Source organism: Saimiri boliviensis, chromosome 10, assembly GCF_048565385.1.
Source record: "Saimiri boliviensis isolate mSaiBol1 chromosome 10, mSaiBol1.pri, whole genome shotgun sequence".
Lineage (NCBI taxonomy): Eukaryota > Metazoa > Chordata > Mammalia > Primates > Cebidae > Saimiri > Saimiri boliviensis.
In genome coordinates this window covers 85,893,854-85,965,942 of record NC_133458.1, presented here as the reverse complement: position 1 = coordinate 85,965,942, position 72,089 = coordinate 85,893,854, and the positions used below count along the sequence as shown (strand labels likewise).

At 42.4% G+C, this 72,089-nt stretch overlaps 1 protein-coding gene and 1 pseudogene across 1 annotated transcript; both read left to right on the top strand.

Annotated features, from left to right (window-relative positions):
• The first annotated feature begins 17,113 nt into the window (after positions 1 to 17,113).
• LOC101032307 (gamma-tubulin complex component 5-like) lies at positions 17,114 to 53,088 on the top strand (annotated as a pseudogene).
• Positions 53,089 to 54,854: 1,766 nt separating this feature from the next.
• On the top strand, positions 54,855 to 58,662 carry LOC120365327 (peptidyl-prolyl cis-trans isomerase A-like). The gene has a single exon (XM_074379594.1). The coding sequence runs from the start codon at positions 57,801 to 57,803 to the stop codon at positions 58,293 to 58,295; it is 495 nt and encodes a 164-aa protein (XP_074235695.1). The 5' UTR covers positions 54,855 to 57,800; the 3' UTR covers positions 58,296 to 58,662.
• The last annotated feature ends 13,427 nt before the right edge of the window (positions 58,663 to 72,089 follow it).

The following is a 72,089-nucleotide window of genomic DNA, read 5'->3' as shown; positions in this document are numbered from 1 at the left end:
GTTCAAGTGATTCTCCTGCCTCAGCCTCCTGAGTAGCTGGGACTATAGGCATGTGTCACTGTGCCCAGCTAATTTTTGTATTTTTAGTAGACAGTTTCACCATCTTGCCCAGGATGGTCTTGATCTCTTGAACTCGTGATCCACCCACCTCAGGCTCCCAGAGAGCTGGGATTACAGGCATAAATCACTGCATACAGCCGTCTCAGCGTTATTTTAATTTTCGGTCTCCTAATGTGACATGATGTTGAGCATCCTTTTGTGCGATTATTTGCTATCTGTATTTTTTGTTTTTGTTTTTGTTTTTGTTTGTTTGTTTGTTTGTTTGTTTTTTGAGACAACGTCTCGCTCTGTCATTCAGGCTGGAGTGCAATGGCTTGATCTTGGCTCACTGCAACCTCGGCCTTCTGTGTTGAAGCGATTCTTTTGCCTCAGACTCCTAAGTAGCCGGGATTACAGGTGCCTCCCATCATGCCCGGCTAACATTTTGTATTTTTAGTAGAGAGGGGGTTTCACCATGTTGGCCAGGCTGATCTCGAACTCTTGACCTTAGGTGATCCACCTGCCTCAGCCTCCCAAAGTGCTGGGATTACCGGGATGCACTACCATGACTGGCATGCTATCTTTCTGTATGTTTTCTTTGGCTGGGTATCTGTTCAGATATTTACCCAGTTTTAATTGGGTTTTTCATTTTAGTTGTTTTTTTTTTTTTTTTGAGATGGAGTTTTACTCTCTCATGCAAACTGGAGTGCAGTGGCAGAATTTTGGCTCACTACAATCTCTGCTCCCTTGGTTCAAGCAATTCTCCCACCTCAGCCTCCCAAGTAGCTGGGATTACAGTTGCGTGCCACCTCGCCTGGCTAATTTTTTGTATCTTAGTAGAGATGAGGTGGTTCACCATGCTACCCAGTCTGTTTTTGAACTCCTAACCTCATGATCTGCCTGCCTCAGCTTCCTAAAGTGCTGGAACTACAGGTGTGAGCCACTGTGTCCAGCTAGTTAAAAATTTTTAGTGTTCCTTTGAAGAGTTACTTGTGTATTTTCAATACAGTTTTTCAAATCACATATATATATTTTAAATATCTTCTCACAGTCTGTCTTGTCTTTTTGTTCTCTGAATAGGATTTTTCACAGTAAAAAATTGAGTGTTATAAAGTCTGTGTTATGAATATTTTCATGGATTGGTGTTTGATGTTGTGTGTTAAAACTCAACACCAAACCCAAAGTTACATAGATTTTCTTTTTGATTTTTTATAGTTTTGCATTTTCAGTTACAGTCTCTGGACTGTTTTGAGTAGGTTTTTGTGTTTTAATTGGTGTGTACATTCATTTCATTCTATATGGCTTCCAAATAATTCTTCCATCACCATTTTTTGGAAGGATATGGTTATAGTGGGCTTCATTTTAGTTTGAATTTCCAAAATTATGACATTGAATAAACTGAATATTGAATTTTATAGGTATTTCAGGACATCTGGTGGGGGTACATATCCACTGTGAAACTGTGAGCAACAGTGTCTGTGCTGAGCCCTGGTGCCACGAGAGGGCGCATGTACCCACTCCTGACCAACTTCCCTCTGAGGTGCCAGAAGCAGCAAGAAGCTTTATCTTCCTCAGGGCAGCATGAGGGTCGTGTCAACTTGGTGTCGTTTATTGGTGGGTAAAAAGCTTCCTGTCTGCCGCCCTGACTGCAGAGGAAAGTCTAGAGAGTACTCAGCAGAGGAAGAAATCCATCTAGAGAAATGAAACCCTTAAATCCCACTGTTTTGACTAAACCCTGATATTGTCAGTGTCCAAGACATAGTGGCTGCTAATATATATTCTCACAGTGGCCTCTAATATGGTAATCACACTGTGCCCTAATGCCAGTATAATATCCACACCATGCCCTAACACTAATCTAATATCCACACCATGCCACAACACTAATAAATCCTCACAGTAGCCTCTAATACTAATAATATAACAATATCTACAAAGTGGAGTCTGTTGACATTGAGACTTTTATAAGGGTTTCACAGCTTTGGCTGAACTATAGCCTCTATAATGGATTTTGGTGAGGTCTCTGTTTTCCTGATATGGTACTGATACGGTTGTTTTAAAAAGTAATTTACTTTCTAATAATGTCATACTTCTAGGAAACTTCCAGTAGCAGTACAAAGTATAACTTGTTTCTTCTCTTAGCTTCCGCAGCAATTATTGCTGTACCAGATTTACAGTGTCCCACAAAATACTTCAGTATATTTTACCCAAAGTATAGACACTCTCCCAGGTAACCACCACATAACTCCTAGATCAGGAAATCAGCATGGTTCCTATATGATAATTCAGTCTACAAACTCATTTCACTTTTACCTCCCGCCCCACCTAGGAGTATAATGTGTTCTTTTTTTTTTTTTTTTTTTCATTCTGATCCAGTTTTCTTTTCCTGGAACTGTTCCCCAGACTTTCCTGCATATTTGTCACCTTGACACATTTAAAGAGCATACAAGTTTTTGTTTGAACACCTGTCTTCAGGTCTTTGGGGTATATGCCTAGGAATGGAATCATTGAGTCATACTGTAAATCTATTGGTAACTGAAGAAACACCAAATTATTTTACACATAGACTGCACCGTTTCATATTGTCACAAGCAGTGTTTAAGGGTTCAAGTTTCTGCACATCTTTGTTAACACATTTTTTTTTTTTAGTATAACTACTCTTGTGTGATTTAAGGTTTTTTTTTTATGGTTTTAATTATGACTAACGATGTTAAGCATCTTTTCAGGTGCTTGTTGGTGCAGAGTGTATGAAAGTCCTTTGTCATTTTTTAGATTGGGTTGTCTTTGTTGTTAAGTTGTAAAAGCTATTTATACATTCTGGATAACAGACACTTTTAAAGTATCTAATGTGCAGATTTTTTCTTCCATTTTGTGGGTTATTGGAACATCATAAGAGTTAATGTGTGGTCTCTGCTGCAGTATCCTGAGACAGAGCAATAAACCTTTGGAACATATGATGTGTCTTTCGTATGCTAATGAGATAACTGATGGCTGGGGGCACCTGGACACCCTCAGTGGGGCTGGCTTCCAAAGAACCAACCTTGTCATTAAAGGATTTGAAATTTCATCTCCCCTCCCATCTCTGTGAAGGAGAGAGGTGCTGGTGGTTGAGTTGATCACCTATGGCCACCGATGCAACCAATCTGCCTGTGTAATAAAGGACAGGGTTAGGAGAGTGTCTGTGTTGCTGAATATAGGGAGTTGCTGGGAGAATCATTATCTGGAGAGGGCATGGGAGGCTTGCACCTCTTCCACCTCACCTTGTGCATCTCTTCATCTGGTTGTTCACTTGTAGCCTTTAAAATATCCTTGTTAGGCCGGGCGCGGTGGCTCAAGCTTGTAATCCCAGCACTTTGGGAGGCCGAGGCGGGTGGATCACGAGGTCAAGAGATCGAGACCATCCTGGTCAACATGGTGAAACCCCATCTCTACTAAAAATACAAAAAATTAGCTGGGCATGGCGGCACGTGCCTGTAATCCCAGCTACTCAGGAGGCTGAGGTAGGAGAATTGCCTGAACCTAGGAGGCGGAGGTTGCGGTGAGCCGAGATCACGCCATTGCACTCCAGCCTGGGTAACAAGAGCGAAACTCCGTCTCAAAAAAAAAAAATATATATATATATCGTTGTTAATAAGTCAGCAATGGTAAGTATACTGTTTTTGTGGGTTCTGTAATGTGCTGTAGTAAATCGCTGAACCCAATAAGGGTGTTGTGGGAGCCTCCAATCTGTAGCCAAATCAGGCAGAAGGTAACCTGGGAACCTATTATTTGTGATTGGCATCTTAAGTAGTTACAGTCTTCTAACTGAGTACCCGTATTTTCTTAAAGAAAAAATGAATTATGTTTACTGTTTTCCTTTTTCTGCACTTCCTACTTAGCTCTTTAGGAATGCAATTATAAGCTTTACTGCCTCTCCACCAGACACTTCCTACACGGGAAACTTTTCTTACTGTGTGTTTACTTAGAAGTTCCAGGGACCAAACCTTGAAATAAACTAGGCATCTCCAAACTCTCCCCCACCAGGAGATTGCTAAGAGACAACAGTCAGTTACAACCCAGCTCTGCCCATGGTGGTGTTAGCAAGACCACTTAATGGATAAATCATCAGGGTCCCATAGACCCTGCACCTCCTCACCCCATCCCCTGCATACCATTCTGCGAAGTACCCTTTTTAAATCTCCCACTTTATGCCCCAAAAGTGGAAGTGGTTTCCTTAAGGCAAGAGCCTGTATATTCCCTTCTGCTAAGTTCTGGCATAAAGTCACTTTCTTTTTACATAAAGTCAGTTGACAAATACAAGCAACAAGAGTCATGACCTGCATTACTAGGACTGAGCTCTTAGCCTGTGGGGTCTGATGCTTTCTCTAGTTAGTGTCAGAATTGGATTGACACCCAGTTGGTACCCAAGATTTGGTCTGTGTGGGGAAAAAAACCATGCATCTGTTAACAGAAGTGTTTGGTGTTGAGTGTTAAGAGCATAATAGAAGACAGTTGTTTTTCCTATTATAACAATTTTGTCTTTCAAGTTTTTTTTTTTTTCATTTCTTCTGAGGAGTAAAAGTTTTGAATTTTGAGGAAATCAATTGATTTATTTTTCCTTTTGTGGTTTGTGGTTTCGGTGTCAGATCTAAGAAACTATTGCTACATCCAAGGTCGTGAAGGTTTAACTGTTTGTTTTCTTATAGAGTTTTTAGTTTAGTCATATTTAGGTCTTTGATCCATTTTAAGGTAATTTTTTTATGTGATAATAGGTAAGGATACAATTTCATTTCCCTCTATGTGGACAGCAAGTTGCCTTACATCACTTCTTGTTGAGGACAGCATTTTTTCCCCAATTTAATGGATATGGATCTTGTCTGAAATCAGTTGAGCATGGAGGTATTGTTTTATATCTGGACTCCCAATTCAATTCAATTGATCTTTCTGTTTATTCTTGTGCCAGTATCATGCTGTTTTGATTGCTATTGCTTTGTAGTAAGATTTGAAATTGGGATGTGCAAACCTCCAGATTTGGAGTTACTTTTCAGGATTGGTTTGGCTTTTCAGGGTTCCTTGAAATTCCATATAAACATTAGGATCAGCTTTCTCATTTCTGTCCCAGTGCCTTTGGGATTCTCATAGGAATAACACTGAACCTGTAGATTGTTTTGTGTAGTTTGGCGAACTTAACATATACAGTTTCAAATCCATGAACATGACATGTTTTTACATTTATTTGGTCTTTAATTTCCTTAAGCAATGCCGTATAATTTTCCCCTTCTAAGTCTTATCCTTTGATTACTTTTATTTCTAAGCATATTATTGCTATTGATATTATTTGCAGTGGAATTTTTATAATTTTTGTTTTCAGATTATTCATTGCTAGTGTATACATATAAAATGGATTTTTTCGGCCAAGCATGGTGGCTCATGCTGGTAATCCCAGCACTTTGGGAGGCTGAGGCAGGCAGATCACCTGAGGTCAGGACCCCTAGACTAGCCAGGTCAACATAGTGAAAACCTGTCTCTACTAAAAAGACAAAATTAGCTAGGTATGGTAGCATATGCTTGTAATCCCGGCTTTGTTGAAAGCTCTTTCTGCAACAGCTGAGAAAATTATGGGGTGTTTTCCATTCATTCTAACAATACTGTGTGTTTGGCATTAGTGTGTGGAACCACCGTTGTTTTATTGGGATAAAAACTCATGTTCATGGTGTTTGATCCTCTCACAATGCTGTTGGTTTAAATTTGCTATTATTTTGTTGATGATTATTAAGTCTACATTTCTGAGGTTATAGATCAGCCCTTAAAGTAGCATCACACTGAGTAGGATAGATCAGGATGAGATTGTGTATAGACTGTGGTTAGTATTTAGAGTTAGTGTGTCAGGGTACTATAAAATCAGGAGATAAGGGTTGAAGGGTTCAGAGTTTACCAATTAAAGCTTATGGTATCAGGGCTTCAAGATAGGAGGTTCAGGTTGATGGTTGGGAGCTGCATAGTAGAGATTACAGGGAGAGATCAGGTGAGTAACAGGGTTACATTGAGAGGTCAGGATTATAGTGAAGGGTTAGGGTGAAAGGATTATTACGGTTACAGTAAAGGTTAGAGTAGGTTTAGATTAAGGGAGTCACAAATTTGTGTGGTTACAAATTCTTTTCACACTCTTTCTTTCTTTGAAGAAAGAAAGTTTTTGAATACTTTCATTCTTATTTTAATAGCTCATTTGTTTGAAACAGATAGGAAATATTTAAGAGTAGGCATATGATAACTAGAAACATTGTTTTTTTTTTTTTTTTTTGAGACGGAGTTTCGCGCTTGTTACCCAGGCTGGAGTGCAATGGCGCGATCTCGGCTCACCGCAACCTCCGCCTCCTGGGTTCAGGCAATTCTCCTGCCTCAGCCTCCTGAGTAGCTGGAATTACAGGCACGTGCCACCATGCCCAGCTAATTTTTTGTATTTTTAGTAGAGATGGGGTTTCACCATGTTGACCAGGATGGTCTCGATCTCTCAACCTCGTGATCCACCCGCCTCGGCCTCCCAAAGTGCTGGGATTACAGGCTTGAGCCACCGCGCCCGGCCCAAAACATTGTTTAAATATATTGCTTATACTTCCCCAAACAAAATAACATGTGCCAAGTACTAATATATAGATATATAAAGATTGTGAGCTGAACAAAGTGCAGATTTAGCTTGAGCATCTGGGGAGGGGATATGATGGCTTTGACCCTTTCCTACCCTGCCAGAGTTGTTCACTGTTACGTCCCTGTCCAGGACATTCTTATGTTGGCATTACATGTTTCCAACTTAATAATTCCCCAAGCTAGACTGTCTGCATTATTCTTTCCTTTCAACAAAGGCAATACAGATTTCTCCCATTGGTTTGACAGTTTATTTAACATGAACATACTTATGATATGATACCTTTGTTCATGATGGGCTACTTCTGTTATACAATCAAATATTTTTTGATTCTGACACTGTCAATTAAATTTTAGTCAAATGTATTTTCCTAGGAGCATTAATCATTCATTGCATATTTTATTACATAAATAAGGCACAGATCCTTTTTTATGATTTCATGACTAGCTATATTGACATTATAAATACTTACAAGTTCAACTAAATTTGGAAACATTTCAGAGTTTGGGCTTCTAATAATTATCTGTGATCCTCTAAAGGGTAAATTATTTTTTCCCGTACAACATAGCAACATCTAAAATGACTCAGAATATTCCGCCATTTTTGTTTCTCTAGTTTCATCACTTTCTGCAAAGTATCATTGAGGAAATCGACTTTGAATGTTCTATTTTAGAAAGCATCACAATGAAACATTAAATTACTGTGGTTACAAATTCTTTTCACATTCTTTCTTTCTTTGAATATTTTTTCCCAGTGGCCAATATTACATTCTGTTGTTATTGCTAAAAAGCATGCGTGGAAAACAAAGACAGGGATATTTTGGAGTAAGTGATCCAGTCACTGGGAATCCATTTGCCATTGAAACATTTTCTTTTCTAAGTCTTGGATAGTAAAACAAGAAGAAGAACAACAGAAAATCCTGGATATTAGGGAACTTTTTTAAAGATTGTGTTTCACTTTTGCTGGCCAGGCTGGAGTATAATGGCGTGATGTTGGCTCACTACAATCTCCATTTCCTGGGTTCAAGCAATTCTCCTGCCTCAGCCTCCCAAGTAGCTGGGATTACAGACATGCACCACCATGCCCAGCTAGTTTTGTATTTTCAGTAGAGACGGGGTTTCACTATGTTGGTCACAATGGTCTCAAAAGCACCTTTTTTTTTTTTTTTAACGGTCATTCTTTTGACTGTTCAACCATGAATTAAAAGTCTCTGAAATGAATTTTTTCTTGGTTCTCTAAAAAAAGAGGACCACCTTTTTAGAGAGTGAACCCAAGACACAATCACAATACCAGAAAAAATTGTGTTAAGTAAGTTTATACGTATATGTTATTACTTTAACTTAAAACATGTAAAGAGGCATTTATTTGGAATTATATATTAGTCAATATGATTTAATTTTTGTGTAATAAATGTTCTTATTAAAAGGCAGGAATAGTTAACAGTGTCAATTACTAGAAATTAATAATACAAATTATTAAGCAGGTGTTTGAAAAATATAACACTTTTAAATTAAGTTTTAGAGTTTTTTTAGATTTATACAGATATGGCAAAGAAAATACAGGTTTCCCATGTAGCTGCAACCCAGTGTCCTTTCTTACTAACATCTTCTGTCAGTATGTCTCATTTCATTTGTCACAGTGAATGAACAAATACTGATATACTATTATAAACTGAAGCCCATATTTTATTTGGATTTCCTTAGTTCTATCTTATCCTCCTTCAGAGAGGAGAAATTCTATCTTTCCCCACAACCCAGGATCCCATATAACATTAGTTGTCACAACTCCTTTGGTTCTTCTTGGTTGTGATGGTTTCTCAGACTTTTCTTCTTCCAGTGACCTTGACAGTGTTAAGAGGATTGGTCAGGTATTTTGTAGAATGTCTCACATTGTTATTTACATGGTGCTTTTCTGATAAGGTGACTGGGGTTATGGGTTTGGGGGAAGCAGATCACAGAGGTGAAGTGCTATTTTTGTTACTTCATGCTCTCAAGGTGAGTTATCACCATTGATATTAACTGTGATCACCTGGCTGTGCTAGTGTTTGTCAAATTTCTCTACTGTGAGGTTACTTGTCCATATTTTTTGTATTCATCTTGTGTAAGTCACTATGCACAGTCACCATTTAAGGAGTGGGATGTTATCTCTGCCTCCTTGATGGCTGAGTATCTGCATCAATTATTTGGAATTCTTTTGTAAAGGAGACTTCTATTCAATTTTATTTGCTTATGCACTTACTTGTATAAATGTGGACAGACAGTTACTTTAAGCTTTGGTTGTTATTCAATACTGCAGTGTTTTATTGCTCAATTTATTTCTGCTTTGGCCATTGGGAGCCCTTTCCATTGGTTCCTGTTTTCCGTTTGACATAATTTTATATTTTTTGAGTACTTTCATCTTTTCTCATATGTCAGTTATTCTGGGTCATATTATTTACTGTCCTAGCCCCAGTATCAGCCATATCTTCAGAGAAACCTGATTCCTTTTATTAGAAAATGGTATTAAAAATTTATGTCTGGGCCAGGAACAGTTGCTTATGCCTGTAATCCCAGCACTTTGGGAGGTCAAGGTGGGTGGATCACCTGAGATCAGGAGTTCGAGACTGGCTTGGCCAACATTGTGAAACCCCGTATCTACTAAAAATACAATAATTAGCCAGGCATGGTGGCAGGCACCTGTATTCCCAACTACTTGGAAGGCTGAAGCAGGAGAATAGCTTGAACCTGGGAGGCATAGGTTGCAGTGAGCTGAGATTGCACCACTGCACTCCAACTTGGGCAAGAAGAGCAAAACTCTGTCTAAAAAAAAAAAAAATTATGTCTGGCAGGGCATGGTAGCTCACACCTGTAATCCTGGCACTTTGTGAGGCTAAGATGGGAGGATCCCTGGAGTTCAGGAGTTTGAGACCAGCCTGGGCAGCACAGGGAGTCCCCATCTCTGCAACAAATGAAATAAAATTAGCCAATGATGGTGGTGCATGCCTATGATCCCAACCTCCAGAGGCTGAGGTGGGAGGACTGTTTGAGCCCAGGAATGTCAAGGCTGCAGTAAGCTATGATTGCGCCACTGCACTCCAGCCTGGGTGACAGAGCAAGACTCTGTCCAAAAAACAAAAATGTTGATTTCATTTGGCTCATGATTCTGGTGGCAGGAACATCAAAGTTTGGGCAGCTTGCATTTGGTGGGGCTTAATGGTGCTTCAAAACATGGTGGAAAGCAGAAGGGGAGCCAGTGTGCATCAGAGATCACATGGCAAGAGAGAAAATAAGAGAGAAACCAAGGACGCTAGACTCTTTTTAACAACCTGCTCTTGGCTGGGCAACAGAGTAGGACTCTGTCTCAAAAATAATAATAATTACAAAAATAAAATGTTAAGCCACGAATTAGGCATAAATACTGTGATGGTTAATTTTATGTGTTCCCTTGACAGGATTAAGGGATACTCACATACCTTGTAAAGCACTGTATCTGGGTATATTTGTGAAGGCATTTCTAGAAGTTCCTTGATAAGAACCTCTATTGATTTAGTCACCATTTCTTCTTGGTACTGAGAGGGAGACTCCGTTAAAATGGGAATTTTCTTGAGAGATGTAAATTTCCCTTATAAAAGGTTAACTTCTACTCTGTTTTCAGAACTTCCCTGTATGTGCAACTCCTGGCTTCAGGTGATCCTCCTGCCTGGGGTTACAAGCCTGGCCAGCTTATCTGGTGGAAGGTAATTCAATCATGGGGGTGGTTTCTGATGATTCAGCACCATCCCTTTATTGCTGTCTTGTGATAGAGTTATCCCAAGATCTGCTTGTTTAAAAGTATGCATCACTTCCTCCTCTCTCTCTTCCTCTTGCTCCAACCATGTAAGACACCTTGCTTCCTCTTTGCCTTTTCACCACGATTGTAAGTTTCCTGAGGCCTCCACAGAAGCAGATGCCTGTACAGCCTGCATAACTGTGAGCCAAATAAACCTCTTTTCTTTATATATTACCCATTCTCTGGAATGTCTTTATAGCAATGTGAGAAACAGATGAATACAGTCCCTTTGAGGAGGACTTGGAAGCATTTGTGGGAGGCACACAGATGACCAGGGGCCTTACAAGACCATGGCTGTGTCCCTTCCTCTGACTCGCAGTCTGCCTTCACAGAGTGTACACAGGAGCACTGGGATAGGTGTTTGCAAAGCCAGGGCGTTACATGGAACTGTGACAGGAATCCAGGGCCTGCTCCCCAGGCCTCCCAGTCACTAGAGGGAAAATGAGAAGTGTTTTGGGGAGGCAGCTTTCTGCTTCAGCATGAAGTACTCACTGGGGTCAACAGGGAGGCCTGAGGAGCACAGCACTTTCAGCCTCAGTACCACTTGGGGCAAGAAGTGGTCTATCAGAGCCAGAACTCAGGCCATGGCTTGCCTCAGTGACACTGATCTTTTCTCTGACATTTCCTTCTCCCTTTATCGTCTCTCCAAGTACCTAAAAAAGAAACCAGAAGAACTTGAGGCCAAGGGGTATCATAAGGGCTGATCATCTGGGGTCTGTTTTGCAGATTGAAATTGCATTGATTAATCTGAAAAGAGTTGCTACCTGTCATGATATTGAGTCTTCTTACCAATGAAAATGAACTCTCTACAGTTCTTCAGTACAGAGCTGTATAGGAAAAGATGAAGCAGATTGGAAGGCAAGCTCAGAAAAAGTCCTGAATCCTACTGCTCTGGAATTGGAAAGTTATTCCATAGGCCAGTGGTTTTTAATTGGGGGTGAGTTTGCACCTTCCCTCTGGCCCTCCAAGAAGACATTTGGCAATGTTTGAAGACATTTTGGCTCTCACACCTGGGGATGGAGAGAGTTGCTATTGGAATCTCCTGGGTAGAGGCCAAGGAAGCTGCTAAATGTCCGATGGTACATTGAGACAGCCCTCCACAATCAAAGATTGCCCAGCCCAAATGTTGTTAATATTGAGGTTAAGACATGGGCAGTGGCTGGGGAGTCATGTTGTCAGCTTTTTTTTTTTTGAGACGGAGTTTCGCTCTTGTTACCCAGGCTGGAGTGCAATGGCGCGATCTCGGCTCACCGCAACCTCCGCCTCCTGGGTTCAGGCAATTCTCCTGCCTCAGCCTCCTGAGTAGCTGGGATTATAGGCACGCGCCACCATGCCCAGCTAATTTTTTGTATTTTTAGAAGAGACGGGGTTTCACCATGTTGACCAGGTTGGTCTCGATCTCTTGACCTTGTGATCCACCCGCCTCGGCCTCCCAAAGTGCTGGGATTACAGGCTTGAGCCACCGCGCCCGGCCATGTTGTCAGCTTTGACTGTGTCGAGGTGGATGGCCTGGTGTGATAAAGGGTTGGAGTCAGAGACAATAGTTGGGAGGTCTCCCAGGAGTCTGGAGCCTGAACTAAGGTAAGGCAGTGAGGAGAGGGTACACCTCAGAGAAGATTCAGGAATAAAGTTGTTCTTTATCCCTGAAAGGAAAGAGTGAGGGAGAGGGGCAGGAAGAGAAATTCGCTACAACCACTGAGTTTCTGTCTGCGTGATGTAGGATATGTGGTATATACCTCAAGATGGAAAACTGGGGAAGAGAGGCTGACAGGGAAACAAGAGAATAATTTAGTTGAGTGTTTGGGCCTCCCCGATAGATATTAATTTATTCTTTTGTTAACTATTTATTGAGTCTCAGTTATGATCCTGGTATTATAAGTGGCAGTGGCATCAGCTGGAAGACTCTTTTGGAGCTAATGGGTGAAACAGACAATAAGCAATCAAATATATATGCATATATACACTCACTTTGATTCTTGGAGATGTAGTCATCAATTAGATTACGGATTTGGTGTGTCAAGAAAAATATGAGCTGCACATAGATATGGGAAACCAGCATAAAGAGGAGAGCTGAAACGAGGCGAAAAGGCTGCCTAGGCAAAGTGTGACTTCCCTTCGGTCGAATCATCTCTAATGCTGTGATTTTTCTCCTCCTGAGATGTGTGCACTAGCATGCTGTCTACGTTTTAGATGTTGTCGACTGTTACTACACTAATGCAAGGTAATAAACCAATGAAAACCATAAAGAGGGATTTGTTATGGGTTTGGGGGAAGGTTTGCTTAACGCAATAGTTAAAATTGTCACTGAAGAGGTACAGCTTTGATGACAACAAAAACGGTTTTGCACCTCTGGCCAGCTGAGGATTATGCAATCTTCCCAGCACCTCTGGCCAGGTGACAAATATGAAGTTCCCCCCAGCACATCTGGCCATGTGGGGTTATGTCCCCCAGCACCTCTGGCCGAGGGGGTTATGAAGTCCTCCCATCACCTCTGGCCAGGTGGGGTTATGAAGTCCCTCTAGCCGCCCCTGGGGAGCAGGCGGAGCAAGAGCGAGCTGGGGTTGCTAGCGGATAGGGTTGCTAGCTGCTACGCTGATGCTGGTTGTGTTATGTGGATGGCGGCACCGAGATCCGCAGAGATCATCACTGGAGGAAGAAGCTGCAGCGCCGGGAGGATTCAGCAGCTAAGCAGGTCAGGGTTCCTGGAAAAGCGGGTCCCAATGCCTATGCTGACCGGGCACCTAACGGACTGCTCTCAAGATCACTGACCAGAGATCCTTATATGGCTGATTCACGATGACACTGGCTAATGGAAAACGTACCATCGCGTGACCAGAAAATGCACATTCCAGCCCCCGCCAAGGAACAGAGCCAGGCCGTAGCCGCCACAGTGGGAGCTCGAACTGTCGTGAGAACAGCTGCCAGTTCTCTAGTTGCCCAGCACTAGAGCTCGAACTATCGCGAGAAAACCTCCAACTCGCCGGGCGCGGTGGCTCAAGCCTGTAATCCCAGCACTTTGGGAGGCCGAGACGGGTGGATCACAAGGTCAAGAGATCGAGACCATCCTGGTCAACATGGTGAAACCCCGTCTCTACTAAAAATACAAAAAATTAGCTGGGCATGGTGGCGCGTGCCTGTAATCCCAGCTACTCAGGAGGCTGAGGCAGGAGAATTGCCTGATCCCAGGAGGCGGAGGTTGCGGTGAGCCGAGATCGCGCCATTGCACTCCAGCCTGGGTAACGAGAGCGAAACTCAATCTCAAAAAAAAAAAAAAAAAAAAAAAAAGAAAACCTCCAACTCAGAAAGCGACTGTCGCGGGAGCCCGAACTCTCGGGCTAACGGCCGCTAATTCGCTAGATGCGCGCTGTGGGAGCGTGGAACATGGCGGAGCGTGGCGCGGCACGGACAGCCTTGGAGCCGCCTGGACGCGCAGCAGGAGCGCGACGTGCGGGAGCTCATCCGGAGTGTCTCCGGCCTTCAGGACGAGACAGACCCCAACTTCTAGCCCGCCCTAAACTTCGCCTGGTCCAACTTCAGGTGTGGGGCGCGGCGCGGGGGCGAGTTCTAGACCACAGCCGGGATCCTGGGCGTGGGTCCCGCGGGGCCTGGGAACCGGATGCACCGGGGCGGGGTGTGGGGCGGGGTGTGGGGCGGGGGCAGGGGCGGGGGCAGGGGCAGAGGCGGACGCGGCCTCGGCCTCTGGGAGCCCTCCCAGGCCCTGCAGCTGCCCGCTCCACGCCGGCCAGGCTCTCCTAATAGTCACGGGGGAAGCGTGGAACTGGGTCCTTGCAGGGCGGAGCGCGCGCCTGCAACCCCCGCGCTCTGGGAGGCCGAGGAGGAACTCGAAGCCAGACTGGGCAACGTAGCAACTCCATATCTACATAATTTTTTCTTTTTAAGTAACGCGATTGTATTCTCACTGATTGCTGCTCCCTGGTCAGCCAGTACAAGCTCCCTCTCACTCTGCTTTCCTTTTTCAAAAAGGTGTGTCAGGACACTGATTTAACCTGTCATTACTGTCTCCTCTGCTTCCACTCTAACTAGAAAGCTGCATCCCTGAAGAGCTCCTGGCACGTAGCACGCACCTTAAGTCACCTGATACAGTTGCCAATGCGGTTTCTCTTGCAACTAATTTCTTGTTTGGTTGGTTGGTTGGTTTTTGTTATGTTTTATTTTGTTTTTGAAAAGGAGTCTCACTCTGCAGCCGAGGCTGCAGTGCAGAGGCGGATCACGGCTCACTGCAACTTCCGCCTCCCGATTCAAGCGATTCTCCTGCCTCAGTCCCCCCAAGGCGGCGTGCCACCACTCTCCGCTAATTTTTTTTTTTTTTTTTTGGGGGGTAGACGCTGGATTTCACCGTGTTAGCCAGGATGGTCTCAATCTCCTGACCCCTCGTCATCTGCCCCTCCTTGGCCTCCCAAAGTGCTGGGCGTGAGCACCACGCCCAGCCTCTTGTAACTAATTTTTAAAGACTTACAGAGTTTAGATATTTAGGTAGATTGAGCGCTCCTATTTTTCTTTATGGGAGATGTAAATTAAACAATATTTTAGTTCCTTACTCATAATGAAATTATTACTGAAAGAATGTTAATGTTCTACCTGTTTAATTTCAGTAAAAATCTTCTTGAATAATGATTAGGTTTTCAAAACCTGTAATCTTAGTTACCTTAATGATCATAGCTGGTAAAGTATCTAGTTAGTTTGTTCAAACTAGGAATACAGGGCTTTCAGATTCTTTTAAAGCATGCCAAGTTTCCGAAGTAATACACTGAAATCTTAACTGTAACTTATAAAAATAGTGTGTGAAATACGGTATACAATACCGAAATGTAAATGCTGAATCTCAAGTTATTTTTCTATTAATATATGTAAATGACAGTAGGCAGATGTTCATCATTTTAGAGCTGGGAGAGACATTAGAGATTACTATTTACTTTTACAGATTTCAGGAAGTAAATTATAGGTGAAGTAGTGTTCAATATAACCATTTACTGGAATCGAATCAGATGTTGTTTTCAGTAGTGAAATTTTATTTAAGTACAGATTGCTGGCTGTGATACTAAAAAAAGGCAAAACGTTTCTTGTGTAGACTATGCCGTATACATATACATTCGTTGCATAGGCTGTGCTCTAATTTTATGACGCTTTAAACCATCAGAAAAATGAATACTTCATGTTTACATTCTTAAAACTGGCCATTTAGAATTCTAGGCCCTAGAAATTCAAAGATGAGTAAGATACAGCCTCTGTCTTTAAGAAAGAGACAAAAGTTAATCACGGTATAATATATAATAGGGATTTTTATAATTCAGAAATTTGTTAATTTGGATGAGGAAAAAATTGTACTAATCTCTAACTGAAAAGTAGCGTCGTCTTCCATTATGAAGGCTGAAAACCCTAGTAGTATTAGACTACCTATGACTTTTATCACCAGTAGAAATCACATACTGTTTTTGCATTGTAGTAAGAATTGTAGATATTTGTAAATGTTGTTTACTGTTATTTGAATGGTAGTTATTGGACCTACTGCTAAATGCTGTTGTTTAATGCTTTCATAAATAGCATTTCTTTTTTTTTTTTTGGAGACAGTTTCGTTCGTTACCGAGGCTGGAGTGCAATAGCGCGATCTCGGCTCACCGCAACCTCTGCCTCCTGGGTTCAGGCAATTCTCCTGCCTCAGCCTTCTGAGTAACTGGGATTACAGGCATGCGCCACCATGCTAATTTTTTTTATTTTTAGTAGAGACGGGGTTTCACCATGTTGACCAGGATGGTCTCGATCTCTTGACCTTGTGATCCACCTGCCTCGGCCTCCCAAAGTGCTGGGATTACAGGCTTGAGCCACTGTGCCCGGCCCCATAAATAACATTTCTTACCATAAACTTCCTGAAATATTTGACAACTTTATCTCAGTATAATCGGATTCCTTTGTATTTCTTTTTTGGTGTTTAAAAACGTTATTCAGAGAAGGGGTCCTTATGCTTCACTGGGCCTCACTATGACATAGAAAGATTGGGAACACCTGATGTAGAATGTGTTCTGCTGGACTTAGATACGGGGCCTTATGGGAAGATAGAGGAGTCAGAGGACAAGGTTGGGAGGCTCCGGAAGCATTTGTGTGCTGAGGAAAGGTTGCTTGCATAGTCTTGGACATGATACTTATTTGCCTGATGGTGAAGATAACGAAGGACAAGGTTCACTCCATTCTGAAAATGTGTAGCTGAGTACAGAGCATATGGGCGATGCAGAGGGCCATGAGCTGAGTTCACTTACCTATGTGACAGAGTTGGCATAAGAACTGCATTTTCTCTTTATTAGATTTCACCGTTTCTTGGATGTCAACAGCCACAAAATAGAAAAAACAGTTGAAGGGTAAGTCAGTGTAGTATGTATACATTCAGAAATATATGTATTTTCTTTTTTTTTAATATAATATATATATATATATTTTTTGAGACAGAGTCTCACTGTCGCCAGGCTGAAGTACAGTGGCGTTCAATCTCGGCTCACTGCAACTTCCCACTCCCTGGTTCAAGGGATTCTCCTGCTTCAGCCTCCCAAGTAGCTGGGATTACAGGTGTGCACCACCATGCCCAGCTAATTTTTGTATTTTTAGTAGAGACGGGATTTCACCAGCTTGGCCAGGATGGACTGGATCTCCTGGCCTTTTGATCCGCCCACCTTGGCCTCCCAAAGTGCTGGGATTACAGGCGTGAGCCACTGCGCCTGGCCTGTATTTTCTTATAGATCTTTTAAAGACAGCTTTATAATCATTTGTTTTACATTTTAGAATTTATGAAAAATTTGTCATTCATTCTGATCTAAGCAAAGCTGGAAGAGATTAACTGAGGAATTTCTAAATGCACTGCTTCCCAGCATAAAGGAAATAAAGGTATGCCTTCAATTATGAGATCTCCCTTGTGTATTTTACCGTTTTCTGTCTGATTATTGTCAGCTTGTTTCTGTTACTATTTAAACATTCTATTTTAGTATTATTCACTGGCTAACAGGATGTCCTGGAAAGTCACTTGAATATTGCCATCAAACCAGATATGCCTCAGTTTGTGATGAAAGAGCTTGTTCTTATTTAAATCATTTTTTCACCTCAGTCCTTATATGGAAAGAGCAATCAGAGATTGATACATGTAATGGCATTGTTTAAATATCTTGAAACTTTCAAATGGTTTCTCAGCACTTGGCAGTGACTGTAGATGCTTACAAAATGCCTGGTAGACTTTCATATTGTTTGGGGAATTCCCCAAGACCACCCTTTGGCACAGTGATTTGCTCAAAGTATTCACAGAACTCAAAAAAGCTATTATCCTCACTGTTAATGGTTGATTACAGTAAAAGGATACAGATTAAAATCATTAAAGGAGGCCACGGTGGTGGCTCATGCCTGCAGTATAGTCCCACCATTTTGGGAGGCTGAGGAAGGCGGATCTCAAGGTCAGGAGATCAAGACCATCTTGGCCAACGTGGTTAAACCCCATGTCTACTAAAAATACAAAGGATAGCTGGGTGTGGTGGCATGCACCTGTAGTCCCAGCTTCTCGGGAGGCGAGGCAGGAGAATAGCTTGAACCCTGGAGGCGGAAGTTGCAGTGAGCTGAGATCACGCCACTGCACTCTAGCCTGGCGACAGAGCGAGACTCCATCTCAAAAAAGAAAAAAAGTCATCAAAGGGAAGAAGTGCCTAGAGCAAAGTCTAGGAGAAGCTAGGCACACATGTCCAAATGTTCCTTCCCAGTGGAGTCACCTGGGGATGAACTTAAGTCTCTCAATAACAGTATATGACAACATGTGCGAAGGGTTGCCCCTCCAGGGCCCATCAACTGAGCCTTTGTGACCAGCATTTTTATTGGGGGTGGGTCACATAAGCAAGCAGCACCTTTGTGGCTGACCTTAGCTACTCAGTCTCTAGCCTCCTAGAGGTTAAACTGAGGATGGCAAGCATATGGAAACAGCTGTGGGTTCCTGAATATGGTGGGACCACATTCCATTGCTCTGCTGTGGCACATTTTTAGTAGAGACGGGTTTCACCATGCTGGCCAGTCTGATCTTGAACTGCTGACCTCAAGTGATCTGCCCATCTTGGCGTCCAAAAGTGTTGGGATTACAGGCATGAGCCACCCTGGCCTGCTCTATTGATGCATTTTCTTTTCTTTTCTTTTCTTTTTTTTTTTTTTTTTTTTGAGACGGAGTTTTGCTCTTCTTGTCCAGGCTGGAGTGCAATAGCGCAATCTCGGCTCAACGCAATCTCCGCCTCCTGGGTTCAGGCAATTCTCCTGCCTCAGCCTCCTGAGTAGCTGGGATTACAGGCACGTGCCACCATGTCCAGCTAATTTTTTGTATTTTTAGTAGAGACGGCGTTTCACCATGTTGGCGAGGATGGTCTCGATCTCTTGACCTCGTGCTCCACCCGCCTCGGCCTCCCAAAGTGCTGGGATTACAGGCGTGAGCTTCCGTGCCCGGCTTCTATTGATACGTTTTCAAGCTCACAGATTGCTTTCACAGCCATTCCAGTCTACTGGATGAGCCCATCAAAAGCATTCTTCATTTCTGACACCTTGTTTTTCATGTGGAACACTTCGATCCTTTCTTGGAGTTTCCATCTCTCCACTTAGAGTACTCATCCGTTCTTCCTTGTTATCCACATTTTTTATTAGAACCCTTAGTATATTAATCATAGTTGTTTTCAGTTCCTGGTTAGATAATTCCAACATTCCTGCCATATCTGGGTCTGGTTTGGATGCTTGCTCTGTCTCTTCTGACATACTGTGTTGCGTGGCCATTGTTGTCTACCTGGACACCTGAGTCCAGGATTCCGGGGCTTTTATATGGAGGCTTGTCTCTTAGGCATTGTACCTGTGTGTCTAACCACAATTACTGAAGTTCCAGAGCCTTCAAAGGAAAGCAAGTATTCACCTTCAGTCACACTGTTTGCACAGACTATCTGAACAGAGTAGTACAACATGGTTCAAGATCTGAGCATACAGAACACTTTTGCCAGTTCACATATTTCAAGAGCACAGTTACCACAAGCTGGCCAAAGCTTATTCATGAAAATAAGCCCTTCTGGGGGACATTGAAGGCTTCAGCAACTCAGGCTTGCTGAGTTACCACTTTCCTGCACAGCTCAGCTAATATCCCAGTTCATAAATCAATCATATAAATAAGAAAAGACTGCTAATCAAATAGAAATTTGAACAAAGGAGAGTCATACCCAATGAAGAAAAATCAAGAATTTTAAGCTTATGGAAAAGTGCCTGTCATTTCATAAGATAAGATAAATGCAAATTAAAGCAACACAGATAACATTTTTCACTGACCTGATTAATAAAAGGTGTGGGAAACAGGTCGTTTTATATGTATGTATATTTATATTATCTGTAAGGAGGGTATTTTGACATTAGTTCTCAAAATTTCAAATGCAAACACTCTGACTTAGCATTTCTCTTTTAGGGATTTATCATATAGATAAACTCTCATGAAACAACATAAGTGCGATAGTGAAAGATAGGTGAAAAATCTAAATGTCATTAATAGGGGACTGGTTAAATAAAATATGGTACATCTGAGTTACACTATTGGACGTGTGTGAGCTTCATGATATATAACCTATTGCCACAGGAGAATAATTTTTAACCATAATGTTACACTCCAAAGACATTTCTTTCATTTTAGAAATAAAAGCTCTCATCCGCTCAGATCTTATACTTGTTAGAAATGTAGAACTCAGCCGGGCGCGGTGGCTCAAGCCTGTAATCCCAGCACTTTAGGAGGCTGAGGCGGGTGGATCACGAGGTCGAGAGATCGAGACCATCCTGGTCAACATGGTGAAACCCCGTCTCTACTAAAGATACAAAAAAATTAGCTGGGCATGGTGGCACGTGCCTGTAATCCCAGCTACTCAGGAGGCTGAGGCAGGAGAATTGCCTGAGCCCAGGAGGCGGAGGTTGCGGTGAGCCGAGATCGCGCCATTGTACTCCAGCCTGGGTAACAAGAGCGAAACTCCGTCTCAAAAAAAAAAAAAAAAAAAAAAAAAAAAAAAAAAGAAATGTAGAACTCAGACTTCAGATGGCTTTGAGTTTTCTCATGTGTATGCATTTGAGCTGTGAAAAAGTTTGAAGGTTAGGAATTATTTAGGTATAACTCATGTTTTCTCAAACCAGGAAAAAACTTGGGGATGTAACTGTCACAGAGTTGTCTTTACTCAATCTAGTGTAGAAAGCGTTTCCCAACTTCCGAGATTCATGTTCTTCATTTTTTTGTTCTACAGACAGATGCACATTATTCCATACTGTCACTTCTTCTGTGTCTGTCAGATTCTCTTTCAAACAGCAATGATGTGGAGACACCAAGAGATAAAGAAGTGGGTACATTCCTTAACATATGAGAAGTAAAAGAGAAATTGTTTGATTATTTCGTTACCAAATATTGAGTTTTATTGAAACGTATAAAAATCTGTGAAACTGAAGTATTTCTATTGTTTTGGATGTTATCACAATTGTAAACTTTTATGTAAAATGCAGTCAGCCCTCTATATCCTTAGGTTCCAAACTCACAGAGTCAACCAGCTGTAGATCAAAAATATTAAAAACAATAATACAACAATCTAATGTACATTTTTTAAACGATTTACATGGCATTTACATGGTATTATAAGTAATCTAGAGATTATTTAAAGTACACAGGAAGGTGCATTTAGGTTATATGCACATAGTACACCGTTTTCTATCAACCTTGAGCATTGTGGAGGGTGTAGTACCTCCTGGAATCAATTCCCCTCCGATATTGAGGGATGACTGTATTTATTCTAACTTTACAAACTACCTTCAGATATAGAAAGAGAACTGTCACCTTGCAGAATGAGTTAATTAAAATGTTAAATGTTTTAGACTATCAATTTAATAAATGTTTCAATATTGTTAAATTTTTATCTGACTGTATTTTGAGTCTTGTTAGTCTTTTTTCTTGTAGTTTTGAGATTTTTTTCAAAGATAATAAAGCTGGTAAAGTTCCTCTGTCACATTCTAGGAAAGAAAGATGATTTTGACTGGGGAAAATAATTGATGGAAGGTGAAGAAATGGACATTGGTCCAGACATGGACATACCAGTAAGTGACAGTACTTTTGCTATTAAAAATTTAAATACTCAACAGGTGATTGAGATGATTTTAATACATCTTCCCACCCTAGGTCAACTTAGCTAAAACAGGAACATTTATTATGGAAGCCTGGTTAGGATTTTGCACCAAATCACTAGTATTAAGAAGTTAAAAGGGCTGGGCATGGTGGCTTACACCTATAATCTCAGCACTTTGAGAGGCTGAGGAGGGAGGATTGCTTGAGCTTAGGAATTTGAGAACAGCCTGGGCAACATAGCAAGGTCTTAGGTCTATTTTTTAAGAATAAATTTTAGGCCGAGTGCGGTGGCTCACACCTGTAATCCCAGCACTGTGGGAGGCCGAGGCGGGTGGATCATGAGGTAAAGAGATCGAGACCGTCCTGGTCAACATGGTGAAACCCCGTCTCTACTGAAAATACAAAAAATTAGCTGGGCATGGTGACGTGTGCCTGTAATTCCAGCTACTCAGGAGGCTGAGGCAGGAGAATTGCCTGAACCCAGGAGGTGGAGGTTGCCGTGAGCCAAAATCACGCCATTGCACTCCAGCCTGGGTAACAAGAGTGAAACTCCGTCTCAAAAAAAAAAAAAAATTTTAGGCTGGGCACAGTGGCTCATGCCTGTAATCCCAGCACTTTGGGATTACCCACTCCAGCCTGGGTAACAAGGGCGAAACTCCGTCTCAAAAAAAAAAAAAAAAAAAAAGTCTAGTTGCAGAAAAAAGTCTAGTTGCAGAAATATGGAGGAATTGTCATAAATACTGCAGTGCCCAGATCTCTCTGCCCTATTTCCTTCAAGACTCAAGGACATAGGCCGGGCACGGTGGCTCAAGCCTGTAATCCCAGCACTTTGGGAGGCCGAGGCGGGTGGATCACGAGGTCAAGAGATCGCGACCATCCAGGTCAACATGGTGAAACCCCATCTCTACTAAAAATACAAAAAATCAGCTGGACATGGTGGTGTGTGCCTGTAATCCCAGCTACTCAGGAGGTTGAGGCAGGAGAATTGCCTGAACCCAGGAGGCGGAGGTTGCGGTGAGCTGAGATAGAGCCATTGCACTCCAGCCTGGGTAACAAGAGTGAAACTCCATCTCAAAATAAATAAATAAATAAATAAAATAAATTTTAAATAAAGATGTTGTTTGGGCACAGTGGCTCACACCTGTAATCCCAGCTCCCACCTTGGTTTGTGAGACCAAGGCAGGTAGATCGCTTGAGGCCAGAAGTTCCAGAGAAGCCTGGGCAATATAGCGAAACCCCATCTACTAAAAATACAAAAAATTAGCTGTACATGGTGGCACACACCTGTAATCACATCTACTTGGGAGGCTCAGGCACGAGAATCTCTGCAACCCAGGAGGTCGAGGTTGCAGTGAGCTGAGATCATGCCATTGCACGTTGTCACCCAGGTGGCAAAGTGAGAGACTGTCTCAAAAAAAGAAAAAAAAATAAGTTAAAAGGGTTGAGTATAAGTATCTCTTAAGGAGCGCTGATCTTGGGACTTTTTGCCACCAAAAATAATTCCATTCCTTATTGTTTCAATGTTATAGAAAAAAAGAAAAAGTACTAATTGTGTTTCCATTCCTATAATGGGCACTTCCAAGAGATTTAGGAAAAAAAAATTGATTAGGTTTTTGTTTTTCTGTTCCATGTTGCTTCAAAGTTTTTGCTTTTCTTCAAAATCTTCTTGGTCTTTTAATATAAATAGCTTAAAGTGTTATACTCTGTAAGGTTAAAGTGTAGTTTTTTTTAAAATCAGAATTGGTCTGAAGAAAGTGACGAGGAAAATGATCAACAGCCCTTAAGCAGAGGACTCTGGAATTCAGGTAGACAGGACACCGTTAGAAGAACAAGATCACAACAGAAAACTGGGTCCTTGTATCAGTTGGAAAGGTAGGTACAGTGTGTTGTGAGGTGCTGGCATTTGCTAATAGACAAATTCCCCAGAAGAAAAGGCAAGCTTGAGATGAGTTCGATGTGATCAAGGTATCGGCTAAGTGTTATCATCTTTATAAAACCAATTTTTGAAACCATTAGTAATCCTTTCTGTCTGATGCTTAAGTAGTAGTACTGTTAATTATTTCATGCAGAGTGTAATTTTGTAATATTTTTCCTGTAGTTCTGACAACTTTCTTAGGCCTAAATGTTTCCATTTTTTTTTTTATTGGAGAAGGACTGATTTTGCTTAGATTGTGCCACTGCACTCCAGCAACAGAGCGAGACCTTGTCTAAAAAAAAAATTAAAATAAAAAACGATAAGAGAGGATATCCACAGATTATATGTAAACACTATGCCATTTTTTATCAGGGACTTGAGCACCTACAGATTTTGGTGTCTGCAGCATTCCTGCAATCAATCCCTGGTTGATACTGAAGGACAGCTGTATTTATTCCAGACTTTCTAATCTGTGCTCTTGGTGTCAGTGTGACCTGGAAACAGACACTGTTATGGTTGTGGCTTTATAATATTATGTCTTAATACATAGATGGCAGGTTTCCTCTCAGCTACTTGGGAGGCTGAAGCAGGAGAATCACTTTGCTCTGTTTTTTTTTTTTTTTTGGAGACAGGGTCTCACTCTGTTGCCCAGGCTAGAGCACAGTGGCACAATCTCACCTCACTGCAGCCTTTGACTCCTGGGTTCAAGCAGTCCTCCCACCTCAGCCTCCTAAGTAGCTGGAACCACAGGCAAGTGCCAGCACACCAAGCTATTTTTTTGTAGAGACAGGGTTTCACCATGTGGCCCAGGCTAGTCTCCAACTCCTGTACTCAAACAATTCACCCGCCTCTGCCTCCCAAAGTGCTGGGATTATAGGTATAAGCTACTGTACCCAGCCCACTCTGCTTTTTTTTTTTTTTCTCCCCTTTCAGCTTCCCCAGGTAGCTGGGATTACAGACATACACCACCACACTCAGCTAATTTTTATATTATTAGCAGAGACGGGGTTTCTCCATGTTGACCAGGCTGGTCTTGAATTTCTGACCTCAACTGATCTACTTGCCTCTCCCTCCCAAAGTGTGGGGATTACAGGTGTGAACCACTGAACCCAGCCCACTTAGTTCTTTTTCAAAATGGGCTTAACTATTTGTCAACTTTTATTCCTCCATAGACATTTTAGAAGCAAGTTGGTAAACTTAAAAAAAAAAAAAAAAAAAAGGCCCACCTGGCTCATGCCTATAACCCCAGCACTTTGGGAGGCCGAGGTGGGTGGATCACTTGAGGTCAGGAGTTTGAGACCAGCCTGACCAACATAGTGAAACCCCTTGTCTACTAAAAATACAAAATTAGCTGTACATGGTGGTGCATACCTGTAATCCCAGTTACTTGGGAGGCTGAGGCAGGCGAATCACTTGAACCTGTCAGGCAGAGGATGCAGTGAGCCAAGATCATGCCATTATACTCATCCTGGGCAACAAGAACAAAACTCCATCTCAAAAAAGAAAAAAATCCAGATGGAATTTTTATTGGGATTGCAGAGAATTTATAGATCTAACTTGGGGAAGTTTGATTGCCTTAACATGTTAATTTCTACATTTATCGTAATTCTTTAACTTTTACTAGATTTTCTTTTTGAAGCTCTCAAGTGTTCAGTTGTTAATTTCTACATCTGTGACAGTTTTTATTTTTGTAAATGATACTTCCTTTGTTTATTCCTGATGTACAGGAAATAATACTGGTTTCTGTAAGTTGTCCTTATATGCAGCCTTTTTGTTGAATTCTGATATGAATCATAATATATTGTTGATTCCATTTGGTTTCTTTTATAGATGATTAGTGTCATCCGCACATACTGGTTTTTATGTGCAAATATGGTTTTAGTGTCATCTGCTAAAATTGGTTTTTAGTGTCATCTGCAAATATGGTCTTACCTCCTCCTACTAGTTCTTATGCCTGTGTCTTCTCTGTGATGTGGTGATCGAATCTCTTTTCTGGCCCAGCAGCCTAGCCCTCTATTCCGTAGCAGAAGCAATAGCTCATAGGAGTGGACTTCCTGGGCAACTAGGTCACATCCTAAGGGGGGTTATGCCTGAAACTCTTCCTTTAAGTGTGATGATTGTTTGTTATCAGTTCAGGGTATATAGCCTTTATCAAATTAAGACAATTTCCTTCTATTCCTTTTTTTCTACAAGTCTTTAATCATAAATAATTGTTGAATTTTTATTAAATGCTATTATTTATCTGTGAGATAATCTCATAACTGTTCTGTTTTATCCTAATAATACATTGATAGACTTTCTGATATCGAATTATCCTTGAATTCCTCACCTAAACTTGTTTGATCATGTTACTTTTTAGTACATTATTACATTGGGTTCAATTTTGGATTCACTTTTTTTTTTTTTTTTGAGATGGAGTTTCGCTCTTGTTACCCAGGCTGGAGTGCAACGGCGCGATCTCGGCTCACCGCAACCTCCGCCTCCTGGGCTCAGGCAATTCTCCTGCCTCAGCCTCCTGAGTAGCTGGGATTACAGGCACGTGCCACCATGCCCAGCTAATTTTTTGTATCTTTAGTAGAGACGGGGTTTCACCATGTTGACCGGGATGGTCTCGATCTCTCGACCTCGTGATCCACCCGCCTCAGCCTCCCAAAGTGCTGGGATTACAGGCTTGAGCCACCGCGCCCGGCTTTTTTTTTTTTTTTAAGATAGGGTCCTGCTCTGTCACCCAGGCTGGAGTGCAGTAGCATGATCACAGCTCACTCCAGCCTCAACCTCCTGGGCTCAAGCTGTCCTCCACCTCAACCTCCTAAGAAGCAGGGACTTCAGGTGCATACCACCTCACCCAGCTTTTTTTTTTTTTTTTTTTTTTTTTTTTTTTTTTTTTAAGATGAGGTTTCACTATGTTAGAGAGCAGCCCAGGCTGAGATTACAGGTGTTAGCCACTGAGCCCAGCAGGTTAGCTTTTTTAATGTAGGATTTTTCATCTTTATACTTTGATGAATTACATTTATCATGTCTTTATCTGGTTTAAGTGTCACTGTTATATTAGCCTCATAAAATGTCAGGTGGCTTTCTCTTTTTCTGCTTTTTCAAATGACCCATGTAAGATAGACACCATCTAATCCTCTAAAATGTATCATCAGTGCTGAGGCTTTGGGAGTGGTTGGGAAGGTCTTTGGTTACCATTTGAATTTCCTTAATCATTATTGGACTATTAACATGTACCATTTATATCTTTTTATGTGTGGGACAAATTTTTTTTAACCTTCTAGTCAATTACATGAATTAAATTTAGTATGTTTCTTTCTAAATGTTTTGCTAGTCTTGAACTCCTGGACTGAAGTGATCATTCCACCCTCGTTTCCCAAATGGTTGGGATTATACGCGTGAGCCATAGAACCTGCTGATATATGTGGTTTAAAATAAATGATCATATATACGTAAATGTTGTTAGGAAGTGTTACTTTTGTTTTTTTTTTTTTGAGACAGAGTGTCGCTCTTGTTACCCAGGCTGGAGTGCAATGGCACGATCTCGGCTGACCGCAACCTCCGCCTCCTGGATTCAGGCAATTCTCCTGCCTCAGCCTCCTGAGTAGCTGGGACTACAGGCACGCGCCACCATGCCCAGCTAATTTTTTGTATTTTTAGTAGAGACGGGGTTTCATCACGTTGACCAGGATGGTCTCGATCTCTCAACCTCGTGATCCACCCGCCTCGGCCTCCCAAAGTGCTGGGATTACAGGCTTGAGCCACCACGCCCGGCTAGCTGTTACTTTTAAAAAGCCATTTTCAACTATACATTTGAATGGATCTCTAAGTCCCGGTATTGTGACCCAGTATTTATTGTTGTTGTTACTGTTGTTTATTATTATAACTCAAACTTACTACATTTCTTTCAAGCAGATGAGCCCGATGACCAAAGCTGGCTGGAACATCATGTACTGGACAGCCAGGCCCTCCCAGTTTCCTCATAGCTTACATTTGCACTCCAATTTAGCTGCTGTCTGGTAAGAAGCTAAAGTTTTCATTTAATGTGATAATAGAAAAAACTTTGATGTTTAAACATTTGGCTTTGATTTGTGACTTCAATTCTTCCCTGAAATTTAAATTTGTTTTGGTTTTGACAATTTTTTTTTTTTTGAGACGGAGTTTAGCTCTTGTTACCCAGGCTGGAGTGCCATGGCGCGATCCCGGCTCACTGCAACCTCTGCCTCCTGGGTTCAGGCAATTCTCCTGCCTCAGCCTCCTGAGTAGCTGGGACTACAGGCATGCGCCACTATGCCCAGCTAATTTTTTTTTTTTTTGTATTTTTAGTAGAGACAGGGTTTCACCATGTTGACCAGGATGGTCTCGATCTCTTGACCTCGTGATCCACCTGCCTCAGCCTCCCAAAGTGCTGGGATTATACAGGCTCGAGCCACTGCGCCTGGCTCAATTTTTTTTTTTTTTTTTTTTTTTTTTTTTGAGCACAGTCTTACTCTAGTTGCCCAGGCTGTAGTGCAGTGGTGATAACTCTCTGCAGTCTTCACCTCAGCCAACTAATTTTTTTTTTTTTTTTTTTGAGACGGAGTTTCACTTTTGTTACCCAGGCTGGAGTGCAATGGCATGATTTTGGCTCACCACAACCTCCGCCTCCTGGGTTCAAGCACTTCTCCTGCCTCAGCCTCCCAAGTAGCTGGGACTACAGGCACGCACCACCATGCCCAGCTAATTTTTGTATTTTTAGTAGAGATGGGGTTTCACCTTGTTGACCAGGATGGTCTCGATCTCTTGACCTTGTGATCCACCCACCTCGGCCTCCCAAAGTGCTGGGATTACGGGCTTGAGCCACCACGCCCAGCCAAATTTTTTATTTTTTATTTATTTTTGGCAATTGGAGAGTAGGTCTTGCTCTGTCACCTGTCTGGAGTGCAGTGGCATAATCGTGGTTCACTGCAGCCTCGGCCTCCTGGATTCCAGCAGTTCTCATGCTTCAGCCTCCCAGGTAGCTGGGATTATAGGCACACACCAGCACACCCAGCTAATTTTTCTATTTTTAATAGAGATGGGGTTTCACATGTTGGCCAGGCTGGTCTCGAAGTACTGTCCACAAGTGATCCACTTGCCTTGGCCTCCCTAAGTGCTGCAATTACAAGCGTGAGCCAGCACACCTGGCCAGTGTTGAAAATTCTAGTCGAATAGTTTTTGATTATTTAATTGCTACTGAAAATCATTAAATTATAGTATTATTTAATTATAATCTGTATTTCGATTTTTTTCACTTCAAGGAAAATGGATTGGTATATATTAGAGCATTATTTGATTTCTGTTTTGGTATACTCACTATAAAAATAGACATATTGTTTTCCAGAAAACAGCATCACATAGTTGTAAACATTTGCCTAAATTAGCAATAAACATAACAATTGCAATTGTTCTGAAAGTGTTTCTCAGGATTTTGAGTGATGTGAAAATAGGGGAGGCATTTGAGCCGTTTATTATGTGTACTTGCTAATTGATAGCCAGTTAAGATTAGCACTAAATTGTGAATATTCTTTGAGATAAGTTATTTACTTACTTAGAAACCTTTCTGTTGACATTTATCTTTGCTGTCTCATAGGGACGAACGCTTGTACAGCAGTGATCCATTGTATGTTCCAGATGACAGGGTTTTGGTTACTGAGACTCAGGTTATTCGGGAAACGCTGTGATAAGATATATTCACTTAATTAATAGTCTTTATTTATGATGCTTGATTACTGAGAAGCAAAAGTTTTATTAAAGGAAACTGTTAAAGCATTTTCACATGCAAACTAGAAATAGACCGTTAGGTGTCAAGTTCAGACCAGATTTGACTGTGGAGATTGAGAGATTTTGACATGTTTACTTCTTATTTTAAATAGTTTAGCATATGATTTACTTAGATTAGTCCATTGCTTCTTTAACACTTGAGTTCAAAGCAAGGTTTACTACTATTCCTAATGGGCAGAGAGTATCAGTGAGGGCCTGTAACCGTACCTGGAAGCCAGGACTCTAATGCAGCATGTGGTGCTGTTACTATTAAAATGCCAGGTCCTGGTGCTCTCACCATTAAATATGATATTGATGTGCTGGCCTTCTTAGAAATAGGAAGATCTCTTGGGTCATCTAGTATATGGGGGAGATGCTTTGACAATATGTCTTGGATTTCTCTCTCAGACAATGTTGAAATATCTTGAGTCGTAAGGTAATCAGATGAAAAGATTGATGTCTTCCATTTTCTTATCATCTGACCTTATTACCCCTTAATTCTGAATATTTAATAAAAATTTCCTGAAGTGGGGCATGGTGGCTCACACCTATAATCCCAGCATTATAGGAGGCCAAGAGGGGGTGGATCACTTGAGATCAGGAGTTCAAGACCAGCCTAGGCAACGTGGTGAAACCCCCATCTCTACAAAAAATGCAAAAATTAGCCAGGCATGGTGACATTTCCCTGTAGCCCCAGCCATTCAGGAGGCCAAGGCTGCAGAATCACTTGAACCCAGTAGATTGAGGCTGCAATGAGCTGTGATCGCTGCTGGACTCCAGCCTGGGTGACAAAGTGAGACCCTGTAAAAAAACAAAACAAAAATATTTTTTTCTGGGCATACTGTCATGAATTTTTTTCTAGACCTAAAGTACACTCATCTTTTTTTTTTTTTTAATCTAATTTCAGGTTACTTTCAGGAGTGAAAAAGCTCTTTATATTTCAGCTGATAGATGGAAAAGTAACTGTGAGAAACAATACTATGGTAACTCATTTAACACGTGTAAGTTATTTATATTTATTGTTATTTAAGAAGTAATAGGATTTATGTAAACTGTGGTAATATAATTTTAGAACATTTTGCAATATTGAAATTAACTATAATTGAATTTGTTTGTGCTTCCTTATGTAAAAAAGATTAATTTAAAACTATTTAAAGGCCAGGCGCGGTGGCTCAAGCTTGTAATCCCAGCACTTTGGGAGGCCAAGGTGGGTGGATCACGAGGTCAAGAGATCGAGACCATCCTGGTCAAGATGGTGAAACCCCGTCTTTACTAAAAATACAAAAAATTAGCTGGGCTTGGTGGCACGTGCCTGTAATCTCAGCTACTCAGGAGGCTGAGGCGGGAGAATTGCCTGAACCCAGGAGGCGGAGTTTGCGGTGAGCCACAATCGCGCCATTGCACTCCAGCCTGGGTAACAAGCGAAACTCTGTCTCAAAAAAAAAAAAAAAAAAAAAGAAAACTATTTAATATCCAGGCCAGGCACGGTGGCCTGTAATCCCAGAACTTTGGGAGGCCGAGGTGGGTGGATCACAAGGTCAGGAATTTGAGACCGGCCTTGCCAAGATGGTGAAACCCTGTCTCTACTAAAAAATATAAAAATTAGCCAGGCGCAGTGGCAGGCACCTGTAATCCCAGCTACTCGGGAGGCTGAGGCAAGACAATCTCTTGAACCCGGGAGGCAGAGGTTGCAGTGAGCTGAGATCATGCCACTGCACTCTAGCCTGGGTGACAGAGCAAGACTCCATCTCAAAAATAAATAAATATTTAATATCCAAAAAGAAAAATTGAGTTGTGCATCTTTACAGTACTTAAGAGAATTCCTTAATATTCTTTGGGACATATTTAATTTCAATTTGTATTTTATGCTGTTTAGATCTGTCATTCTGTATTGCAAAAGCTATATACTGTAATTTTTTTTGCCTTAAGTAGATTACCTTATGTGTATTTTTTAAAAATATAAGCCATAATTCTCTAGTCTGTTGAAATTAATGCTCACTCTTTTTCCTTTGTGTATAAAACTATTCATCATTTTATGACTTTGTCTTCTACTAAACATACTGTTTAAAAGAATTGTAAAAGAAATATTTTACAGTGAGAGGGAAATGAATTTGAATGTTTACAGAAGATCACCTTTGAATAATTGCAGTTTGCTTCTGTCATAGAGCTGTTTACGATCTGTGCTGGAACAAATAGCAGCGTATGGCCAGGTTGTATTTCGACTCCAGGAGTTCATTGATGACATCATGGGACACAGTTCCGAAAGCATGCTGCTTGGAAGTGGGTCTGTTCCTAGGAAGTCACCTGAAGCTCCCTTTAGAACCTACCAGGCTTTCATGTGGGCCCTGTACAAATACTTCATTAGTTTCAAAGAGGAACTTGCAGAAATTGAGAAGTGCATCATCAATAATGGTATGAAATGTTCTTCAGTTTTACTCATATTACACATAACTCATAATTGGAATGCCATTTAGATTTTTCATTATATAAGATTTGAAAGTTTCCTGGCAAATAAGTAGTTCTCAGGAATACTTCATTTTTTAAATTAAATTTGTATTTTTAACCCATTCATATCTCTCAAAATAAAAAACTACAGAGGATTTACACTGAAAAATCTAAATTAGTCTTCCTGCACCAGTTCCCCAGCCAGTGGGTTTCCCCGCCAGACAGCCAGGTCCTCAGCTTCTTACACATTCTTCCAGAAAGAGTTCAACACACACAAGCAGTGCATATACATACACCCATACCTAACAGTCATTACACTACTCTCTTCAAATATTTCTAATATAAATTTTGAGGATAATACTATAAAAATATGAAGAGCTTCTTGGTTTTTTATTTGTTGTTTTTCTGAGACAGAGTCTAGCTCTGTTGTCCAGGCTGGAGTGCAGTGGCGCAATCTCAGCTCACTGCAACCTCTGCCTCCTGGGTTTAAGCGATTGTCCTGCCTCAGCCTCCTGAGTAGCTGGGACTACAGGCACATGCCACCTAATTTTTTGTATTTTTAATAGAGACAGGGTTTCACCATGTTGACCAGACTACTCTTGAACTCTTGGCCTCAGGTGATCTGCCCACCTTAGCTTCCCAAAATGCTGGTATTACAGGCATGAGCTGGGATTATACCACACCCGACCATGTAGGGGTAGGTTCTTATAAATGGAATTGCCATGTGTGATTTTGCTGAGTTTTGCCACTCTACTTTATGGGGAGGTACAAGTAAACAAATGTATACTCTTGTGAGCCATGTAGATGAATACCTGTTTCCTCACACTCTTGACATCTGTGTGTTGTCAGGCATTTTGATCCTCACCATTATGGCAGATGTAAAATGGTAACCCATGTAGCTTTGAACCCTTAACTTTTAGTTTGAACTACCACAGAAAATAATACAGAGAGGTCCTGTGTTCCCATTACTTTGCTTCCCCTGGTGGCAAAACCTCACATAGTTATAGTACATGATCAAAACTGAGAGACTGACACTGGCACAGGCCACCAGCCAAGCTGCAGACCTGACACAGTTTACCAGAGTTGCAGGAAGTTTTTTGAGCAGAGGTGGGCGTAGTATCTTCGTGTGTAGTTTCAAGCCGTTTTATCACATGTCTGGCTCCACATGGTGACTTCCATGTTGAGGTCCCAGCTGTGCCGTCACCTCACAGGAGTTTGTGCAGCCCTCTGGAGGCACAGCCTCCTGAACTAACATTGGCCCATGGGGAGGTGTTCTGTTTTACCTTGTATAATTTTAATTTGCATCCTTTTATTATAAGTAAGGTACCGTGACTTCCTGTATGTTTTAAAACCACTCATTTTTCCTTTTCTGTGAACTGTCAGTTCCTTTATATGTTTTTTTGTCTGCTGAGTTATCTTTTTCTCCATGACTTACAGGAGTTCTTCCTTAGGGAAGTGAGGTCCTTGTGTTGTGAGGTCAAAATCCACCATCCTTCATTTTCTCCTGCCTGCACATAAAGCTGATGATTTGCCAGCATTTATGTCACATTTTAGATGCATGTATTTTTCCTTGCTATTGAGTTTGATTTGTTGATATTTGCAGATCCTACAATAACTCTTGCAATAGTGGTGGACAAGTTGTCACCTCGATTGGCTCAGCTCAAGGTTCTGCACAGAGTGTTTAGTACCGGAGTAGCAGAAGTTCCACCTGATACTCGAAATGTCATCCGGGCCTCCCACCTGCTCAACACCCTGTACAAGGCCATTCTCGAATATAGCAATGTTGGAGAAGCCTCTGAGCAAACTGTATGTGAGACTTCTGGCTAAAGTGTGTGATTCCATTCTGCACAGCAGAGGGGTGGGAGACAGCTGGTCATGGTTCTGTGTTAAATGATACTCAAATGGTGACTTGTCGGACAGTTCAGAGTTTTCAAATTAGCTTCCAAATTTGAGGCTGTAGGAAACTAACTCTTCAGCTCTAATTGCCAAAATCCTCAGAAGGATGAGGCAAGGGCAAAGCAACATGTGAGAAATACCTAGCTGATGTGTATAGACATTTACAATAATGCTTTCTTACATAAAACTAAGTCTAAGGCTGGGCGCGGTGGCTCACGCCTGTAATCCTAGCACTTTGGGAGGCCGAGGTGGGTGGATCACCTGAGGTCAGGAGTTCAAGACCAGCCTGGCCATCATGGTGAAACCCCATCTTAAAAAAAAAAAAAAACTAAGTCTATTTTTTTTTTTTTTTTTGGTCTGATATGGAGTTTTCCTCTTGTTACTCAGGCTGGAGTGCAATGGCGCGACCTCGGCTCACCACAACCTCCGCCTCCTGGGTTCAGGCAATTCTCCTGCCTCAGTCTTCTGAGTAGCTGGGATTACAGGCATGCGCCACTATGCCCAGCTAATTTTTTGTATTTTTAGTAGAGAAAAACTAAGTCTATTATATGAAATATCTGAAGTAGTCACATCCACAGAAACAAGGTGGAATGGTGGTTACCAAGGACTGGGAAATAGGGAGCTGTTATTTAATGGGTACAGAGTTTCAGTTATAAGACATGAAAACGTTCTGGAGATTCGTCACAACAATGTGAATGTAGATTAAAGATGGTGCGGGTGGGGCACAGCGGCTCATGCCTGTGATCCCAACACTTTGGGAGGCCAAGGGAGGACTGCTTAAGCCTAGGAGTTTGAGACTTGCCTGGCCAATATAGTGAGACCCTGTCTTTAAAAAAATGTTAAATTAAAATTTAAAAAAGAAACAAATAGGTAAGATGATAAATTTTATGTTATATATTTTATATATATATATATATATATTTTTGTTTTTTGTTTTTTTGTTTTTTTTTTTTTTGAGACGGAGTGTCACTCTTGTTACCCAGGCTGGAGTGCAATAGAGTGATCTCGGCTGACCGCAACCTCCGCCTCCTGGGTTCAGGCAATTCTCCTGCCTCAGCCTCCTGAGTAGCTGGGATTACAGGCACGTGCCACCATGCCCAGCTAATTTTTTGTATTTTTAGTAGAGACGGGGTTTCACCATGTTGACCAGGATGGTCTCGGTCTCTTGACCTCGTGATCCACCCGCCTTGGCCTCCCAAAGTGCTGGGATTACAGGCTTGAGTCACCGCGCCTGACTCTATTTTATATTGTATTTAAAAAATACAAATCTATGCCAGACATAGTGGCTCATGCCTGTAGTCCCAGCTACTTAGGAGTCTGAGGTGAGAGGATCACTTGAGCCCAGGAATTTGAGAACAGCCTGGGCAGCATACTGAGACCCTGTCTCTACAAAATTTTAAAAGTAGCCAGGTGTGCTGACACCAGGAATTTGAGACCAGCCTGGCCAACATGGTGAAACCCCGTCTCTACAAAAAATACAAAAATTAGCCGAGTATGGTGGCAAACAGCTATAGTCCCAGTTACTCGGGAGGCTCAGACAGGAGAATCACTTGAACCCAGGAGGTTGCAGTGAGCTGAGATCATGCCACTACACTCCAGCCTGTGCGATAGAGTGACACTCTGTCTCAAAAAATAGCGAGTTGTGGAGTAGTAGCCATGCCTGTGGTCCCAGGTACTCGAAAGGCTGAGGCAAGAAGATTGCTGGAGTGTGGAAGGTTGAGGATCCAGCAAGCCAAGTTTGCGCCACTGCACTTCAGCTTGTGTGACAGAGCAAGACCCTGTATCAGACAATATATAGATTAAAAAATCTTTCTAGAGGCTGTAATTTAGAAAGCTACAGTTTTATTTGGGTATGTATATTAGGTGTATTTTGCAGTTTGTTGGTATAACCTTTTTTCTCACCAATTTAATACTGCTTTTCAATATAAAAGAGATTGATTTTCTCTCAGCACTGCCGTTTTTGTCCTCTGAGAGCTACTGGACTTAAGTATTTTCCTCACTCTTAATAGACACGTTGCCAGTAGTACGATTTAGATAGCGAAACCTTGCTCATCTGCCAGGGCTGTCTCAGGTCACACCTGCCTCTGTGTCATTTTCACTCTCTGGTTTCCCAGTCTGGATTGCAAACAATGTGATCCTTTCATACTTAGGTGAGTTTTTCGTAAGGATTTTATAGTATATGTTTTTGGATTTTTTAATTTCAAGGCATTTCAGAAATGTTTAAACCTCCTTCTGTTCTAGTGGCCAGGGAGCCCTGAGAGCTAACTGTGCACACTCTCTGCCTCAGGTCTCCCTCCTGTTCTCTCTCTGGGTGGAAACGGTGCGGCCTTACCTGCAGACAGTGGATGAGTGGATTGTGCATGGGCACCTGTGGGACAGCGCCAGGGAGTTCATCATCCAGAGGTGAGCTGCAGCAGAGCACAAGGTCGCTGGGGGCTGGCATCACCAGTTTGCTCTCCGTGAAAATCAAATCTTTCATTACTTTCAAACACTGCTAAGAAAGTACAGTCCACATCACAGAACTTGTTGTCATCATAGGCTAGTTCTGTTTCATCTTTATAGAAGATGTCAGTAATACCAGCCGATTATTAATATCTTTGTCCAGGTTTTGTCAGTTCACAACTTTTAAGCAAATTATATTTTTGGATGATAGCGTATTTATGGCTATCTAGTATACACTGCTTCCCAAAAAATGAGTTTAGGCGATATCAGATAGTTTCCGTTATTTCCAGTGTAAAGTATCAGTAAAGAGATACAGAAATACTACAGAATATGCCTCTAATACATTTATTGTTCAGAATTAGCTACTCATTTCTTTTACCTTACTATAATTTTTTTACTGTTCTCTGAAGTGAATGAATTCAACCAATACCTTAATATAATATTTGATAAAACAATTAAGAAAAATCTTAATCCATTTATGAGAATTTCCCTTCAGTTATTTAATTTTTCTGAACAGAATCATATAAACTATAATGTAGAACTGTTTGTACTCTTTTAACCCAGTTTTAAATGATGTGGTGTATTTACATGTGCGGTTTCTATTGATAGCTATCCATTGAACGCATCAGGAAGGGTAGCTTTAAGTCCCTAGTTTTCTGGAAGCATAGCAATGTGTATGCAATGCTCACATAAGTGAAATGACCTCCCTTCAGTGTAGTCTCTTGTCTGTCACTGTGTCCTGATTCATCAGTCTCACATGAGAATTTCTGTGAAAAATGGGACTCTGACTGTTCTTGTAGGGTGATGATTGGCCATCATTTTATTTTTAAAAGTAGTCCAGTTAAGAATCTTGGTAGGGAAAATGGTAGAGAAGTCTGCAAATTAGTTTCACAGGAGATGGTAAATGGGAAAAACTTTCATTCTACTTTTTTTTTTTAAGGTAATCAAATGTCAACTTTATTGTTTCTATAGTAACACCTTTTTGTACTGAAAACTGTAAAAACAGGATAAACTTTGCTCTTATTGCAACCCAAATTTTTGAAAGCCAGAAAAATCTAATTATTATCCTCTAACCAAACTAGCTAATGCTTCCTTTATCCACAAGTATCTTTGCTTCAATTTCTTGTTGCTGGGTTTTACCTCACTGACTTTGGGCTTCTAAAACACATGGGAATACCTATATGCTCTTGGCTTCTTTGGGTCAAATCAAACAGTAGAGCTAAAGTTATCCAAATATATTCAAACTACACAGATCCCTTATAAATTACTAGCATCATAGTAGGGAAAAAGATACAAGAAAAATACAGCCTTGAACACATTATCAAAATTATTGGTGTATAATCCATACGAGCAGAGAGTAGCTTTCTCGGTCTGTTATATAAAATTACCAGCGAGAAAAAAAAGTGGCAAGAATGAGGTTTATGGCTGAAGTGGCTTGGTGTCATAATTCCCCATTCTAGCATTCTCAGAAGGATTCCATCTGCTAGACTTGCAGAAACTGCAGGGACATTTGAACATTCCTCTTCTTGATGCATTCTTAACTCCCGTAAGCCCAGTGTTCGTTAGTGTTCTTTCAGGCCGAGGACTTGTGCCAAGTAGCATGTATCTGAGTCTTGCCAGCCTTTCTCTCTTCACAGACAGCAATGTTCTTACTCGTCTCCTCCTGTAAGGCAAGTCATCTTTGATTTCCCTGAGGATTGCTGCTTCTGTAGATTGCTGATGCAGTGAACCCTCTGATAGAGGGGAAGGGAATTCAATACTGGTGTTGAGAGTCAGCTTACTAAGGTTTTTTATCAGTGTCTCGGAGAAGTTTTGAGAGGCCCCTGAATCGTCCGGGTAAGTTTCTTCAGTGACCACTTGTGAAGACTTTAGGATGAAGGTTAGATTAAACTTCTCTGTTGGGTCCGTTTTCGTCTTGACACAATACTCAGCTTCTCCCGGATCTTTGAAACCCAGCAGAAACTGATGACCAGCAAATTCTAATTGCTGCAAGGTAGCCTGGAAAGAAGCTGAAAATCAGAGCTCCAGGGAATGGTGGCCTTATTCTACTTCTAAAGAGTGCCAAATTAGTCATATTTTAAATAATTCCAATTCAGGAAACTGTTCCTACTTACTTAAATTTTACCTATACTGTTCAAAGTATTGTCTTTTGTCTTTAAACTGAGATCAGATTAAAACTGCCCCATTTGCCTAAAGATTGTTTCAGCTTACTAATAATTAATATTATGTTTTATAATGTCTGGACAACAAACTAGACCAAGTATACTACATTTAAGGCAGAGAAGTTAAAGTTTAAAATTATTTTGAATCTCTTTAGAAACAAAAATGTTCCGGTTAATCACAGAGACTTCTGGTATGCAACTTACATGTTATACAGCGTGTCAGAAAAGACAGAAAGGGAAGAAAAAAATGAGTAATAATGCGAGTGCGAGTTCCGGCAGTGACCAGGGGCCCTCCAGCAGGCAGCACACCATGTTATCCTTCCTCAGACCTGTCCTGAAGCAGATCATAATGGCTGGCAAGTCCATGCAGCTGCTGAAGAATCTACAGTGTGCAGAGAGCACCACCTGCCAGGCTGCAGCCAGAGGTACCTGTTCCGTGTTCTGTGTCTTCCTTGATGTTGGGACACCTGACCCTGCTCCCTCTTGTCATCCTGATACCTGATTATTTCGTAGTTTGCAAGTCATCACACCCTCTTATTTCAGTGGTAATTATCCATCGTGATAGAATTAATAGTCATGCTGCTCTTGATTTTTAAAAAGATTGTCTTATTGAAAAATTTTAGGGCTGTGTTTAAAAAGGCAGTGACAATAAGTTCCACATTCATTTTTCTCACTCCGGATGCCTTAGGACTGGAACTTTAAAAAATAGTTCCCTCCCATTTGTTTTCTTTTATTGTTTTTATAAACTGACACCGTAATTGTACATATTTGTGGAGTACATAGGGGTTTTTGATACATTTATGTATCAGTTCAGGATAATTAGCATTTCCATCACCTCAAACATTTACTACTTTATGTTGGGAACATTCAGTATCCTCCTCTTAGCTGTGTGCAACTCTATATTATTAACTGTAGTCATCCTATAGTGATACAGAACACTAGAACTTATTCCTTCCAGCTAGTCGTTTGTATCCTTTAACAAATATCTTCCTTCCTTCCCCCTACAAAATCCAGCATGTAGTATCCTGTTCTACTTTTTACTAACATGAGATAAACATTTTTTAGCTACCACACATAAGTGAAACATGCAGTGTTTAACTTCCTGTTCCTGGCTTATTTCACTTCACATAATGTTCACCATTTCCATCAGTGTTGCCGCAAACAACAGGGTTCATTCTTTTTTAGTCTCTGAGTTCTGCATGTGTGTGTGTACCGCAATTTCTTTACCCATTCATCTGTTGTTGTACACCTAGGCTGATTCCATATCTTGGCTGTGTGAATAGTGCTGCAGTAAACATGGGGGTCCAGATGTCTCTTTGATATTCTGATTTCCTTTCCTTTGGGTAAATGCCCGCCAGTGGGACTGCTATTATCAGATAGTAGTAGTTCTCTTTGTATTTTTTTGAGGAACCTTCAAACTGTTCTCCATAGTGTCTGCACTAGTTTATAGTCCCATCAACATTGTGTCGGAGTTCCCTTTTCTCCGCATCCTCACCAGCGTTTGTAATTTTTTGTCTTTATGGTAAATAGCCATCCTGACTGGGCTGAAATGATACCTCATTGTGTTTTGACTTTCATTTTCCCTAATAATTAGTGATGCTGAGCATTTTCTCATCTATTCGTTGGTCATTTGTATGACTTCTTTGGAGAAATGTCTCTTCGGATCATTTGCCTTTTTTTTTTTTTGGAAAAAAAAAAAAACAAAAAACTCCCTTCACCCAGGCTGGAGTGCAGTGGTGTGATCTTGGCTCACTGCAAGCTCTGCCTCCCTGTCTCAAGTGATTCTCCTGCCTCAGCCTCCTGAGTAGTTGGGATTACAGACATCCGCCACCACACCCAGTTAATTTTCTTTGTTTTTAGTAGAGACGGGGTTTTACCATGTTAGCCAGGCTGATCTGAACTCCTGACCTCAGGTGATCTGCCTGTCTTGGTCTCCCAAAGTGCTGGGATTACAAGCATGAGCCACCATGCCTGGCCTCATTCTTTGAATTCTTTCACTGTAAAATTTACTTGTTTGTTAAATACCTATTTTTGTTGAACTTCTCATTCAAAACATTCTTTTCCTGATTTTATTGAATGTTTATTTGTACTCTCTTGTGTCTCACTGAATTTCCTTAAGATTTTAATTCTGAATTATTTTTCTGGCATTTCCTGTATTTCCTTATTGTAGTCTCTTACTGGAGAGTTACTGTTTTCCTTGGAAGGTGTCATGTTTCTTTGCTTTTTCACGTTTGATGTATTCTACATTGATTTCTTTTTTTTTTTTTTTTTTGAGATGGAGTTTTGCTCTTGTTACCCAGGCTGGAGTGCAATGGCGCGATCTCGGCTCACCGCAACCTCCACCTCCTGGGTTCAGGCAATTCTCCTGCCTCAGCCTCCTGAGTAGCTGGGATTACAGGCACGCGCCACCGTGTCCAGCTAATTTTTTTTGTATTTTTATTAGAGACAGGGTTTCACCATGTTGACCAGGGTGGTCTCGATCTCTTGACCTCGTGATCCACCCGCCTCGGCCTCCCAAAGTGCTGAGATTACAGGCTTGAGGCACCGTGCCCGGCCTTGAGTAACATTTTTTGAGATGGAGTTTTGCTCTTGATGCCCAGGCTGGAGTGTGATGCACGATCTCAGCTAACTGCAACCTCTGCCTCTCGGGTTCAAGCAATTCTTCTGCCTCAGCCTTCCAATAGCTGGGTTTACAGGCATATGCCACCACGCCAGGCTAATTTTGTATTATTATTATTTTTAATAGAGACAGGTTTCACCATGTTGGTCAGGCTGGTCTCGAACTCTTGACCTCAAGTGATCCACCTGCCTCAAGCCTCCCAAAGTCCTAGGTTTACAGGTGTGAGCCACCACGCCTGGCCCAAGAAATATTAAATTAGCCAGACGTGGTGGCATGAATCTGTGGTCCCAGCTACTTGGGAGGCTGAGGCATGAGAATCACTTGAGCGTTTGGGAGGTGAAGCTTGTGAAGTTTGCAGTGAGCGGAGATCATGCCACTGCACTCCAGTTCAGTTTGGGCAATAGGAGTGAAACCTGTCTCAAAAAAAAAGGAGAAATAATAAATAATATCATCCTTATTCAGCCTGCTATTTTCCCTTTGCTCTAGGAAGGTTAATCCCTATTTCTTTGCTTTTATATTTACAGTGTAGCAAAACTAAACATTTTTAGATCCTCTGTTAAACAACTGCAATGTTCATAGAATCGCAACATATAAGCTATGTTTTTTCTGAACATAGTAAAATTCTAGTCAGAATACTTCAAAGTTATTACCACAATGTACAACACTATGATGACACTGATAGGAGTCATAGTCTCACTGAACAAAACACTTCTGACAGTGGCTCTGGAAAGCTCATTACATAAGAAGGAAATACTCCACAAAGTGAAAATAAGTATTGCATCTATTTATTTCAAGTAGATACAATAATATAATTAATAAACATTGAGATGATTGAGATGTATAAATAGGGCCACATCTATCTTCCAAGCTACTTTAGTGAGTTGATAAAACTATTTTCTTTTTGAGACAGAGCACTGCTATGCTGCCAGGCTGAAGTGCAGTGGGATGATCTCAGCTCACAGCAACCTCCGACTCCCTGGTTCAAGCAGTTCTCCTGCCTCAGCCTCCGGACAGTAGGGATTACAGGCACACACCACCACGCCCAGCTAACTTCTGTACTTTTAGTAGCAACAGGGTTTCACCACGTTGGCCAGGATGGTCTTGATCTCCTGACTTTGTGATCCATCCACCTCGGCCTCCCAAAGTGCTGGGATTACAGGATAAAACTTCATTTTCTTGAAATCAGTGATTGAGTCAGAACTGCTCATCAACAAATTGTTAACAGCCATGCTTCATGGTCCTCAAGGGTTAAACACTGCACTGCATTAAGAAATGACAGACAGGCTGGGGGTGATGGCTCACACCTGTAATCCCAGTCCTTTGGGAGGCCGAGACAGGTGGATCACCTGAGGTCAGGAGTTCAAGAGCAGGTTGGCCAACATGGTGAAATCCTGTCTCTACTAAAAATACAAAAATTAGCCAGGCATGGTGGCCTGAAGTCCCAACTACTTGGGAATCTGAGGCATGAGAATCACTTGAACCCAGGAGGTAGAGGTTGCACTTCATGCCACTGCACTCCAGCCTAGGCAACAGAGTGAGACTCAGTCTCAAAAAAAAAAAAAAAAAAAAAAAATCCAGAGGGAATGATGCCTACAAGGCGGCTGCCTGGAGACACTCTTCCCCCGACTGCAAGAGAGGAACAAGACAACAAATCAACAGTTAAGGTCTAACTGGGGTTGAAAGGAGAGTGCTGGGGTGCAGTGGAGGAGTGTGACACACTGTTGGTGACTGGAGGTACAGGAGAGCAGTGTGGAGGCTTCCAGCCTCTGCAGCCCCATCTTCCCTTTGCAGATTAGGCTGGTCTGGAGTCAAGAGGACTTCCTATTGTTGGGTAAGGGTAAGCAGAAGAAACCCACCGGCCCCCAGAAACACCTACGGTCCTTACTATAAGAGGATTCCACAGTTCCCATGAGCTCTGAGCCCAGTTTGGAGAGCTGCTGGGAATACACGCAGCTGCCTTGCCCTGGGTTAGGAGCACAAGGTGTGTCTTTGCCACCCACTCTCTGAGCCAAGCTGCTGCAGCACGGCACCATCTCAAGACCAGAATCACCTCTGGAGCACGCGCTCCTCTGGGCCAGTAGCCACTACACCTCTTCTGCACCCCAGCCACAGGGGTGGCTGAATACCACAATCCCAGCTGTGTGGAGCCTGGGCCCAGGATCAGCTGAGATTCTGGTCCTGCATAGCAGGAAAACCACCCCCTGCCACTGCACTATCTGGCAGCCCTGACAGACTGAACCCACCCTTGAATTGAGCTGGCCAAACTGCTGTGCCACCTCCAGAGGGTGGGAACACCCTGAGCTTTCTACCAGTTGACAGGCCTCCAGGCTGGTGGAGCAGCTACAGACCTGTGCTCAGGAACTGAAGAACAGCCCCATAGCACCAACCCCTTGCAGACAGGCCTGTGGCCTACCCAGTGACCCTGGCCAGCATTCAGCGTCTGAGAAACAGCCTCAGAGGCTGCCCTGGCAGGCATGCACCTAGGCTTCTCGAGCGGTCTCGCGCTGCATTCTTGGCTTGAGAAGAAACCTCACAGGCAGTGCCTGGAAGTCACGGCCCCAGGCCAACTGAGCAGCCATCGGCCTGCATACTGGGCCTGCCTAACAGCCCTGTGGTCTGCCCTTGGTGGGCATGTCTCTAACCCAGCAAAGCAGCTTGGCACCCGTATCCCAAACCTGAGAAAGAGCCTTAAAGTCCACCCCCAGTAAACACACCCCCAGGTCAGCCAAGTAGCCTTCTACCTATATACTAAGCCTAAGAAGCAGGCTCATGGGCTGCCACTGGCAGATACATATTTAGGCCTGCCAACAAGCCACGTGACCATGTCCCAGGCCTGAGAAAGAGCCCCCTGAACTGTCCAGACAGATATGCACCCCCAGCAGCTTTGTACTCACATCCTGGGCCTGAGAAACAGCCTTGTAGGCCAGCCGCAGCAAACATACTCCCAGGAGAGCTGAGAAGCCTGTACTCATGTTCGAGGCTTGAGAAATTACTCTGTGGACTGTCCTCATGGAGCCCCCAGGCCCGCAACCCATCTTATGCACACATCCCAGGCCTGAGAAATAGCCCCTTGGGCTATTGCTGGCAGGCAGATATGCCTTATAGGCTGGCCAAGCAACCACATGCTCATGTTCCTGGCCAGAGTAACAGCCTGTAGTCCCAACCTGGCCAAACCAGTGTGTACATGCATGTACCCCTAACCTGAGAAACAGTCCAGTAGGCCCACCCCAGCACAGCCAGGCTACTGTTCTTTTGTTTTGGGACAGTCTTGCTCTGCTGCCCAGGCTGGGGCATAGTGGTATCATCTTGGGTCACTGCAACCTCCACCTTCTGGGTTCCAGTGCTGCTTGTGCCTCGGCCTTCCAAGTAGCTGGGATTATAGGCATGTGCCACCACATCCAGCTCATTTTTATATTTTTGGTAGAGACAGGGTTTTGGCATATTGGCCAGGCTAGTCTCAAACTCCTGACCTCAAGTGATCCATCTGCTTTGGCCTCCCAAAGTGCTGGGATTGCAGGTGTGAGCCATGGCGCCTGGCCAGTTGTGCCACTGTTGCTGCAGACTCCCTCAGTGTTGGTCACTGAGGTACTTGGAAACATCACTGAAGAGGATTGCAACGTAGAAAGTACATGGAGGCTGCACTACTGCATTCATCCAGAACGAAGGCCAATGCATTCCACTGAACCGACACTCCAAGACCCATTCACAGGAATAATTCTTTCCCTACAAAACGTACTCCATAAAATAGGAAAAGGTGACTTTCCCACCAGATGTGTAGAAATCAATATAGAGGGCCAGGAGCGGTGGCTCACGCCTGTAATCCCAGCAATTTGGGAGGCCAAGGCGGGTGGATCACGAGGTCAAGAGATTGAGACCATCCTGGTCAACATGGTGAAACCCCGTCTCTACTAAAAATACAAAAAATCAGCTGGGCATGGTGGCGCGTGCCTGTAATCCCAGCTACTCAGGAGGCTGAGGCAGGAGAATTGCCTGAACCCAGGGGGCGGAGGTTGCGGTGAGCCAAGATCGCGCCATTGCACTCCAGCCTGTGTAACAAGAGTAACGAGTGAAACTCTGTTTCAAAAAAAAATTAAAATTAAAATAAAAAAAACATAATAAAATAAAGTACAAACTCTGAGGCCAAAGTGATAGAATTTAAATGTGCATTCTGCCACTTAGGAAAATTCTTTAAGTTCTCTGTCCTTTAGGTTGCACACCTGTAAAATGAGAAAAGGGAAATAATATTTGACTCATGGTTTTCAAAAATCGAGATGTTAAATGCTGGGTGCAGTGCTTATAATTAAAAGCTCATGCTTATAATTCCAGCACTTTGGGAGGCTGAGAGGGTGGATCATGAAGTCAAGAAATCTACATCCTCCTAACCAACATGGCAAAACCCCTCTCTACCTAAAATAAAAAATTAGCTGGGCATGGTGGCACATGCCTGTAATCCCAGCTACTCAGGAGGCTGAGGCAGAAGAATCACTTGAACCTGGGAGGTGGGGGTTGCAATGAGTCAAAATCACCACTGCACTCCAGCCTGGGTGATGGAGCAAGACTCCATCTCAAAAACAAAAAAATTGAGATGTTATTTCTTTTGTTTTTTCTTTTTTCCTGAGATGGAGTTTCACTCTTGTTGCCCAGGCTGGAGTGCAGTGGTGGTATGTTGGCTCACTACAAGCCCCATGTCCCGAGTTCAAGAGATTCACTACCTCTGCCTCCCAAGTAGCTGGAATTACAGGCATGCACCATCAAACCCAGCTAATTTTTGTTATTTTAGTAGAGATGAGGTTTTGCCATGTGGTCTAGGCTGTTCTCAAACTCCTGCCCTCTGGTGATTTGCCCGCCTTGGACTCCCAAAGTGCTGGGATTACAGGCATGAGCCACTTCACCTGGCTGAGATGTTATTTCTTTAATAAACAGCTGCTATCATTTCAGACCACTTGATATTTAGGCACTGAAGAATTTTTCACTAGAAGGTATCTAAAGAATGATGATGAGCATTTGTAAAGGATTTAGGATTTATCACTTGACTGCATGACTGACCCCCAGAGCTGGGATTTTAGTAAGAAATTTTTCAGAAGCCAATTAATTAGCTAGCAACTGAGGCAAACCAGCCACTACCCTCACCATTCAGTGCTTTTTTCCTCTGTTTCTCCTCAAACTTGGTTACTCTCACAAATCCATTTTATTTTTTTATTTTTTATTTTTTTTCTTTTTTCTGAGACGGAGTTTCACTCTAGTTACCCAGGCTGGAGTGCAAAGACAAATCCATTTTAAAAACGTGCATTTCTTTCCTTTTCTTTTCAGAGACAGGGACTTGCTCTGTCACTCAGGCTGCATTGCAGTGGTGTGATTATGGCTTGCTGTAGCTTCATTCTTCTGGGCTCAAGCAGTACTGCCATCTCAGCCTCTTAAGTAGCTAGAACTACAGACGTACATCATCACACAGAGGTAAATTTTTTATCTATTGTTGTAGAGATGGGTTCATGTTATGTTGCCTAGGATCATCTCGAACTACTGGAATCAAGTGTTTCTCCTGCCTCTGCCTCCCAAAGTGCTGGAATTATAGGCAGGTATGAGCCACCTATGCCTGGCCACCAATATATATATGTATTTTTAAATAACACTTTTATTGAAATGTATTTCACATACCATACAATTTATTTATTAAAGTATGCAATTCAGTGGTTTTTAGAATATTCATGGAGCTGTGCACCTATTACCCCAATCAATTTTAGAAGCTTTTATTACCATATAGAGAAATCCACATTTCTTTTATTTTAATTTTTATTTTTATTTTTATTTTTGAGACGGAGTTTCACTCTTGTTACCCAGGCTGGAGTGCAATGGCGCGATCTCGGCTCACCACAACCCCCGCCTCCTGGGTTCAGGCAATTCTCCTGTCTCAGCCTCCTGAGTAAGCGGGATTAAAGGCACGCACCACCATGCCCAGCTAATTTTTTGTATTTTTGTAGAGACGGGGTTTCACCATATTGACCAAGGTGGTCTTGATCTCTTGACCTTGTGATCCACCCACCTCAGCCTCCCAAAGTGCTGGGATTACAGGCTTGAGCCACCGCGCCTGGCCCACATTTCTTTACAACTAGCTTCTACTCCCCCTATAAACTTATGCTCCCATAGACAACCACTGATCTATTTTCCGTCACTATAGGGTTGCCTAATCTGGACCTCTTATATAAACAGGATTGTGCAATATGTGATCTTTTGTGGCTGGCTTTTTTTTTTTTTTCACTTTAGCACAATGTTTACAGAGTTCTTTCATGTCATAACATGTGTCAGTATTTGATTTCTTCTATGGATGACTAATATTCCATGATAGAGACACACTACATTTTGTTTATCTATTTATCAGTTGATGAATATTTGGTATGTTTTCCTGAATTGTCCATTATGAATAATGCTACTATGAAGATTTGTGTACAAGTTTTTGTGTGGACATACATTTTTATTTCTCTGGTAAATAGGAGAGAAATTGTTGCATTTTATGATGCTGTACATTTAGCCTTTTGAGAAACTCTTTTGCAGAATTTTTATACCAGTCATGTGCTGTGACACATGTAATCCCAGTTACATGAGAGGCCAAGGTGGGAGAATCACTTGAGCCTATGAGTTAAAAGAGACCAGCCTGGACAAGATAGTGAGATCCTTTCTCAATTTAAAAGAAATTAAATTAAAATGACAAGAAAAGAAACACCCATACAAAGTGGTTAAATCATTTTATGTTCCCACCAGTATGGTATGTGGGTTCCAATTTCTTTGCATTTTCATCAACATTTATATTTTTGGGACAGCATCTCGCTGTGTTGCCAGGCGGCAGTGTAGTGGTGTAATCATGGCTCACAGAAGCCTTGAACTCCCAGACATTTTTTTTTTTTTTTTTAACCTCAGCCTCTTAAGAAGTTGGGAGTACAGTCACTATAAAAGATAAGAGCCACTACACTCGGCTAATTTTTTTTTTTTTATTTACAGTGGAGACAGAGTTTCACTATGTCATTCAAGCTGCTTTTGAAATCCTGGACCCAAGTGATCCATCTGCCTTAGCCTTTCAAACTGCTGGGATTATAGTGGTGAACCACCGTGCCTGATCCTTTCTCTGTTTTCTTTCTTCCCTTTCTTCTTTGGTAGGTGGGAATGTGCCTTGTACCAGCTATTCATCCAGTGACTTCCCATCAATTCCAAATTCACTCTTTGCTGCCTTCTCTGCAAACATAGAGGTGGGTTCCTTAAATGCTTCCTTGGTCAGCTGGTACAGTATTAAATGTTGTCAGTATATGGTGCTAGAGGGATGTTGTAAGAGGCTTTTCTTTCTGGTTGTACTGTGAAAATCTCCAAGGCACTGAGCTTCTCCAGTACCAGGCTCCTGCCCTGCATGGTGCATAGCAGCACCCAGTGACTAGCAGTTTGTCTGCCTTTGCCTGGGTGGTTTTGTAGGGAGAATACTGTTCACTAATAGCTTAAGCTAGCACTCTAGATGTTGGATTTTCAGCAATTCCAGAGGACATATTGCCAGCATGTTCTACCATGTGGTAATGCAGCAATTCTGCCATTGAATTACCCATGACTGTGCCCTCTCCAAGGAGGCCTGAACCTCGGCCCTAGTGGGAAATCCCTTCCTTGGTCACTGTATCTCAGTGTAGGGACAGTAAAAACAGTTACTGCTCATTGTATCAACTGATCCTATATATATATATATATATATATATATATATATATATATATATATATATATATACACAGAGAGAGAGAGAGAGACAGGGTCTTCCTCTGTTGCCCAGGCTAAAGTGCAGTGGTGAAATCATGGCTCACTTCAGCCTTAACCTACTGGGCTCAAGCAGTCCTTTTACCTCAGTCTCCCAGGTAGCCAGGACTGCAAGTGTAAGGTACCACACCTACCTTTTTTTTTTTTTTTGGTAGAGAGAGGATCTCACTGTGTTTCCCAGGCTGGTCTCAAACTGCTGCCCTCAAGCAATCCTCCTGCCTTGGCTTCCCAAATTGCTGGAATTATAAGCATGAGCTACCATGCATGTCTCTTCTAGTCCTATGTCCTCTAGAGTTCTCTTTACTTTTGCAACCAATCTCATTATGGTGTTGCCCTGTTAAAATTAACTTTTTTTATTTTAAATTTTACCACTTAAACTTTTTAGGGGTTTATGTCTTTTGACTGAACTCTGACAAATACAGAACTGATGCTAAGAAGGGAGATAGACTCACACAGATGAGATTCAGGCATAGGTTTGGTTATGCAAGGGGTAACACTGAGCTTCTTGCCAGTGGGAAATGAGATGCTGGTGATTTCCAGGAAGTGACCTCATAAGGTCTCAAGCTACCCCTTACTGTTAATGGTGATGAAATACCAGCTGAGACACATGCCTTGGGAGCTAAGTGGCTTCTGCGCTTGACCATTATGAAGACTGGTGTGGGAAGAGTTCTTTTGGATGCACTTGAGCAGGGGCCTCTAATCCCTGGATCACAGGCCTGTACTTGGCCACACAGCAGGAAGTGAGCAGCAGGTGGGAGGGCAAATCTTCATCTGTATTTACAGCTACTCCCCTCATTACTGCCTGATATCCGCCTCCTGCCAGATCAGTTGCAGCATTAGATGCTCATAGGAACACAAACCCTATTATGTAACAGTGCATGCAAGGAATCTGTATTAGTCTGTCCTTAGGAGAATCTAATGCCTGATAATCTGTCACTGTCTCCCATCACCCCCAGACTGGACCGTCTAGTTGCAGGAAAACAAGCTCAGGACTCCCGCTGATTCTACTTCATGGTGAGTTATATAATTATTTCATTATATGCTACAGTGTAATAATAACAAAGTGCATAATAAATTTAATGTGCTTGAAATATCCCAAAACTGATCCCCTGCCCCAAGTCTGTGGAAAAATTGTCTTCTACAAAATTGGTCCCTGGTGCAAAAAATGTTGGGGACCACTGCACTTGAGCACTTACAGAGAGAAATACAAAAAACTGAAGTCTTTACCTCTCAGCATAAGTCATGGTCTAAGATCCAGAGAGCTTCCATGATAGCCCAAACACAATTCCTTATATCTTATATCAACAGGGCTGATATTATTGAAAATCAAACACAAACTTAAATGTGTGGGTTGCTGAATTATAATGACAGTTGGATTCACTGTGCCACCAAGGTTCTCATGAGAACATTAGGGTACTATAGGTAAGAATGGGATTTTTTTTTTTTTTTTTCGAGAGTCTCCCTCTGTTGCCCAGGCTGGAGCACAGTGGCGTGATCTTGGCTCACTGCAGTCTCAACCTCCCAGGCTCAAGCTGTCCTCCCACCTCAGCCTCTGGGGTAGCTGGGACCACAAGTATGAGCCACCACACCCAGCTAATATTTTGTGTTTTTGGAGAGATGTGGTTTTACCACATTGCTCAGGCTGGTCTCACACTTCTGGGCTGAAACCATCTGCCGACCTTGGACTTCTAAAGTTTTGAGATTACACGCAGGAGCCACCATTCCTGGCCCTATTTTCTTTTACACTGTTTTATCGTGAGGACCCCCAATTGTCTTCCTGACTTCTAGGCTTGCTCATTTCAATCAGTTCAATGAAGCCAGAGGTATTTTTCTAAAAGGCAAATTTGGGTCGAAATGGTCCTTGACTAAAACCTGTTGGTGACTGGTTGTTGCCTTTAAGATAGAGTCCAAACAAATTTGGCCATGGGGCCTGATAAGAGCTGGCCTTGACTCACTTTCCCAGTTTTATTCTGTGCTACCCTCCCCATATCCCTACCCTCCAGTCACATGAAATGTAAGTTTTCTTGGGGGACTTTACTGGTCCTTCTTCAGGAAACACTCCCTTACCCTCATCATCACTCTTTCATTCTCATCTTTCTTCATCTTTAGCCTCAGCTGAGATGTCTCACCTCACACTCTATGATGCAACAAGAAGCCTCTTGGGAGTGTTTCCGCCCCACTGTGTACTGCTGTCATTGTGCTCATCACAGTATGGTAAGTGTTGGTGTACGATTCCTATATTGGTCCATTTTGCATTGCTATAAGCAAACACATCAGGCTGGGTAGCTTATAAAGAAAAAAGGTTGGCCAGGCATGGTGGCTTATACCTATAATCCCAGAATTTTGGAAGGCCAAGGCGGGCAGATCATGAGGTCAAGAGATTGAGACCATTCTGGACAACATGGTGAAACCCTGTCTCTACTAAAAATACAAAAATTACCTGGGCTTGATGGTACACACCTGTAATCCCAGCTACTTGGGAGGCTGAGGCAGGAGAAATGCTTGAACCCAGCAGGCAGAGGCTGCAGTGAGCCGACATTGCACCACTGCACCCCAGCCTCGATGATAGAGTGAGACTCTGTCTCAAAAAAAAAAAAAAAAAATAATAATAATAATAATAAACTTAGCTGGGTATGGTGGCACATGACTGTAATCTCAACTACTTGGGAGGTTGAGGTGGGAAGATCACTTGAGCCCAAATGATAGAAGCTGCAATGACTCATAATCACCTCACTGTACTCCAAAGCCTGTGTGACAGAGGTGGACTCTGTCTCAAAACAAGGAGAAAAAATGAAAAAAATATATTTATTGGGTTAAAAAAATAAAGGGTAACAAAAAGACTCAACAAGCAAAGGTGTCAGGAGAGCACTGTAAATGTGGGTCATGTCAGTAGAGTATAGGGACTTGGGCAGGAGTGTCCGGACTTGAAGAGCAGGTTGGTGAAGACCAGATCATTCATCTCATGCCGTTTGCCCTGTAGCATGTACGTCAGATATCCCACATTGGCTGCTGGTGACTGAACTGGGCTTCCTGTTTCTGTGTTTGGTTTGCCCATCACGGTATTGAAAAACCTGTGAAGTGAATACCTTGCAGTTTGCTACAGTCCCCCTCTGGTGTCCCACATTATTTCAGCCTCCTTTCCTCATGTAGATTTTTTGACCCACTGGGATCTGTGTTTGCTATGGGGGAAAGCAGGAGGGCAACAGAAAGTACAAAACCTCCAGCCCCTGGTAATCCCCCATTCAACCCCAAGCTAGGCCTGACCCAGGTTAGCTTCCATGCTGGGGCACCCTTAGGCTGCTATGGCATCTGAAAGCTGCTGCATCAGACTTCCACAGGAGGCCCCTGTGGAAATGGGGGAGCAGGGGAATGAGAAATGGATGGCCAAAAAATAAGGGGGCAGGTGGAAAGCATTGCAACATATGGCAGAAAGCAGGAAAAGAGTAGGAAGCCAAAATACTACAGCCTCGTCTCCCCATGCAGTCCCCAATCCAAGTCTTAGACAGAACTGACCGTGCTTAGCTTCCAGGAAGGGGCACATTCAGGCTGCTATGGCACTCAAAGGCTGCCAGGATGGCCCACCACAGGGAGGTATCTGGTACGAGCCAGGCATGGGGGAAAGGGAGAGCTAGGGAGTCGGGGTGGTTTGGAAGCAGTGTGACAAGCGGGGGAAAGCAGGAAGGGAGCACGAACCCAAAGCCTCCAGCCCTCGGTCTCTCAAGGCTGTCACCCATCCAAGCTTCGGCCAGGCCCATCCCTACTTTGTTTCTGGGCTAGGGTGCCCTGAGGCTGCTATGGCACCAGGGGCTGCTGTCATGAATCCCACAGGGAGGTCATGGATTGCGGTGTAAGTGCAGGCTGGTGAAAAAGAGGGGACCAGAGAGTGGGGAGGAGGTTGGGAAGCACTGTGACAAGCAGAAGAACACAGAAAAAGAAGAAAGCCAAAAGTTTCCAGCCTTCTTTTCCCCGAGGTGGTCTTTCATTCAAGCCTCAGCCAGGCCCAAACCAGTTTAGCTTTAGGAATGGGTGGCCCTCAGGCTGCTATGCCACTTGGGAGCTGCCACAAGAGATCCCCAAGAAAACGTCAGGGGCTGTGGAGTGGCAGAGGTGGGCAGGCAGTGGGGGACCTGAGGGTCAAAGGCCGGTTAAAACCGTTGCAACAAGTGGAAGAGAGCAGGAAAGGATTGGGAAGACAAAAGCCTATCGCCTCTGGTTTCCCCAGGTGGTCTCCCATCCCAGCCCCAGCCAGGCTCAACCCTGCTTAGCTTCCAGATTGGGGTTGCTCTGGCTGTGATGGTGCTCAGTTACTTCAGAAACAGCCCCGTTCAGGGAGGTCCTGGGCCAAGGCAAGGCTGAGGCAGGCAAAGAATGGCTGACCAGAGAGTCAAGGTGTTGTTCGGACGCCTTGCGACAATAGGGTGAATGTGGGAATGGAGCAAAAAGCCAAAAGCCTCCCATCCCCTGTACTCTCAGAGGGTCCTCAATCCAAGCTCCAGCCAGGCCCGACCCTGCTTAGCTCATGGACTGGGGCACTCTCAAGCTGCTACTGTTACAGAAAGGTCCCAGGCTGAGACAGGCTTGCAGGCTGACAGGAAAGATGGGGTCAGAGTCGGGGTGCTTGGGAAGTGTTGCAACAAGCGAGGGAAAGCGAAAAGGGAGAGGGAAGGAAAAAGCCTCCAGCCCCCAGTCTCCCCAGACAGCTCTCTATCCAAGCCCCAACCAGGCTCGACCTTGCTTAGCTTCCATACTGGGGCCCCCTCAGGGTGCTATGGCATCCAAGGGCTGCCAGGCGACCCCCTACAATAACATCCCAGGCTGCCGTGGGAGCACAGGCCAGTGAAAAGGGGGCCAGTGAGTCAGGGGGCCATTGTAAAGCATTGGAAAAGGCGGGGCAAAGCAGAATAAAGAAGATGCCAAAAGCCTCCAGCTGCCAGTCTCCCCAGGTGGTCCCCCATCGAAGTGCCAGTCAGGCCTGAGCCTGCGTATCTTCCGGACTGGGGCACCCTCAGGCTGTTATGGTGCCAGGGTGCTGCCCAGATGAACACCCACCGTCCCTGTCCTTGGCCGGGATGCAGCCAGGTGGGAACCTGAAATAGAAAGCCAGAGTGCCAGAAGGCACTTTGGAAGTGTTGCCACAAGTTGGGGAGTAAGGGAAGGAATCTGGAAGGCAAAGCCTCCAGTCCCCGTTTTCCCAGACCATCCCCCATCTAAGCCCCAGCCAGGCCAGACCCTGCTTAGCTTCCAGGCTTGGGCGCCCTCCGGCTGCTAGGGCGACGGAGGACTGCCTGGACAGACATTCGTGGTAAGGTCCTGGGTCGCAGCAGCGTGGGTCAAGGCAGGCCGGAAAGGGGAGGGGCAAACAGTCAGCGGATGGTTAGGAAGCATCATGACCAGCAGGGAAAGGTGGGAAAGAAGCAGGAAGCCAAAAGTTTTCATTCTCCGGTTTTCTTGCAGTCCTCCATCCAAGCCCCAGCCAGACACAACCCTCCTTAGCAGTTTAGGCCTGGGAGCAACAAAACATGGCTACCTAAGAGCAACATGCACATCCTATTTCTGCACATCGTATTATCTCTCTGATAGGCCTTTTTTCCCTCTCTTTTGCAGAGTAAGACCTGTACTATTACCCTCCTGTGGTAATAGGTGATGAGAAAAACCCCATAAATGTGATATTTCATTATCAAACTGTATGCATGTTTATGTTACAGTAGAAACTGTGTGTTAAGGGTGAACAGTTAATGAATTAATAGAAAAATCAGGCTGAAGTGAAGAATTAAAGATGAACACACACGTACACCTTAAATATTTTATTGTAATTTTATATATAGAAAGTTACAGTTCTGGAGTGCAGAGCTGCAGCCATTACTTAGATTAAGCAGATTTTAGTTCCCCATCACCTTTTTGTAGTGACTTAGGATTCTCTCTTGTGCAACTAAATTCCATGATTTCCAGTCTCCATTTTTTTTTTTAAAGATAAATAACTAGCTAAATGATTTCGAATAACCTGAATTTGGAAGAGTGTTTTTTGTTTTTCATATTTTTTTCTCAAAACTTTCAGATTGGTCTCATCCACAGCAAATAAACATCTTTTAAATGTCTTGTATTCATTCAGTCTTTCCAATGCATTCCGTTTTATTAGAAACATCTCTCTTTTTATTCTCATAATTCATGGATTATGTGCTAATTTCAAAATTTACGTAATTATTACCAAAGGCATAACTGGTATAAGCAGATCTTGGAACAAACATCAGTTTCTGGATGTGCAAATCTGCTGATGAGAGCCTAAATGTATGAAAGCCAATGCTCTCCACATATGCAGATCCTGTGATCATTATGATCTATTTCCTTTCAAAGGGCAACAAATACCTTTTTTTAAAATTTACTTTTTTTTTTTTTTTTTTTTTTTGAGACAGAGTGGCGCGAGTCTGGAGTGCAGTGGAGCCATCTCAGCTCACTGCAACCTCTGCCTCCTGGGTTCAGGCAATTCTCCTGCTCAGCCTCCTGAGTAGCTGGGACTACAGGTGTGCGCCACCATGCCCAGCTAATTTTTGTATTTTTAGTAGAGACAGGATTTCACCGTGTTGGCCAGGATGGTCTCGATCTCTTGACCACCTGATCCACCCACCTCAGCCTCCCAAAGTGCTGGGATTACAGGCTTGAGCCACTGCGCCCGGCCTGAACAAATACCTTTTTGTTTAAATACGTACAAAATGGGCATTGAAATAAGGAAATTTCTATTATCTGTAAGTGCAAATCATTACAGCAAATGAGTCATTTATTTTTAGTGGTAAAATTTAAATTAATTTTAATTAAGATGTCTTCAGTAAAGGTCAATTATCTAATAAGTATTTTTCAAAAACTAGTAAGTAAATTTACTAATATGTTATTCTTTCATTTGTATATATAAATGGACATTTGAAGTTCAGCTAAGTTAGGGCACTCTTCAAAGCTAGTGACATCTCAGATTCTCTTCATAGATGCAGTTTACATATAACAGCGTTGCTTCAGGTATAAAGTTTATTTAAACACATGTTGCTTATTAATACAATTAGTCATATTTTTACCATATGACATAGTAGGAGGCAAAAAAGGGTTCCTTTAGCATATAGTATCGCTTACACTTTCATTTTTTTTTAAAGCTATAAGAGGAATTTAGAAAAAAATTCTTTTGCAGGGTATCAATACTTTTACATAATCTGTTTGTTTCAAGGTGGTCATTTTTCACTTCAAATGTTCAGGAAGATGGAGCCATCTCTCTGGCAATAAAATTGGTTATAACACTAATTGACATTGGTCTAAGAGAGATCAAACTCAACTAATCTCAAAACAGATAAAGACTCTATGGTTTTTAACTAATATTTACTAGTTATACACTTCCAGATAGATGGTATTCTTTCTCAGTATATGTTGTTTAGAGTAGATACTATGGTAGAATGGAGATATGAGTGATAAGAGTTTTGGTTACTATTTCTAACTCTTAAATCACTGCCATTAAAATAGAGATAGTTGTAGAAAGTTTAGTAAAATATTATTTAACTATATAAATTTATAGCTACTAAATTTATGTTGTTTCTTAAGAATCAGTGGTTAGACTCAAATTTATTTATAACACCTAAATTTAATTTTTTAAAAATCTATTGCTATATAATGGCTGTGCATATTTTGTGGCTACATGTAGTATTTTGATAGCTGTATAGAAAGTGTAATGAAGCAATCAGGGTAACTGGAATATTCATCACCTCAAACATTTATCGTTTTATGTTTTTGTGGAATATTAATATTACAATTCTTTTCTAGCTATTTTGAAATACACAATAATTATTGCTCACTATAATTTTCTTATGGTACTGTTAAATACTAAAACTTATTTTTTCTGTATTTCTGTGTCCCTTAACCAACTTCTCTTCATGCCCCTCTTCCCTTCCCAGCCTCTGGTAACCACATTTCACTCTCTGTCCCCATGAAATTTACTTTGTGAGTTTCTGTGTGTGAGTGAGACCATGTGATGCCTAAGTTTAAATATTATGCTGAAAATAAAATATTCGCATAGACTCCTCCAACTTATGCCGGTGCTCATGCAGGTGTCCTCCCTTGAGGGATATTTATCAGCCATCACTCTTGCCTTGGCCCTTATCTTCCCTGAGAGCTAAATCCAGTGGATGAACTGAAGTGAAAGAGGGAGCGCAGTGTAATGGGCAAAACGGTGGTTAATAGGCAGCAGTGGAACCAAGATGAAAACGGTTCTGTGAACTGAGGAGGTGGAGGCTTCTGGCCTCCATCCGTGAGCACAGATAAGTGGAAGCATCTTCTCTGGAGAGACTGGCAAGGGTGCTGGGTCAGTTTCTGTGGGGTCGGAGAAGGCAGAGACCATGATGGTGTGTTGCAGGGACAGATAGGGCCTTGCGAGCTCACAGTGGGGCACAGCCCTTAACGGAGGGTACTTGCTGACGTCTCTTATTTACATCTCTTATTTTTCTTCCAATGTCTAGCCGTGTCATACACAAGAATTATCATTTGGGAAAACAGTGACTATGTATTTTACAAATACAAGATTGAAAAGGCTGCATATTTTCCTCTTTCTACACTTGTCATTCTTATTCAGCTTATTTGTATCTGTAGAGTATGTGTAATTTTTCCATGTGCAAAAATGCTGTTTGTGTGTAATAGACTACTGACTGTATCATATATTTGAGCAAAACTGAAGAAATAATAAGCAACATTGATATTTGTGCAAAAATATGATAAATGTGTAACTATGGTGCTTATGTTAAAAGCTCATTTTGCTCCTGCTTTGGAAGAATTGGCCTAATGCGTTTGACATTTGAAATATAAATAACCCCAGCACTTTGCTGGGGCTGAGGCAGGCGGATCACCGGAGGCCGGTAGTTCAAGACTAGCCTGACCTACATGAAGAAACCCTGCCTCTACTAAAAATATAAAATTAGCCAGGCTTGGTGGCACATGCCTGGAATCCCAGCTACTCGGGAGGCTAAGGCAGGAGAATCACTTAAACCTGGGAGGCAGAGGTTGTGGTGAGCTGAGATCGTGCCATTGCCCTCTAGCCTGGGCAAGAAGAGTGAAACACCATCTCTAAAGAAAAGAAAAAAAAGGCTTTGCAGACGCAGACGCCTCCTGGAGCCTTCTAGTATCAGCCATGGTCAACCCCACCGTGTTCTTCGACATTGCCGTAGATGGTGAGCCCTTGGGCCATGTCTCTTTCGAGCTGTTTGCAGACAAGTTTCAAAAGACAGCAGAAAACTTTCATGCTCTGAGCACTGGAGAGGAAGGATTTGGTTATAAGGGTTCCTGCATTCACAGAATTATTCCAGGGTTTATGTGTCAGGGTGGTGACTTCACATGCCATAATGGCGCTGGTGGCAAGTCCATCGACGGGGAGAAATTTGATGATGAGAACTTCATCCTAAAGCATACAGGTCCTGGCATCTTGTCCATGGCAAATGCTGGACCCAACACAAATGGTTCCCAGTTTTTCATCTGCACTGTCAAGACCAAGTGGTTGGATGGCAAGCATGTGGTCTTTGGCAAGGTGAAAGAAGGCATGAATATTGTGGAGGCCATGGAGCACTTTGGGTCCAGGAATGGCAAGACCAGCAAGAGGATCACCATTGCTGACTGTGGACAGCTTTAATAAGTTTGACTTGTGTTTTATCTTAACCACCAGACCATTCCTTCTGTAGCTCAGGAGAGCACCCCTCCACCCCATTTGCTCACAGTATCCTAAAATCTGTACTCTCACTGCAGTTCCCTTTGGGTTCCATGTTTTCCTTGTTCCCTTCCATGCTTAGCTGGATTGCAGAGTTAAGTTTATGATTATGAAATAAAGACTAAATAACAAAAAAGAAAAGAAAAAGAAATAACTCAGCTCTTAGAGATAATGCAATGAAATTAACTTACTGAATGTTACCTGTTTTAAAAATGTCAGCATTGCTTTGTAAATACATTGCTTGACATTGCAGGGTTTTCAAAAGGTTAACTACATTTTTGCAATCTTAAAATGTTTTAAATTTTCTTTCTGAGTTTTTCCAAACTTTATTAGGGAAAGAAGCATGAAAGGTAAAAAATAGAAGTGTTTTGTGGTAAAGGTGACCTAACAGATAAGTTTAAATATAGGGAATTGGGCACTGTGTTGAATGTCTCTATTAGCACATAAGCAATCTTAAATAAAAGTCTAGTGCATTAGACACTCTTTAGGACAAAGTTATCAGAGCTCTGCTTCCAAGGACAGGCTGGCAACATATTTCAGGAAGGATGTGATGATTCTAACGTAGCCTTTGAGCTATGAGAGTAATACAGCAGTGAGGACTCATGAACATTGTTCCCTTCCTGTCTCCCCCCTAAGCCACAGAAATGTTAGGGGCCAAGAAGGAAAGAAAAGCCTCTGCTGGTGGGGCACGGTGGCTCTTGCCTGTAATCCCAGCACTTTGGGAGGCCGAGGCGGGTGGATCACGAGGTCAAGAGATCGAGACCATCCTGGTCAACATGGTGAAACCCTGTCTCTACTAAAAATACAAAAAATTAACTGGGCATAGTGGCGCGTGCCTGTAGTCCCAGCTACTCAGGAGGCTGAGGCAGGAGAATTGCCTGAACCCAGGAGGCGGAGGTTGCGGCGAGCCGAGATTGTGCCATTACACTTCAGCCTGGGTAACAAGAGTGAAACTCCGTCTCAAAAAAGAAAAAGAAAAAGAAAAAGAAAACCCTTTGCTGCATATTTTCCAGGCACCAAATAGCATAAAAGGGCAGTATGATACTACAGACTTTGGCTAATAAAACAAACTGACACAATTAAATGACTATTGAAAATAAACATTGCGGTTTCAAAGGTTCATTGATGATTTAGGGTGAAGTTTTTATATTATGCACTGTCTTAATGTGGGATGATTCCCTTTCTTTTTGTTTAATAAATATTTGTGAAGCATCTGTATCCACTAGGCACTATTTTAGGTGCTGGTGCTTCAGTGGTAGACAGAGCCCTTGCACTCATACAGTTCTCACTTTGTGGGTCAGGATGCAGAGAGCAAATCAGTAAACACAGACAAATACATGACACAATTTCAAATGCCAGGTGTTTAAAGCATTCCACCTGATTTTTCTGAAGGAGGGGGCAAATAACTTTCTGCTGGCTTAGATCTGTGCTGACTAGGACACATACCTACACAGATCTTACAAACCATGATGTGTAAGAAACTATGGTTACTCAGAAATATACAGGAGTATTTATATCTTTATGACACATATACAATCAATAAGGGCTCTGGGCATTTGATTCTTATTTTATTTCAATGATAAAATGGGTCTAGTAATGTTAGTTGTCATAGTTACTAGTGCTGATTTAATGTTAGTGAATTTACTTCACATTTAGCATAGGAAAAGTATGGATTTATTTTTGTAAATTAGAAACAATAAAACCTGATTAAATTACTTGTTCTGGTATCAGCATATGTGAATTATTTTTGCATTTGCTGAATTATAATGAAGTTCTTAACAAAATGAGAGGTATTAAAGGCCCACGGCAATGGTTCTTAGGGATTACCCGTGAACACTGATAAAAGGCAGATTGTAGGGCTCTGACATAGCACCTTCTGATTATTTTATGGGTTGGCCATTGCCCAGAAATCTGAGTTTTCGATAAGCATCCTGAGTGATTCTAATAAAGATGGTCTTGGAACCCCACAGAGACCCACTCTCTTGTTGAGTTGTATCAGATATACATGACTTGATTTTTTTTTTTTTCAGTGACACTCAAGCAACGGCAAAGGGAACAATTTTAAGTACTCTCCGACATAAGTATCTAGGAACCAGTAGTGGAATATATTTTACACAAAGAGTAATAGAGTAGTTTTATGCCATAAGACCAAAGTTCCTGGCTCCCATCCTAGAATAATGTAATATTGGTTTTTATTTATTTATTTTTTATTTTTTAAAGATGGGGTTTCACCATGTTGGTCAGGCTGGTCTTTAACTCCTGACCTCAGGTGATCCACCTGCCTTGGCCTCCAAAGTGCTTGGATTACAGACGTGAGCCACCACGCCCAGCCTGAAGTATTGTTTAATTAACAGGTGGCCACTAACCAAAAAAGATAAATATGTATGGAATTAGAGAAATACTGTCCAGAAGGATGGAGTCTTAACGGTACCTGGAATTTTCAAAGTCATCAATCAGAGTAATAATTTTAAATGTGCCACAAAGTAATACCGTAATCCAAATAAGTTATACATTTATTTGCATAACTTTCATCCATGAAAATCTTTATATAATTACTGCTTGTTTTTTTGAAATCCTTTCCTACTGTGTAGTTTCTAAAAGCTCAAAATAGATCAAAACTAGTTGTTACCGTATTTACTTCTGTAAACACAAAACTGTTAAGGCTTTTAGGTGAAGTAAGCCTATAGGCTATGTTCTGTCACGTATGACTAAAATAAAAATTCAGCCTAAGGAAACTCCTTTTGTAGACATTATTGGTACTACAATACCAGTACGCCCAGTTAGCTGGGTGTAGTGGCACACAGAGACTGTATCTCCATGCTGCCTACTCTAGGTTGCAGTATGTTCCCAACACACATCTTTAAAGGTTTAAAATTGTATTTCAATTTTTCCTTATGTTTGTATGCTCTGCCAGCTGTTATGCTTCCTCTGCACATTTCCAAAGTGAAGAAAATGAAAACATCTTTTTTTCTAATACTGTATTAATAGAGAAATCTATATTTTTGGATTAATATTCTTTAATAAGAACCTAACTCAATAGGTTGCTCTCTAATTGATTACAATTCCCACTGGAACACTTCCCCAGGTTGACCGAAGGTCCAGGTTTTTTTCTCATTCTTCCTTCCATCCTCTATTCAGTTTCTGTTGAGAATCTACCAAACTAAGATTACATTGACCACTTAGTTTTAGGCAGAAAGGGACTGCATTGATTAGTTCAACTTTCTCCTTTTCAAAGAAACTAAAGCCCATGGACCGATTTACCAAAGTGGGTGTATTCTTCTTATCTGTGCTGTCCTATTGTTCAAGATCCTGGACTAGTCATAAAGCAAATGGTGTAACTGCTAGCTGATGGGAATTTCCGGAATGGGTTTAGGTGCGAGGAAGACAAAAGTCTAGTGGCAGCGTCAGCTCTGGAGGTAGGTTACTTGAATTCCAACCTACTTAGTTGTGTGTTCTTGGGCAAATTACATAACTTTGCTGTGCCTCAATTTATTTGAAAGATGATGTATAATAGTATCTATCTCACAGCGTAATTTTGAGGATTATTGAGCTATTCTACGAAAAGTATTAAAACATGCGGTTGGCCGGGTGCGGTGGCTGAAGCCTGTAATCCCAGCACTTTGGGAGGCTGAGGCGGGTGGATCACGAGGTCAAGAGATCGAGACCATCCTGGTCAACATGGTGAAACCCCGTCTCTACTAAAAAAAATACAAAAAATCAGCTGGACATGGTGGCGCATGCCTGTAATCCCAGCTACTCAGGAGGCTGAGGCAGGAGAATTGCCTGAACCCAGGAGGCAGAGGTTGCCGTGAGCCGAGATCGTGCCATTGCACTCCAGCCTGGGTAACAAGAGCAAAACTCTGTTTCAACAACAACAACAACAACAACAACAAAAATGCGGTTAAACTCCCAGTAAACACTATTTTTACCCGAATTACAACTGCCAAACCCTTAAGTTTGAGCTCCCAAGGGGAATTAGGAACCCTCCTGTGCCATTCCTCTTCTAAAAGTCTGCTGAACAAAAGTTGATGTTGCATTTTCAAAGAGCTCAAATGGATTACTTTTATGAAGTTTGGGGCAAATGAATTATACATATATATCACCCTCCCTCAACACCCAGAAGGTATGTGGACATGCAGAATTCAAAAGTCTGAGCGTGACTGTGCTCAGGGGGTTGAAGGGATGCTTAGAAACTGACCCTTTGAGGAGGAAGGCAGGACGTTCAATAAGAGTGGCTGGCGACCAAAGAACTAAACCTTAACATAACAAGGGTGAGTTGGTCTCCCTGCGACCACAGGCGTCCAACCCAGGAACACCTTCCACCTGGAAGGCCCAGGTGAGGCTGGAGGGGGACTGAAAGGGTCAGACCACGGGATTGTTCTCAACTTTGCGCTTTTACACAGCAGTTTCGAAGACAAAGCGGCTTTTCAGCTAGGTTTGGTTCACTGTCCCCCTCGTCCCAGGCCCAAGCTTGGTCCCCAATGTCCCCAGCAATGCTTGGGACGTCCCTCACTTCGCTCCTTTTTCTTGGGGCCACTGCCCACCCCTAGGTTGCCTGCTGTCCCTCCTAGAGAGAGGTGGATGGCCGTAACATTCCACCGAGGACAAAGGGAGGGCTGAGGGGGCAAAGACGCCCTTCCCGGAAAGGCAACCCATTGCACCTGTGAGGCGCCCGCAGGCTACAGCCTTCACCTGAACCTCCTCCCTTCGCCCCGCCCCTCGGCACGGGGCACGGGCGCTGTGCGGCCGGCGCTCTCTGATTGGCTGCCGCGTCAGGGTCCCACGCCGCGATTGTGCCGTAGGCGGCCGCCGGCGCCTGCGCAGGCAGCGGCAGGGCGCAAAGTTGAGAGCAGTCCCTAGTCTAAGCCTTTCTGTCGCCCTCCAGCACCGCCAGTACCACGGAGTCCACCCTGCCGCGGCCCCTCAGCGACGCGGTGCAGCGGCCACTTGACCAGGTGGGTTCAGATACCGCAAGGCACCCAGGCGTCGGCCACACGCCTTCGCCGCCCTTGGCGGCCGTGGTGCTGCCAGACCGGGGGCCTGGGAGAGGGGTGGGGACTGGGACCCACTGCCCCTGGAAGGGAGGGGAGGGCAAGCCTGTCCGGTGACCTCTCGCTTTCGCCGGCCTCCTCCCTGCCTCTCCGGTGTGCCCCCCAGACCCCCATCCGCCGCCCAGGGCGGCGGTGGTCCCAGCGTTGGTGCCGGCGACAGCCCCGGGGAGGGTCTTTATGTAGACTTGAGGGTGTGCGTGTTGGTCCCTGCCCTCCGCTGCAGCAGGGCTGGACTCAGCGGTTGGGTTCCTCCGGGTGCACAGGCTGGGATGTAGACGGAGCGAAAGGCTGTGTTTCGGAGAGGCTGGCGTGGTGGTGCCTGCCCGGCGGTTGGCTCTGAACGACCCCCGGAAAGACTGATGCGTGGGTCTAGGTGTGAATGGTGCATTAGAGATGGCGCTGATGGGTGCGAGGGGGCACAGAAAAGCTTAAGTGCTGCTGCACTTTGGGGACAGTTTGCATTGGAGTGTGGTTTAAGGGAGACAAAGGCAACAGTTTTGGGGAAGGCAGAGGTTATGAAGAAAAGTGAGAGGGAGTTATCCCCAGGATTCTAGCTGAGAAAGTTGCAGGCTTGTAGATAGAAGCGGCCACCCTTACCTCCTGGCCCAACCCTCAAAAAAGCACTTGGCAGTGTTCAGGGAAGGGTGGCATTTAAATGAGACCAATTGAGTTTGATGGTTAAAGGGCCTAAGGATTACTGAGAAATCAACAATATTGTGATGGGAAAAGCAGCGCCATTTTTATTCAGCAAAGAAAGCTTGGAAGTATTTTGTTGGGAGAATTCAGCATAAGATTTAAGGACGTTATTGATGCCAGCTGTGGGAGGTAGAGTTAGGTGATTGCCCTAGCCCCAAGCTAAAGGTAGTTGACTTTGGAAATTTTGCTTACAATTGTTTGTAGCATACTTAACCTAGAAGTAAGTGTTTGCACTTTGCAGGGGATACTGGTTCACTGTCCTTAGCTGGAATGTGCTCATGTTTAGTCTTAGGGGATTTCATTTATACTACAGATTCTCTCTTACCCAGACTGCTTTTCCTAGCAGCAAGCTGGAAACCTGACATTAGGGTACAGGCTGCCTTGCACTTTACTCTTTTAAATAAACTTATGTGGAACGAGTGTCAAATAAAAAATAATTAAATAGAAAAAAATAAATAATTCTGCCTTCTCTTAAAATCTCTTATTGCGGTCATCCCCACCTATCTTTTTTTTTTTTTTTTGAATTGGAGTTTCGCTCTTGTTACCCAGGCTGGGGTGCAATGGCGCGATCTCGGCTCACCGCAACCTCTGCCTCCTGGGTTCAGGCAATTCTCCTGCCTCAGCCTCCTGAGTAGCTGGGATTACAGGCACGAGCCACCATGCCCAGCTAATTTTTTGTATTTTTAGTAGAGACGGGGTTTCACCATGTTGACCAGGATGGTCTCGATCTCTTGAACTCGTGATCCACCCGCCTCGGCCTCCCAAAGTGCTGGGATTACAGGCTTGAGCCACCGCGCCCGGCCCATCCCCACCTATCTTTAACGGCAGTTATAATGTGTATCCTGCGAATAAAGTATTGGTAGTGAAATTAATCGCGTATTTGAAGAAAATACTATTCTCTGTTTATTAATCAATTGATCAGAATTTAGTGTTTTTCATCTTCTCAGCCCTGTGGAAAGTCATTGCTGTTTTCCACCCAACATGCAGTGTAGCATGTCACACTCTGATTTAAACAGGCTGCTGCCAGTGTATCAGCAAATGCAGGATAGGTGTCTGTAAAAAAAAAAAAAAAACTGCTGATGAGGAGCAAGGGAAGTACCCATATACATTTACATTTCTTTTAGGGAGACCGGCATGTGTTCACATTCTCTCCTTCTCTTCCCTCTTTCTTTCCTTTCTCTGAACCCCGTCTGTGCTATAGGCTTACTCCTCCCTCCCATGCCAAAATATTTTCTTTGTTATGCTAATAATACCTTTTAATTTATATATTGCTTATAACTTTTTAAAGTGATTTCATAGTAATGAACTCATTTAAACATCTCAGCAACCAGAGAAAGTTCTTTTCAGTACTGAAATAATCTGGAGACCCATGGGAAGGAGACAGGACTTCAAACTTTTTGACATGTCTTTTTTTGTTTAGCTGAAGGTCTTGAGTTTGTAGCTTGGTACTACTATAAATTTGTACAGCCACATATGTACTACACCTAATTTGTGTAGTACAGTTATGTACTGCATAGTGCCAGTGAGGTCATCAGAGCTCATATATGATTTTGGTCCCATGGATTATAAGGGAGCTGAAAAATTTCCATTGCCTAGTGAAGCTGTAGTATTCATAATTTCTTAGTGACTCATGTTTTTGTGGTGATGCTGGTGTAAAAAAACTTGCTGTGCAGCCAGTCCCTGTAAAAGTGTAGCATATGCAATTATGTACAGTACATAATACTTGATAACGTTAAATACATTATTGGTTTATGTATTTTCTACCCATTTTATCATTGTTTTAATGTGTACTCCTTTTTTTTTTTTTTTTTTTTTTTTTTTTGAGAAGGAGTTTCACTCTTGTTACCCAGGCTTCAGTGCAACGGTGCGATCTCGGCTGACTGCAACCTCCGTCTCCTGGGTTCAGGCAATTCTCCTGCCTCAGCCTTAGCTGGGACTACAGGCACGTGCCACCATGCCCAGCTAATTTTTTGTATTTTTAGTAGAGACGGAGTTTCACCATATTGACCAGGATGATCTAGATCTCTTGACCTCGTGATCCACTCGCCTTGGTCTCCCAAAGTGCTGGGATTACAGGCGTGAGCCACTGCACCCGGCTTAGTGTGTACTTCTGTTGACTAAAAAGAAAAGTTAACTATAGAACAGCCTGAGGCGGGTCTTTCAGAAAATATTCCAGAAGAAGGCACTGTCATAATAGCAGGTGACAGCTACATGTGTGTTATTGCCCCTGAAAACCTTTCAGTGGGACGAGATTGGAGGTGGGAGACAGTGATGTGCATGATCTGGACCCTGTGTAGGCCTAGGCTAGTGGATGTTTGTGTCTTAGTTTTTAACAAAAAAGTTTTAAAATTAAAAATAGAACAAAGCTTATAGAATTAGAATATAAGGAAAGAATATTTTGTACAGATGCACAGTGTGTGTTTTAAGCTAAGTGCAATTACAGAAGAGTTTAAAAGTTTGTAAAATAAAAGAAGGTACAATAAGCTAAGGTTAACAGAAGAAAGAAGAACTTTTCAGTGTAGCCTAAGTGTAAAGTCTTTATAAAGTCAGTAGTGTTATACAGCAGTGTCTTAGACCTTAACATTTGTTCACCACCCACTTACCCACAACAACTATTAGTCCTGCAGTCTCCATTCATGGTGAGTGCCCTATATAGGTATACCATTTTTTATCTTTTATGCTGTATTTTTACAGTATCTTTTCTATGTTTAGATACACACATACTATAGTATTCATTACAGTAAGCTGCTATATAGGTCTGTAACCTAGGAGTAATAGACTGTACCATCTAGGCACATGTGTAGTAGGCTAGACAGTCTAGGTTTGTGTAAGTCCACTGTGATGTCCACAGTGAATTGCCTAATGATACATTTTTAAGAATGTACCCCCATTATTAAGCAACACATGAGTATATTTACAGTTGTTTTCTATTTGAGCAAGTCTCGAGAATATTTAATTAATACCACATAAACCTTAACTTTTCTTTTCTTTCTTTCTTTTTTTTTTGAGACAGAGTTTCACTCTTGTTACCCAGGCTGGAGTGCGATGGCACGATCTCGGCTCACCGCAACTTCCGCCTCCTGGGTTCAAGCAATTCTCCTGCCTCAGCCTCCTGAGTAGCTGCGATTACAGGCACGCACCACCATGCCCAGCTAATTTTTTGTATTTTTTTAGAGAGACGGGTTTCACCATGTTGACCAGGATGGTCTCGATCTCTTGATCTCGTGATCCACCCGCCTCGGCCTCCCAAAGTGCTGGGATTACAGGCTTGAGCCACCGTGCCCGGCCAACTTTTCATACTGATAATTGTTTCTTTGAAGCACCTAAGAATTAACTTGCTTGTTGATGAAGTTCTTGAAATAACTAAAAACTCATTGTAAAATTGGATGAATAAAATCATTTAGCTATCATTTTAAAATTGAGCATTTTAGAAAACATGGAACATTTTTATAATGTAAATAGTCCAGGTTGAGAAAAAGCTTAGGAATTTGTTGTAATCAAATAGTGTGAGTCGGCAGGAAAAAGGCAAATCAGGAAATGAAAAGTTCAAAAATACAACTTATAAGTATGTTAATTTGGTATATGCAAATTAACTGTGTTTTGAAAAATTAGAAAATTATAGAATAGTTGTTTAATGTCAGATAAAGAAAAGAACTTTAGTGTAACAAAACAGTTAACTTTTTACTAGAGTAAGTATAGAATTTAAGAGATAATAGAAATTATTGATCCATATTGAATGTAAGAACGTGCCTTGTGGGCCAGGTAGCAGAAAGGAGGGAGTGTTTTGCAATAAGGCTGAGGCCAGGGAAGGAAAAGGGGCAAAAGATCTTGCCATTGACTCCTGTATTGTTTAATCATTACTGAGAATTCCAGAGTGACCTTGAGGTAGCCATAGTAGTTGTTCGGTAGGCCTTAAATCTTAGTAAAAGATCTATTATCAAGTGAGGTTACACCATGCTGTAAGACAGGAAGTATCTAGCATCTGAGGTTTGCCTTTGTAGGCCTTGCTTTCCAGATGATTTTATTTCTAGGGTAATGTTTAGTAGGTGATTTTGATTAAAGGAAAATAGAGAAGGTTTTGAGGAAGGAATTGGACTAAGGGAGAGCTGTGCCATGAAAAGGGCCAGATGTGTTATTTAGAAGACATCAAGTATCATTGAGCATATTTGTGTTCTTTGTTAGTTTCTGATGTGCTGATACTCAGTTCATCTGTAACTTGAAAAGTAAGGTGGGCTGGGTGAGGTGGCTCATGCCTGTAATCCCAGCACTTTGGGAGGCTGGAGGAGGTGAATCTCCTGAGGTCAGGAGTTCAAGACCAGCCTGACCAAAATGGTGAAACCCCGTCTTTACTAGAAATACAAAAATTAGCTGGGCATGGTGGTGCATGCCTGTAATCCCGGTGACTCAGGAGGCTGAAGCAAAAGAATCACCTGAACCCGGGAGGCGGAGGTTGCAGTGAGCGGATTGCATTCCATTTTGGTCAACGGAAGTGAAACTCTGTCTTGTGATGGGGAGGGTGGGGAAGTAAGGCAGAATGAATCAAGTATTTTGTAACGTTTTTGCTGTTTTTGAGCAAATTCTTTTTTTATATATATAATGTAAATATGTTTGACATTTTTGCATTTTCAATTTCATTTGTGTTTATACTAGTGTATTGTGTATGCTAATAGGAAACTCAATTTTTTTCTTCTGATTTAGAAAGTAATACATGTTTATGGTATAAAATTTATAAAATAAAAATGTATAACTATGAAAGTTTAAAAATCACTCATTTTCCTTCACTCCAGGGAAAACCTCTGTTAATTTTTTTAGAATGTGTGTGTATATTGAAACAGAATTAGAGTCACACTGAATATAAAGTTTTTCTAACATAGCCACCATATTATGAGGAATCTCGGGGCACATAAAGATGCCTTGTGTTGGTGCTTGAACTTACAGGCCCAGCTAAAGTCTCAGGTGACAGCCAGCATTCACCATCTGACATGTGAGTGAGTGAGCCTTTAGATAATACCAGTCGCTGGCTACTGGCAAATAGGGAAGTAATGAAGTGTCCATGCTGATCCATGTCCAAATTGCAGATTCCAGAGCAAATGAAATGTTAGTGTTTTCAGCCACCAAATTCAAGGATACTTTTTAAGTCATTAGAGTATTCATTTGGCAATCATATATTTTAAAACAATTGTAATTGAAGAATAACATATATAGAGAAATGCATAGATCTTAGGTGTGCAGTGTGATCAATTTTGACAAATGTGTACATGTATATAACTCATACTGTGTAACCCTTGTAAAGTTGAACATGGTACACCAGAGTAAACAAGGTGTGAGTATTAGACGATGAGTAAAAGAGATTGGGAGGCCTTTGGTTTAAAAAAATATGATGGGAAGCCACCGGATTTTTAGAAATACGCTTTGTATTTTAGAAGAGTTTTAAATTTACAGAAAGTTGTGAAAATAGTAGAGTTTTCAAATAACTTACATCCAGTTTTCCTATTGTTACCCTGTTACATTAGTGTGGTCATTTGTCACAATTAGTGAAGTAATATTGATACATTATTATTGACTAAATTCTATACATGATTGATTTCTTTAGTTTTTACTTAAGGTGTGTATCAGTTAGCTGCCAGAACAAAATTCCATAGACTGAGTGGATTAAACAAATTTGTTTTCACAGATCTGGAGGTGGAAAGTCTGAGATGACGGTTGGGTTCCAGTGAGGAGTCTCTTCCTCACTTGCATACGGCACAGTCCCCTTTCTTAGGTGTGTTCTCACCAGAAGAGAGAAAGAACAAGCTCTCGGTGTCTCTTTATAAGAGCACTAATCCCATCAGACCAGGGCCCTGCCCTCATGACTTCATCTAATGCTGATTACCTCCCAAACGCCCTAGCTCCAGATACTATTACATTCGCAGTTAAAGCTTCAACATATGAGGATTCTGGGGAGGCCACAAACATTCAGTTTATAACAAGGTCCTTTTTGTGTTCCTGGATCTTACAAAGGTTACCGTATTACATTTAATCGTTGTGTCTCCTTAGCTTCCTTTAGACTGTGGCAGTTTCTCAGACTTCCCTTTCTTTTTTTGTGACCTTGTCAGGTTTGAGGACTACTGGTCACATATTTTGTAGAATATCCTTCAAGTGGGATTTATCAAATGTGTTTCTCATAATATGTCTGGGTTTATGGATGCCTGGGAGGAAGACCGAAAAGATGAAGTGTCCTTTTCATCACATACAAAGGAAAATGTGTGTACTTTGAATATGACTGATCACTGTTGATGTTGACTTGGTCACCTGACTGAGATAGTGAAGCAGGATAATTTCCCTGAACCCTTTGCTGGTGGGAACTGGGGTGTGGGTGCTGGAAGTAGCTGGCCACTTAGGCGGTGGCAGGGGCAGACTCCACTCACCAGAACCCCCTGTTCTCAATCTGTCATGGGAGGAAACATGCAGGTAACCGTGTGCAGGAGCTGGGGTGAGTGCTTTTGGGTGCCGGGAGGAGCAAAACTCTGTGCAGGCCCTGAGGCCCCAGAAGGAGTGTTACAATAGGTGCTCTTTTAGCTTCGTTCCCCCACCCCGCCCCATGGACAGTTTAAGTGTTAACAGCTCAGTTGAAGGCAAGTGTGACGCCTTTTACACCAGCCTGGAAGAGAAATGGCTGTTGGAATATGAGACAGGGTGGATACGAAAGATAATCCCTTTGACTGTGTTAAGTTTCAGATGCTTGCTAGACTTTGAAGTAGAAATGTGAAGAACATTGAAGATGTGAATCCGAAATTCAGGCAATAGGGCAGGACTCAAGATTCTACTTGGAGGTTGCACATTTTATCTTTAAAGAATTCCATTGGCTGGGCACTGTGGCTCATGCCTGTAATCTTAGCACTTTGGGAGGCCGAGGTGGGTGGATAACCTGAGGTCAGGAGTTCAAGACCAGCCTGGCCATCATGGTGAAACCCCATCTTAAAAAAAAAAAAAAAAAAAGTATTCCACTGTATTTTTCAGAGTAAGAATTTCATTTGATAGAATAAAGAGCCTATGGTACTTTGAGTAGAATGATGAGAAAAATTTTAATCAAAATTTTTTTTTCCTGAAAGCATCACGAATAAAAATAAGAGTAAAATACAGGTGATTTTTAGTCAGCATCAGTGACCTGTCTGTATCTGACCTGAGTCCCAGCTGATATAGCCAGTTGACAGTAGAAAATTTAGGATTTGATTTGCATGTCTTAAAGCTACTGAGAAGAAGAATTAGACATTTTAATCCCACCCCCCCAATAAGGAACCATGTGGGTATATTTTTGAGACTTACCTTTTCTTTTTTTTTTTTTTTTGAGACGGAGTTTCGCCCTTGTTACCCAGGCTGGAGTGCAATGGCGCGATCTTGGCTCACCGCAACCTCTGCCTCCTGGGTTCAGGCAATTCTCCTGCCTCAGCCTCCTGAGTAGCTGGGATTACAGGCACGTGCCACCATGCCCAGCTAATTTTTTGCACTTTTAGTAGAGACCGGGTTTCACCATGTTGACCAGGATGGTCTCGATCTCTCGACCTCTCGACCTCGTGATCCACCCGCCTCGGCCTCCCAAAGTGCTTACCTTTTCTTTTCTTCTTAGAGGGAAACCAGTCAGAAGTGGTAGGCCTCTGAACAAACTGTATACTGTGTAGCTGCCAGCTGCTGCTTCCTCGAGGCTGAACGTTAGCCCTCAGTGCCTCTTTCTGCTTCCCCTTTTTCAGACCACTGAGGACTGCCACTGTCCTGTCTGACTCCTCCTGTTGTGGTGAGCAATATAGGGAGGCTGAGGGATTGATGTTATTTGGCTCCATATTTTAGAAAAATATTTGGTAGTTACATGAAGTACATCTAGTTTGACCAGTACCACTTATAACTTTAAATTGTACAGTAATTGATCCTTTATTATTGAGAAAATATACTTTAAAGTTAATAATGCTGAGAGAATTCATGATTCTTTCCGTTTGCC

Coding starts and splice junctions, on each gene's coding strand:
- LOC120365327 (XM_074379594.1), top strand. CDS start 57,801: ATGGTCAACCCCACCGTGTTCTTCGACATTGCCGTAGATGGTGAGCCC.